The 71,647-nt window shown below is 45.8% G+C and overlaps 3 protein-coding genes and 1 non-coding gene across 11 annotated transcripts; 3 read left to right on the forward strand and 1 right to left on the reverse strand.

Annotated features, from left to right (window-relative positions):
- The first annotated feature begins 16,941 nt into the window (after nt 1-16,941).
- On the forward strand, nt 16,942-24,840 carry LOC123425944 (pre-mRNA-splicing factor ATP-dependent RNA helicase DEAH7). The gene is made up of 15 exons (XM_045109710.1): nt 16,942-17,351; nt 17,526-17,741; nt 17,904-17,974; nt 18,095-18,320; nt 18,409-18,588; nt 18,873-18,988; nt 19,095-19,192; nt 19,317-19,416; nt 19,993-20,170; nt 20,923-21,152; nt 21,231-21,410; nt 22,101-22,349; nt 22,619-22,680; nt 22,775-22,927; nt 23,015-24,840. Exons 1-15 carry the CDS (start codon nt 17,216-17,218, stop codon nt 24,609-24,611), a joined length of 3,792 nt encoding a protein of 1,263 aa, XP_044965645.1. The 5' UTR covers nt 16,942-17,215; the 3' UTR covers nt 24,612-24,840.
- A 152-nt stretch (nt 24,841-24,992) lies between these two features.
- On the reverse strand, nt 24,993-25,064 carry TRNAH-GUG. The gene has a single exon. It is a non-coding gene; the product is annotated as a tRNA-His (tRNA).
- Nucleotides 25,065-25,118: 54 nt separating this feature from the next.
- LOC123425945 (protein MAIN-LIKE 1-like) lies at nt 25,119-29,976 on the forward strand. Of its 6 annotated transcripts, none has more exons than XM_045109715.1 (7): nt 25,232-25,319; nt 26,244-26,378; nt 27,268-27,357; nt 27,436-28,089; nt 28,226-28,387; nt 28,745-29,125; nt 29,210-29,976. In XM_045109715.1, exons 3-7 carry the CDS (start codon nt 27,274-27,276, stop codon nt 29,783-29,785), a joined length of 1,857 nt encoding a protein of 618 aa, XP_044965650.1. In that variant the 5' UTR covers nt 25,232-25,319; nt 26,244-26,378; nt 27,268-27,273; the 3' UTR covers nt 29,786-29,976. The 6 variants fall into 6 exon arrangements, with proteins under 6 accessions (XP_044965646.1, XP_044965647.1, XP_044965650.1 ...); XM_045109714.1 differs by having other exon boundaries at nt 26,244-26,372; XM_045109711.1 differs by lacking the exon at nt 26,244-26,378 and having other exon boundaries at nt 25,119-25,319.
- Nucleotides 29,977-30,073: 97 nt separating this feature from the next.
- On the forward strand, nt 30,074-35,267 carry LOC123425947 (protein MAIN-LIKE 1-like). 3 transcript variants are annotated; one of them, XM_045109717.1, is made up of 7 exons: nt 30,074-30,721; nt 30,932-31,137; nt 32,099-32,149; nt 32,238-32,897; nt 33,783-33,944; nt 34,125-34,496; nt 34,573-35,267. In XM_045109717.1, the coding sequence occupies exons 3-7, from the start codon at nt 32,105-32,107 to the stop codon at nt 35,083-35,085; spliced, it is 1,752 nt and encodes a 583-aa protein (XP_044965652.1). In that variant the 5' UTR covers nt 30,074-30,721; nt 30,932-31,137; nt 32,099-32,104; the 3' UTR covers nt 35,086-35,267. The 3 variants fall into 3 exon arrangements, with proteins under 3 accessions (XP_044965652.1, XP_044965654.1, XP_044965653.1); XM_045109719.1 differs by having other exon boundaries at nt 30,932-31,113; XM_045109718.1 differs by lacking the exon at nt 30,932-31,137.
- The last annotated feature ends 36,380 nt before the right edge of the window (nt 35,268-71,647 follow it).

Raw genomic sequence — 71,647 nt, forward strand, 5'->3', positions numbered from 1 at the left:
GATTGGTAGTAGCTCGAGAGGGTAGCGCCGGCATGGGAGGGAGAGGAGGCTCGGCGGGGAGGAAGAGGAGGGTCTACGGGAAGGGAAAGGACGGTCGGTGGGGCGCAGGGAGAGGAGTCCCGGCAGGAAGGGAGAGGGACACAGGGAGAGGAGGCCCAACGTGGCGCAGGGCGTGCGGAGGGACGAGGGGCGCGGCGGTGGTGACGAGACAGAGAGGGCGGCCAACGGGGAGAAAGACGAGGGTCGGCGGGAAGGGAAAGGACGACCGGAGGGACGCGGGAAGAGGAGCCCCGACGGGGTGGAAGAGGGGCGGAGGGCCGGCGGGGTGCAGCGGTGGTGGCAGAGCAGAGAGGGCGGCTAACAGGGAGGAAGAGGAGGGCCAACAAGGATGGAAAGGACGGTCGGCGAGTCACGGGGAGGGACAGGGGAGAGGAGGACTGGCATTGCGCGGGGCGCGCAGAGGGCCGGCGGGGCGTGACGATGATGGCACGCGGAGAGGGCGCGGTGGAGAGGGTGCGATGGCGATGGTGACAGCTTCATGGGACGTCTGGTTGCGGGGGAGGAAGATTTGTATGGTTAGATGGACCAACCCTCGTAAGCTGATTTGCTCTGTTAAATATGAAAAGATTAGTGACATTTAGATTTTGTTAACGAACGCTTGAGATTGTTTGGATCTGCCTATTCGCTTTCTTTTATAGGGTAGTAGATAGAAACCTAGCACAATTTCTAATTTTGCTATGAATCGTTGTTGTTAGTCCGTTGATTGAGTTTAGATTAGCTCGGGCGGTGACACAACGGCGACCGCCTCCGGCGAATGCTTGCATGTTGCCGGGATGGATGTCCCCTCACCCCCGACTTTCCTCGCCACTTCGGCTTTTAAGCTCCGCTACTACGCTATGTGGAGGTCGCCCGCCACCGCGCTCCAGCACGAGCCCTCGACCGCCTCCTCAGCAGCACCTCCACGCCCCCACCACCATGATCGCCCCGTGCGCGTCCAACAACACCTCGCAAGGCCCGCCTACGAAACCAGTAAAAGCATATTACAACGGTGGACGAAAGCATATTAGAGCAATTATAATAGTGGGTTTATAGCCTGCTTATATGCCACTTTTTTCGAGGGTACGCCAAAGGCATACCATAGATTTATAGAAGGCCGAAGATATGTACAAGAGATTACGTCATAGCTAGATATCATAGATCGATCCTAACCCAGCCCCCACTCCACTAACTAGACTCTACTACTCAATCATACGAATCACTCCAGAAGCTCCTGCCAGAGTCCAGTTCCTAAGGTCCTCGAAAATGAGATCCACCGTACCCCTTTTGTTCAGGAAATAACTCCTACCAAAAACTCTACCATTCATCTGCTTCCATAGACTCCAGCTGACAAGCATAACTAGTGTGTCAAAGCCTTTACGGGTGCGCTTGGTGATTCGCTTTCGAGCCATCGACCACCACTCCACCAGAGTTGCATGCTGAGTTGGACACAAATGTGGCACCAAACCCATCCTGGAGAAACAAAGGAACCATACATGCCTTGCGAAGACACATTGAATAAGGATATGGTCGACTGTGTCCTCTTCTTGATTATATAAGTAGCAAGGTGAGGTATGGTCTTGTAGCCCGTGTCGTGCCCTCCTATCCGACGTCCACAACCGGTATTGCACTACCAACCACATGAATATCCGACAAGCTAGGGGAGCCCAACTCTTCGAGATGGCTGCATAAGACTGGAATCTCATTCCTCCTTCACATAACATCCTATAAGCCGAGGATGTCGTGTAGACTCCTTCCACATCCCAGGCCCAAATCGGCCTATCCTCGCTGCCCGGGTCGATCTCCACTTCGATAAGAATCTCCCATAATGAGATGAACTGAGACAATCTTTCGGTGCACATCTCTCCAACAATATCATTCGTCCAAGCATGCATGTGTAGCGCATCTCTGGCCGATCTCCTGTTGGCCACTTGGGTTCAAACTCTTGCCAACACTAAGGGTGTAATCTCCTTGATAGTTGAACCATTTATCCATCTGTCTTTCCAGAACAAAATCTTTGATCCTAATCCTAAGTTCCACTTAACCATGTTGCCGAAAGATTGGGCCACTTGCTTATCTGCAACCAGGTTAAGACCTTGCCAAGGTCTAGAGCAATCCGTACGCCGAAGCCACTCCCAATGCAATCTGAGTGCAATCCCGTGCCTGTAAAGGTCGATCTGTTGGAAATATGCCCTAGAGGCAATAATAAATTAGTTATTATTATATTTCTTAGTTCATGATAATCGTTTATTATCCATGCTATAATTGTATTGATTGGAAACACAATACTTGTGTGGATACATAGACAAAACACTGTCCCTAGTAAGCCTCTAGTTGACTAGCTCGTTGATCAAAGATGGTCAAGGTTTCCTGGCCATAGGCAAGTGTTTTCACTTGATAACGGGATCACATCATTAGGAGAATCATGTGATGGACTAGACCCAAACTAATAGACGTAGCATGTTGATCGTGTCATTTTGTTGCTACTGTTTTCTGCGTGTCAAGTATTTGTTCCTATGACCATGAGATCATATAACTCACGGACACCGGAGGAATGCTTTGTGTGTATCAAACGTCGCAACATAACTGGGTGACTATAAAGATGCTCTACAGGTATCTCCGAAGGTGTTCGTTGAGTTAGTATAGATCGAGACTGGGATTTGTCACTCCGTGTGACGGAGAGGTATCTCGGGGCCCACTCGGTAATACAACATCACACACAAGCCTTGCAAGCAATGTAACTTAATGTAAGTTGCGGGATCTTGTATTACGGAACGAGTAAAGAGACTTGCCGGTAAACGAGATTGAAATAGGTATGCGGATACTAACGATCGAATCTCGGGCAAGTAACATACCGAAGGACAAAGGGAATGACATACGGGATTATATGAATCCTTGGCACTGAGGTTCAAACAATAAGATCTCCGTAGAATATGTAGGATCCAATATGGGCATCCAGGTCCCGCTATTGGATATTGACCGAGGAGTCTCTCGGTCATGTCTACATAGTTCTCGAACCCGCAGGGTCTGCACACTTAAGGTTCGACGTTGTTTTATGCGTATTTGAGTTATATGGTTGGTTACCGAATGTTGTTCGGAGTCCCGGATGAGATCACGGACGTCACGAGGGTTTCCGGAATGGTCCGGAAACGAAGATTGATATATAGGATGACCTCATTTGGTTACCGGAAGGTTTTCCTGCATTACCGGAAAGGTTTCGGGCTCATCGGTAGTGTACCGGGAGTGCCGGGAGGGGTGCCGGGGACCATCGGGAGGGGTGTCACGCCCCAAGGGGTCTCATGGGCTATGGGAAGAGATAAACCAGCCCCTAGTGGGCTGGAATAAGTTCCCACTAAGGCCCATAAGGTTTGAGAAGGAAAAAAACACAAGGTGGAAAGAGTTTCCAAGTGGGAAGGTGGAATCCTACTCCAAGTAGGATTGGAGTAGGACTCCTCCACCTCCAATTTCGGCCAAACCTTTAGGTTTTGAGGCTGCCTCCTCCCCTCCCTCCCACCTATATATACGGAGGTTTTAGGGCTGATTTGAGACGACTTTTCCACGGCAGCCCGACCACATACCTCCACGGTTTTTTCCTCTAGATCGCGTTTCTGCGGAGCTCGGGCGGAGCCCTGCTGAGACAAGGTCATCACCAACCTCCGGAGCGCCGTCACGCTGCCGGAGAACTCTTCTACCTCTCCGTCTCTCTTGCTGGATCAAGAAGGCCGAGATCATCGTCGAGATGTACGTGTGCTGAACGCGGAGGTGCCGTCCGTTTGGTACTAGATCGTGGGACTGATCGCGGGATTGTTCGCGGGGCGGATTGAGGGACGTGAGGACGTTCCACTACATCAACCGCGTTCACTAACGCTTCTGCTGTACGATCTACAAGGGTACGTAGATCACTCATCCCCTCTCGTAGATGGACATCACCATGATAGGTCTTCGTGCGCGTAGGAATTTTTTTGTTTCCCATGCGACGTTCCCCATCAGTGGCATCATGAGCTAGGTTCATGCGTAGATGTCTTCTCGAGTAGAACACAAAAGTTTTTGTGGGCGGTGATGTGCGTTTTGCTGCCCTCCTTAGTCTTTTCTTGATTCCGCGGTATTGTTGGATTGAAGCGGCTTGGACCGACATTACTCGTACGCTTACGAGAGACTGGTTTCATCGCTACGAGTAACCCCGTTGCTCAAAGATGACTGGCAAGTGTCGGTTTCTCCAACTTTAGTTGAATCGAATTTGACCGAGGAGGTCCTTGGATGAGGTTAAATAGCAACTCATATATCTCCGTTGTGGTGTTTGCGTAAGTAAGATGCGATCCTACTAGATACCGATGGTCACCACGTAAAACATGCAACAACAAAATTAGAGGACGTCTAACTTGTTTTTGCAGGGTATGCTTGTGATGTGATATGGCCAACGATGTGATGTGATATATTGGATGTATGAGATGATCATATTTTAATAGATAATATCGACTTGCACGTCGATGGTACGGCAACCGGCAGGAGCCATAGGGTTGTCTTTATAACTAACGTTTGTGCTTGCAGATGCGTTTACTATTTTGCTAGGACGTAGCTTTAGTAGTAATAGCATGAGTAGCACGACAACCCCGATGGTGACACGTTGATGGAGATCATGATGATGGAGATCATGGTGTGACGCCGGTGACAAGAAGATCGTGCCGGTGCTTTGGTGATGGAGATCAAGAAGCACGTGATGATGGCCATATCATGTCACTTATAAATTGCATGTGATGTTAATCCTTTTATGCACCTTATTTTGCTTAGAAAGACGGTAGCATTATGAGGTGATCTCTCACTAAAATTTCAAGACGAAATTGTGTTCTCCCCGACTGTGCACCGTTGCTACAGTTCGTCGTTTCGAGACACCACGTGATGATCGGGTGTGATAGACTCAACGTTCACATACAACGGGTGCAAAACAGTTGCGCACGCGGAACACTCGGGTTAAGCTTGACGAGCCTAGCATGTGCAGACATGGCCTCGGAACACATGAGACCGAAAGGTTGAGCATGAATCGTATAGTTGATATGATTAGCATAGAGATGCTTACCACTGAAACTATTCTCGACTCACGTGATGATCGGACTTGAGATAGTGGATTTGGATCATGTACCACTCAAATGACTAGAGAGATGTACTTTTTGAGTGGGAGTTCTTAAGTAATATGATTAATCGAACTAATTGTCATGAACATAGTCTAATGGTCTTTGCGAATTACGATGTAGCTTGCGCTATAGCTCTACTGTTTTATATGTTCCTAGAGAAAATTTAGTTGAAAGTTGATAGTAGCAAACTTTGCAGACCGAGTCTGTAAAACCGAGGATTGTCCTCGTTGCTGCACAGAAGGCTTATGTCCTTAATGTACCACTCGGTGTGCTGCACCTCGAGCATCGTCTGTGGATGCTGTGAACATCCGACATACACGTTTCTGATGACTACACGATAGTTCAGTACAAAAATACTTAATGGCTTAGAAGCAAGGCGCCGAAAACGTTGTAAAACGTCACGGAACATAAGTGATGTTCTAAAGAGATGAAATTGTGATTTCATGCTTGTGCCCTTGTTAAGAGGTACGAGACCTCCGACAAGATTCTTTGTCCACAAAGCACAGGAGAAAAGGCTCAATCGTTGAGCATGTGATCAGATTGTCTGAGTACGACAATCGCTTGAATCAAGTGGGAGTTAATCTTCCAAGATGAGATAGTGATAGTTCTCCAAAGTCACTGCCACCAAGCTGTGAGAGCTTCGTGATGAACTATAACATATCAAGGATACATACAATGATCCTTGAGCGATTCACGATGTTTGACACTGCGAAAGTAGAAATCAAGAAGGAGCATCAATAGTTGATGGTTTGTAAAACCACTAAGTTTCAAGAAAGGCAAGGGCTAGAAGGGATACTTCGTGAAATGGCAAAATAGTTGCTGCACTAATGAAGAGACCCAAGATTAAACCCAAACCCGAGACTAAGTGCTTCTGTAATGAGGGGAACAATCACTGAGGCGGAGCAACTCAAGATACTTGGTAGATAAGAAGGCTGGCAAAAGTCGAAAGAAGTGTATTTGATATACATGATGTTGATGTGTACTTTACTAGTACTCCTAGTAGCACGAGGGTATTGGATACCGGTTCGGTTGCTAAGTGATTAGTGACGCGAAATGAAAGCTACGGCATAAACGAAGACTAGCTAAACGCGAGGTGACGATACGTGTTGGAAGTGTTTCCAAGATTGATATGATCAAACGTCGCACGCTCCCTCTACCATCGGGATTGGTGTTAAACCTAAATAATTGTTATTTGGTGCTTGCGTTAAGCATGAACATGATTGGACCGTGTTTATTGCAATACGATTATTCATTTAAAGAGAATAATGGTTACTCTATTTTCTTGAATAATCACCTTCAATGGTTTATTGAATCTCGATCGTAGTGTTACACGTGTTCATGATATTGGTGCCAAAAGATACGAGTTGATGATGATAGTACCACTTACTTGTGGCACTGCCGCTTGAGTCATGTTAGTATAAATTGCATGAAGAGGCTCCATGCTGATGGATCTTTGTACTCACCTGATTTCGAATCACTAGTGACATGCGAATCATACCACATGAGCAAGGCCTTGTTTTCATTGAGATGAAATAAGATAGTAACTTGTTGGAAGTGATACATTTTGATGTATGCAGTCCAATGGGTGCTGAGGCACGCAGTGGATATCATTATGTTCTTACTTCACTGACGATTTGAGTAGATACAGGAGTATTTACTTAATGAATCACAAGTCTAAAATGTTGAAAAGTTCAATTCCGTTTCAGAGTGAAGTTCGTCGTAACAAGAGGATAAACTGTCTACGATATGATCATGGAAATGAATATATGAGTTACGAGTTTTGGTACACAGTTAAGACAATGTGGAAATTGTTTCGCAGTTCATGCCACCTGGAACATCATAGTGTGATGATGTGTCTGAACGTCATAGCCACGCACTATTTGGTATGGTGCATACTATGATGTCTCTTATTGAATTACCACTATCGTTTATGGGTTATGCATTAGAGACAACCGCACTCACTTTAAATAGGGCACCGCGTATTTCCGTTGAGATGACACGGTATAGACTGAGGTTTAGAGAAATCTAAACTGTCGTTTCTTGAAAGTTTGGGGTTTCGACACTTATGTGAAAAAGTTTCAGTCTGATAAGCTCGAACCCAAAGCGGATAAATGCATCTTCATAGGATATCCAAAACAGTTGGGTACATCTCCTATCTCAGATCCGAAAGCAAAGTGTTTGTTTCTAGAAACGGATCCTTTCTCGAGGAAAGGTTTCTCTCGAAAGAATTGAGTGGGAGGGTAGTAGAACTTCATGAGGTTATTGAACCATCACTTCAACCAGTGTGTAGCAGGGCGCAGGAAGTTGTTCATGTGGCGCCTACACCAATTGAAGTGGAAGCTGATGATGATGATCATTGAGCTTCGAATCAAGTTACTACAAACCTCGTAGGTCGACAAGGTCACGTACTGCTGCAGAGTAGTACGGTAACCCTGTCTTGGAGGTCATGTTGTTGAGCAACAGTGAACCTACGAGTTATGGAGAAAGCGATGGTGGGCCCAGATTCCGACAAATGGCTGGAAGCCATGAAATCCTAGAGAGGATCCATATGTGAAAACAAAGTGTAGACTTTGGTAGAACTACTTGATGGTCATAGGACTATTGAGTAAAAATGGATCTTTAAAAGAAGACAGACGATGATGGTGATAAGTCACTATTAAGAAAAGCTCGACTTGTCGCAAAGATGTTTTCGATAAGATCAAACAGTTGACTATGATGAGACTTTCTCACTCGTAGCGATGCTAAAAGTCTGTTAGAATTATGTTAGTTGTTGATGCATTATGTATGAAATATTGCACGTAGGATGTCAAAACATTGTTTTCTCGACGGTTTCCTTGAGCAAACATTGTATGTGATACAACCAGAAGGTTTTGTCGATCCTAAAGATACTAGCAAGTATGCAAGATCCAGTGATCCTTCAATGGACTGGTGCAAGCATCTCGGAGTTGGAATATACACTTTGATGAGATGATCAAAGATTTTGGGTTTGTACAAGGTTTATGAGAAACTTGTATTTTTAAAGAAGTGAGTGGGAGCACTATAGAATTTCTGATAGGTATATGTGGTTGACATATTGTGGATCAGAAGTAATGTAGAATTTTTGTAAAGCATACAAGGTTGTTTGAAAGAAGTTTTCAAAGGAGTACCTGGATTACGCTACTTGAACGTTGAGCATCAAAGATCTATGGAGATAGATCGAAAGCGCTTAATAGAAGTTTCAACAAGATGCATGCCTTGACAAGTTTTTGAAAGAGTTCAAAATAGACCAGCAAAGAAGGAGTTCTTGGTTGCGTTGTGAGGTGTGAATTTGAGTAAGACTCAAAACCCGACCACGGCAGAATAAAGAGAATAGACGAAGGTATCTCCGAAGGTGTTCGTTGAGTTAGTATAGATCGAGACTGGGATTTGTCACTCCGTGTGACGGAGAGGTATCTCGGGGCCCACTCGGTAATACAACATCACACACAAGCCTTGCAAGCAGTGTAACTTAATGTAAGTTGCGGGATCTTGTATTACGGAACGAGTAAAGAGACTTGCCGGTAAACGAGATTGAAATAGGTATGCGGATACTAACGATCGAATCTCGGGCAAGTAACATACCGAAGGACAAAGGGAATGACATACGGGATTATATGAATCCTTGGCACTGAGGTTCAAACGATAAGATCTTCGTAGAATATGTAGGATCCAATATGGGCATCCAGGTCCCGCTATTGGATATTGACCGAGGAGTCTCTCGGGTCATGTCTACATAGTTCTCGAACCCGCAGGGTCTGCACACTTAAGGTTCGACGTTGTTTTATGCGTATTTGAGTTATATGGTTGGTTACCGAATGTTGTTCGGAGTCCCGGATGAGATCACGGACGTCACGAGGGTTTCCAGAATGGTCCGGAAACGAAGATTGATATATAGGATGACCTCATTTGGTTACCGGAAGGTTTTCCTGCATTACCAGAAAGGTTTCGGGCTCATCGGTAGTGTACCGGGAGTGGCGGGAGGGGTGCCGGGGACCATCGGGAGGGGTGTCACGCCCCAAGGGGTCTCATGGGCTATGGGAAGAGATAAACCAGCCCCTAGTGGGCTGGAATAAGTTCCCACTAAGGCTCATAAGGTTTGAGAAGGAAAAAACACAAGGTGGAAAGAGTTTCCAAGTGGGAAGGTGGAATCCTACTCCAACTAGGATTGGAGTAGGACTCCTCCACCTCCAATTTCGGCCAAACCTTTAGGTTTTAAGGCTGACTCCTCCCCTCCCTCCCACCTATATATACGGAGGTTTTAGGGCTGATTTGAGACGACTTTTCCAAGGCAGCCCGACCACATACCTCCACGGTTTTTTCCTCTAGATCGCGTTTCTGCGGAGCTCGGGCGGAGCCCTGCTGAGACAAGGTCATCACCAACCTCCGGAGCGCCATCACGCTGCCGGAGAACTCTTCTACCTCTCCGTCTCTCTTGCTGGATCAAGAAGGCCGAGATCATCGTCGAGTTGTACGTGTGCTGAACGCGGAGGTGCCGTCCGTTCGGTACTAGATCGTGGGACTGATCGCGGGATTGTTCACGGGGCGGATCGAGGGACGTGAGGACGTTCCACTACATCAACCGCGTTCACTAACGCTTCTGCTGTATGATCTACAAGGGTACGTAGATCACTCATCCCCTCTCGTAGATGGACATCACCATGATAGGTCTTCGTGCGCGTAGGAAAATTTTTGTTTCCCATGCGACGTTCCCCATCACGATCACGCCGAGTCCTCCTAGCCTCTTTGGCTGACACACGCGATCCCAGGACACAACACATTTGCCTCCATGGATGCCCTCCGTCCCGGCCCATAAGAAGGCCCGGCAGCCTTTGTCCACCTTCTCCAAGGCCCATTTGGGCGCCTTAGCGATCATCAGGTGGTGCGTAGCCCTAGCTCTCATGACCTGGTTAACTAGAACCAGGCGTCCCGACCTAGTCACCAAACCCCTGTGCCAACCCGGCATAATGTGGAGTGACGCGTCCACAATCGGCTGCCATTTCGAGCGACGTAACTGCCAAATGCTTAACTGCAGCCCTAAGTACATGCAAGGGAAATGTTCCATCTTACAAGGTAGCGCACACTTGACAAGCTCCGCATCCGAGTCCTCGGACCTAATCATAATAGCCGAGGATTTTTTGTAGTTGACCTTCAGTCCCAATGCCATGCCAAAGATGTGGAACACATCTATCACCAATTGCAGATCCGGCCGAGTAGGTTTGATGAAAAACACCACATCATCCGCATATAGGGATAGACGTTGCATCGGACTACAACCGTTCATGGCACTAATTGTTGAGTTCTCATGTGACTTAATAACGATCGCAATGAGCACATCCATCGTGAGCATGAAGAGCATGGGGGATATGGGTTCCCCTTGCTGGAGACCTTTCGCATGCATGAATTTGTTACCGACACATCCATTCACCACCACTCTCGAGCTAGCCATCGTCAGCAAGGTAGCAATGCATGAGATCCATCTCTTTGAGAAGCCCTTGCCCCTTAGCACCTCGAAGAGAAAGGGCCAGGATAGTGAATCGAAGGCTTTAGAGATGTCCAATTTGAGCAGAAGCCCTTTCGCCTTCCTCCGACGCAGGCCACACGCGAGCTGTCTAACCAGAAGGAAATTGTCGTGTAGGTTTCTTCCTTTAATGAAAGCCGACTGGTTGGCGTGCACCAGCTCCCCCATGCGAGGCCTGAGGCGCGTTTCTAGGAGCTTCGATGCTAACTTAGGTAAACTGTGAATCAAGCTGACCGGTCAGAAATCTGCCACCGAGCAAGCCTCTGGGACTTCGGAATCAGGGTGATCAATGCCTGGTATAGTCTGCCAAACCCTCGTCCATCGCCAATGAGTAGTTTTTGCAACGCGGCAATAAGATCAACTTCGATGATCTCCCAAGCCTTCTGAAAGAATAGACCAATAAATCCGTCTGGCCCGGGAGCACGATCATGAGTCAACTCCTTGATAACCTTCCAAATCTCCTCTTCGTGAAATATGCAGTCTTGATCCGAAAGGTCAGCCCGCACAACATCTAGCTCGTCTAGGTTTAAAGTGAACTCACGAGCCACATCCTTCCCTAGTGGGTCTTGATATGCCTTGTAGAAGGCATCCTCTTTCCCCCTCTGATCAGTGATGATTTGACCGTCCACGGCGATCGCTGGGATGTGGTTCTTCATCCTCCTCCTGTTAGCCACAAGATGAAATAACTTCGTGTTTGCATCCCCCTCATGCAACCAGGATATGCGTGATCTCTGCCTAGCAATAGTTCTCTCCAGGGATGCCAATCCCAACACCAGCTGCTTAAGCGTTCTCCAGAGCCATCTCTCACCCACAGTGAGCAGCCGGGTCTCCTGGGCGCAATCGATCCGAAGGATGAGTAATTTCGCGATTGCGATCTGAAGTTTGATGTTCCCGATTTACTTTTGGCCCCCAAAGGCTCCCTGTCCTTAGCGGTAATCTGGCCCGAACCTGCTACGTCCAAAACCCTGTCACCCACGTCCTTTGTAGCCCTCGTGGGCATGAGATCCAAGAGTGGTGCCCATCCATCCGAATCAGGTACCAGACATGCATCAGTCGCGTTAGTGGCCACCACTTGGCAGATAGAGGGCCCTCCCTCGGGGTCTGTTGCCAACTCCAACATCCGTTGCCGCCCAGGCTCAATCGTTGCGACCACATTGGTCCCATCAGAAGGAACAAACGGGCCATCCTCCCTGGCATCCACTTGCGGCTTGCCAGCGGTCATGGAATCCGCTGCAATAACAGGAGATGGAGGGTCAAGCATCACTTTATCCATGCCCAGACTCGGTAGGCCCCGCGAGAGCACCTTTTCAGTCGACACCGTCCGCAAGTCCAGTACCAACACATGCCCATGGTCAAAAGATGGAGACCTGGGCAGCGGGCCCGCTTGGGCCAAATGCCCCACCTCTGCAGGACCCTGACGCTCGACGCTCGGATCCTCTATGTCCCGATGAGCATTTCCCATGATCTCTGTGGCCCGTCGAAGCGCAGGCTCCGTTGGTGCAAGCCGGGTGGCGACGGTCACCGCGGCCTAGCAAGCCGGTGACGTCGTCTTCTCCCACGGGATGGCAACTGCCCTGCTGCACTCCACCTCCTCCGTGGCATTCGCCATCGGCAGGATTATCTAGTTCGAGGGGCCGATGCACCCAAGAAACGCGTGACGGTAGGAACCACCCTGAGCTCCACTCGGATGCATGCCTCCACGATGATCGCGAACCCTCTACCGGAGAACCCACCGGAGTCCTCCGGCAAACCACTCTGGCCGCTCCCATCAGAGTTAGCCGGACATAGCCATCTCTCTGGTCCCTCATGCTCCCTGATCCTACCAACATGGATCAGCGTTGTGTATTCAAGCAATTGGCGAGACGTAGGCATGCTCGCTGCAGGATCGACCTCCGCCGATTCCGGCACCTAGAGACGCTTGACCACAAGCACCTCATCTGGATCGATGCACCATGCATGAAGCTTGAATAGAGAGAGATCCTCTTGATTGGCCGTCTCCGGTGCTAAACTCTCAATGAGGCAAGAAGATCCAAGCAGCTTTGTAGCCGTCTCCCTAGTCCAGGCATGAGACGGAACTCCTTCAATCATCAGATCCACCTGTGTGCGCATCATTTTGGACACAGCTTGCGTTTGCCGCAGCCACGGCCTGACGAACAACTTGAAGTGGCCATGTTCGATCGACCCAGCTGCCAGCGCGATGTTGCGTAGATCAGCCGTAGTGAAAACCACCAGAAAGTCCTCTCAATGAAACTTGTGAACCGAGAAGCGGTGGCAAGGAATCTCAAGCACAACAGAGATCGCCTCGGCCGCCTCACGACACGACACAGCTGGTCGAGCACCTCCAACATATGCCACCACCGCCAGCCTCAGACGCTGCTCTAGGTCGTCCATCTCCGCAGATCGCCGGAGGACGCAGATGGATCCGGTGGCCGCAGTCGGTGCCTGCGCGAACCCCATAGGTGCGGTGTCAGTCAGGGTTGGCAAGGGCCTCTCCGACAGAGTAGCTTGCCTAGCCGCTGGCAACAACCTGTGCGCAAGTCCGGCAGGCATCGATGGCTGTGAAGTTCGTGCCACCTTAGCCATCGCATCATGCCTTAGTTCTTCTTCATATCTCGGACTCCGCGGGCGCTTGCACTCCGAGGATATGTGCCCCTCCATACCTCACCGGATGCACAAAGACTTGAACTTGCAGTCCTCTCTCCTGTGCCCTTCCCGGAAGCACTTGAAGCACAACCCAGAAAGGTCTGGGGGAATCTCCCTTCTCTACTGAGACGAAGAAGCCGAGCGCGGTTTCTGCTTGTCCGCCATGGCTTGTTTCCGCAGAAGCTTCCTTTTCCGCCAAGGGCCTTGCGCGAAGGCCCCGGCCTCCTCCAGGACTTCGATGCCCCCGACGCCTGGAGTGGCGCCACCTGAAAAGACCTCGATGACGCCTAGAGGGGGGTGAATAGGCTATTTAAAAACTTCTTCGGATTTGGCTTGAAACTAATGCGGAAATAAACTAAGAGGGTACTTGTCAAGCACAAATCCTAAATGCACTAGGCACTGCAACGTGTATCAACAACACGATCTACCAATATGGACACAATATAGTTACTAACAAGCACAAGTAAGTTACACAAACTTACTTGAGCTATATCACACGACAAGTAGGTGAACAACACAAGATACTAGATCACACTATATCACACGATATATCAAGGGCTGCAAGTATGAACGTGTGGATATAGAGGGTATGCTTGAATGATTAATCTTGTACAAGAAATAGACAACACAATATAATGAGCACAAACAATATGCAATATATGTATGCTCAAGTAACACAAGTAAACCACAAGTAAGGAGTTAGGGTTAAGGATAACCAAGGTCACTGAGACGAAGATGTATATCGATGTTCACTTCCTTGGAGGGAAGCTAGTCACCGTTAGAGAGGTGGATGTTACCACGAAGGCACACCAACGCCACGAAGGCTCACCCTATTCTCCCTTTGAGATAACACCACGAAGGCGTTTCTCAACCACTAGTGGTAAGCCTTTGAGGTGGCTTCCAAACCCTCACAAACTTTTCCGGGGGGTAATCACACGGATTGATTCCTCTCCGAAGAACTCCTACCGCCTAGGAGTCTCCAACCTCCAAGAGTAACAAGATCACGGGGAATGCTCAAAACTTGCTCAAATCTCAAATAGCTTGGGTTGAGAGGAGGAGAGGGAGACGATCTATCTTTTGATTGGAACAACTCTCAAAGGGGCTCACAAATGCTCTTGGGATCTAAGATTTGGTGTGAGCAAATGTGTGTGAGGTAGAAGTGTGTTCTTATGAGGATAAGGTTGTGTTGGGCTTCCCTCTCACGAAGTGGGAAGGGGGTATTTATAGTGGGGAGAGAAAAACAGCCGTTGGGGACACTTTAAGTCACACAGGGTCCGGACTTCCGACAGTTTCCGGAAGTCCGGGTGTCCGCGAGGGGTCGGACGTCCGACAGGGGTCGGTCGTCCGAGGCCTGTAGATATCACTGAAAATATTGTGAATTGAACAGCGACCGGACGTCCGGAGAAGACCGGAAATCCGAGTTTATTCGACTCAACTTCTTCTGGTGGGAGGTTCCGGATTTCCGAAAGGGGACGGACGTCCGGGCCTCGGACGTCCGGAGGGAGCCGGAAATCCGAGTTATAGAGCTTATGTTCTTCTAGTGCAGGGCTCCGGATTTCCGAAGCTGGTCGGACGTCCGGCGCTCGGATGTCCGGAGGGAGCCGAAAATCCGAGTTATAGAACTCAAGTTTCTCTGGTGCATAGTTCCGGATTTCCGAAGCTGGTCGGACGTCCGGGCCTCGGACGTCCGGAGGAGTCCGGAAGTCCGGGCCTCGGACGTCCGGAGGAGTCCGGATGTCCGGGCCTCGGACGTCCGGAGGAGTCCGGATGTCCGGGCCTCGGACGTCCGGAGGAGGCCGGATGTCCGAGGCACTGGTCCTGTTTTCTGATAATAGCAGAGCAGTGGAGATGTGGTAAGAGGAGAACAGTGGATATCAAGTTTGAGAAAGTTCATCACAAAACCTGTGATCCCCTCTTAATAGTGTGGGATCCCTAAAGACTCAAGAATTATAAAAGGGGTACCGATGATCCATACTTGAGTGTATACTTTTATTCGCTGATCATCACTCCGCACCACTAACGTCAAAGGAACTGATACCTTTGAGTTAGCCCTTTCACTTGAGCTTGATATTGTTGTTCCTTCTTGGCTCAAGTTGAAAGCAAGACATGATGAAGTCTTCAAGCAGCTCTCCCATACACAATGTGGAAAGCCTAGCTTATGTATTCATCTTCATTTGTCCACCATGTGAACATCCACAAGAATCAAGCACGTAGTGCTCAGGAATGCTTATCTTGATCTTGACCTTGTTAGCACATGAGCTTGTCCTTATCAACACATGATCATTAACAATAGTTTCAATGACAGCATGCTTGATTCTTGATCTTGTCATTGTTAGCACATGAGCTTGTCCTTATCAACACATGATCATTAACAATAGTTTCAATGATATATTCGTGCTGATCCACTTGAACTTGCACACCACAATCTTGATGACGATCACCACTTGACGTCATCCTTCATGGGTTGTGTGAGATCTTCCTTTTGACGCAAGCCCATGGAAGCACACCTAATCCTCACATAGGACTCTCACAAAGACCATGGGTTAGTACACAAACATGTAATGGACAATGCTTACCATACCATGGGATCACTTGATCCCTCTCGGTACATCTTATACGCTTTGTGTGTTGATCATCTTGATTTACTCTTTGTCTGAGATCTTGATCTACCTAGTGTCTCTATGACCATTCTTTGGATAATACCTTGAATACCATCTTGGTCATCATATAAACTCCTTAAACCCAACAGATGAACCTCAAGAAGTGCCTATGGACAAATCCTATAAATATAACTTAAGGCAACCATTAGTCCATAGGAATTGTCATCAATTACCAAAACCACATATGGAGATATATGCTCTAACACCACCTCGCCACCTCCAGCGGCCCTAGACGAGGAGCTCGCAGATCCATCAGAGCTAGAGAGGCCTAGCCCCGAGACCACCGGCTGCTGTCGTGAGGAGACCGACTTCGGGCTAGCCGAACCAGATACCATGGTAGCGACGATGAGAGCGTGGGCGCCGGGACCGAGTGGTCACATGCGCGGGAGGGGTGACCGTCGGGGCCGGAGTGGCCGCCAGCGGGGAGCGCAAAGGGAACACGAGGAAGGGAGGAAGAGGCTCTGCGGGATTGATGAAAAGAATCAGTCCATTTCACCACCATGACCATGCACTTTTGTCTATGCGAAGAAGAGAGACTAAAAAATGATAGGAGTGAGCTCTTATACAAGAGCCTAGCTATATGGTTACTTCTGGCAAATGCATTAAATATGAAGAAAGAGACAGAAAAAAATTAAAAAAATAATACTCTCATAACCAACCTTATAGCTAAGGTTATTATGTACTCCCTCTCTAAACTAATATTAGAGTATTTAGATTACTAAAGTAATATTCTAAATGCTCTTATATTAGTTTATGGAGGGAGTAAATGATTATAAATGATGACTATACATGACGTGATAATATCATACAGTACGTATTAACTATGCTCCTACGAGAGTGAAAGATTAGGTAGTAGAGATTGGAGATCCCCTTTCTCCGGAACTCGCGGTCAATATGCCACTCCGTGCCCGAGCCGAGCACGAAGTCCACCTGCTCGACCCATACCGCCTCGAGACTTGAGTGCCCCGAACCGACCCAACCCGTCCCGTACGCCTTCTTTGGCTCTTCATAACTCTGATTCCCCAAGCCGGCGCCTCCTCCTCTCTATCCCGCCGCCGCAGCTCCTCCACCGGACAGCCGCCCCCAACTCCGGCGAGCGAGACACTGCCGCCCTCCCGACGCGTCTACTGGCGCTACCTCGCTATTGAGCCAACGTGCTCAGTCCTCACCCCGGCCACCTCCCTCTCCGGCTCCAACGACGCCTCCCCACGATGAGTTCCGACGGGAGGCTTGACCTCGACGCGACCACAAGCACCCTCGGGCCGGAAGATGACACGGCGCAGGGTCTGATACTGCCCATCAAGGATAAGGTCATGTATCGGCCTCCACCGGGGAAATCTGCACTAGGTATGATATACTTGGGCCGTATATCTTCTAACCGTTAAATTCGAGTAGTAGTTTAACTCGGCGCTACTTGCGATTTGTAGACTTACTGAGCTGATCCCACTTCGTATTTAGCACTTGTAGCCATGCCAGGAGTTTAGAGATTTAAAGTGAGCTAATCACTAGTCTGTCTTGCAGGTTTGGACCTGCTCGCACACAAGAAAAGAGAAAAGGATGGTACCAATTCATTTAAGCGGCCTCCTGAGAAGGTAGTGACGGCTGCTTCTTCTATGGATGAAGATGAGAGGCCAGGATCTACAGATAATGATGCAAGCAGCCTGTCCGGTGGTGACCGTGGCAGCGTGGCTCGTCGTTATCGAGGAACCAATTCCAGTGAGAAAACATCGTCGAAAGGTGCCTCTTCTTCTCTTGATCCGTTGACCATATTTCCAGCTTTGGTGTAAAATATCTACTAAGATACTAGTATATGCTCCTACTGTGTTATATGGCTGTATGCTGACTATTCATTTTCAGTGACGTGTCTTAGTCAAACTAAAGCTTTATACTCTGTTTCAGAATCTACAGTCACTGATGAGAATGAAAGGGGTCTTACACCCAGACATCGAGATGAATCCCATCGGCAACAAGTCAGTAATAACAACATTCTCTCTTGGTTTAGGACTTACTCTGTCTAGAATTTTCATCACTTTGTATTCACCTTACTAACATAGTCAGCAATTCAACATTTATTTGCTTCTTGCTTACAGACCCACGCCTCTAGGTACGAACCCAATGATGACAGAGGATCCCGTGACAAACATGGTGAACGGGAGACATCTGCATCCATTGGTTATAGTAGCAGTGGAAAGCGAGGATACCGTGATGACAGGGAATCAAATAGTAGGCGTAATGAACGGAGCAGATCTACATCTATTGACTACACAAACAAAAGAAGTCGGGATGATTATAGCTCGAGAAGCTCAAGAACACCTGGTATTTTGTTGGTATAGTATTCTTTGCCATGTTTTGGTTCTCGACTGGCTTAACATGCAAGCTGACAGGAGTGTGGTTGCAATTACAGCAAGATCTGATTGGGACAGTGGCCGATGGGAATGGGAAGACACACCTCGCCGCGAGTACCGTGATGATCGTCCTGGCTCCCAAAGATATCATCCAACACGATCTCCTATGCTGGCTGCTGCATCTCCTGATGCACGATTGGTTTCTCCTTGGCTAGGCGGGCATACACCCCGTTACGCAGGTAAAGACAGTTCAGCTCTATCTTCTGTGATATTTAACTTTGTTTCTGTGAAAGTAAATATGTTACTCCCTCTGTTGAAAAATATAAGATGTTTTGGATATTTCAATATGGACTACATACTCACTGAAATGAGTAAACGAACACACTAAAACATGTCTATATACATTCGATTCAGAAAATAAGTTAAAACACCTTACATTTGTGAATGGAGGGAGTACTTCATATCTCGGTGACCTGACTATAACTTATACCCATATTATCTTTGTTCTTTTATAAATGTCCAGTATCCCCTTGGGATCATGTTTCTCCCTCGCCTGCTCCTGTGAGGGCTTCAGGTTCATCAAAAGGGTCTTCGTATTCAAGTTCCAGTGGAAGATCTCATCAGCTCACCTTTTCAAATGTAAGTCATGATTCTTCTCGGATCACTTTATAATTTCTTCTAAACTCTGATTTTGTTTCTTCGATCCATGGTCATTGTACCTATAACCATTACCCTCTTATTTCAGGATGCTGAAGCTGATAGAAGCCTCTCAGCTGCTGATAGGAATTATGAGATTACCGAGGAAATGATGCAAGAGATGGATTATAATGCTGACCGTGCTTGGTACTTATCCTTTTAGAAATCGGTTACATCCTAGTGTTTATAAATGAATAGCAACTCAACATTCTTATATCGCCAGAAAATCAAGTTTAGCTAGTCATTCTTCTAACCTTCACAAATTCTTCAGGTATGATTGTGAAGAACACAACACCGTGTTTGATGGTGATAATTATGCTGCAGATGATAGTTCCTACAAAAAGAAGGAAGCACAATTGCCTAAAAAATTGGTAATTTTTTTAAATGTTTAATAATCACACTTTGAAGTACTTCATTCTAACATTCACCAGCTCTATTTATAGGAGTAGGAGCAGCACATATTATTGCAACCACATAGTAGAGAACTATGTCAGTGTATATGGTAAATGACTGCATGTAGGGTCTAGTACTTTATCTTCTAGCAGGAATTTGTTCTAGTAAAGTGTCATGTATTGTGGCTTCAGTTTTCCTGTAATTAACCACCTGATATCCTCTACATGTCAAAATGCATTGTAAGAAGTCAAGTAGAGAGATATCACGTTAGATATATGCTTTTATTTGCCCTGGTCATCTGTTTGTAATATTTTCCTCTGTTAAGTTCCGGATTCTGGTGGGCTGGACATAATTAAGTTAATCTTATATTATAAGATTCATGTAACACCTTTTGTGACGGTCAAACATGTATGGATTAGTGTACATAAAAAATTAGGATGCTAATTCAGGAGTATCACATTCACATATTTCAACTACATTTCAGCGAATATGATAGTTTACATTTACTTGTCGATTTAACATTCTGTTTTTTAAACTATTTTTATTGGTTGCAGACTCGTAAAGATGGTAGTCTGATGACCCTTTCTCAGAGCAAGAAATTATCACAGATGACTGCTGATAATGCTCAGTGGGAGGACAGACAATTGTTGAGGTCTGGAGCTGTTAGAGGAACGGAGGTGCAGACAGAATTTGATGATGAGGATGAGCGTAAAGTAATACTTCTTGTTCATGGTATGTTCTTTCCCTGTCAGAAATTCTTTTTGATGATATTCTGCTTGCTGTGTTAGTTGCGTCTAAAACAAGTAGCACACCAACCTTTTGTGAAACCATCCCCCCATTTCTCATGAATTAGAGTTTCAAGGATTATTCCTTCGTGTGAAGTGATGAGAAACATCAAATATGTTTGTAATATAAACTAACCAGCACAATGCTGATAGCTATTTGTCTGCTTTCCCATCTCCATTCGTTGGTTTATGTGCTGGCTAAGGGGTCCAATCTCGATTCGCTGGTATATGTGCTGGCTAAGTACTCCCATCTCCATTTGCTGGTATATGCGCTGACTGACATGAGTGTTCAGTGTGAACCTGTGATCTTTTCTGATCATTCACTCTCAAAAGCTTCTATATGACAGCAAGCATCAAACTGCTCACATCTTTCCATCCTTTATATGTCAATTTGAAACATATATTTATGATTCTTCTATGTTTCTTTGTTTTACATAATACTCCCTCCGTCCGGATTTACTTGTCATAGGAATTGATGTATCTAGATGTATTTTAGTTCTAAATACATCCCCATTTATATCCATTTTTGTGACAAGTAATTCCAGCTGGAGGGAGTACATAGTAGCTAGGTTTGAAGTGAATAGGGCTTGGCCCTGGCAAGCCCTTGATGTTTTTTTCTTGATAACAATTTTTTCTGCTTGTTTACAGCACATCCATGTACTTGAACTTAAAACCTGTCGATGGCTTAATTTTTGGCAGATACGAAACCTCCGTTCCTGGATGGGCGAGTTGTATACACAAAGCAAGCAGAGCCTGTAATGCCACTGAAGGATCCAACATCTGACATGGCTATCATTGCACGAAAGGGTTCTGTTTTGGTTAGGGAAATTCGCGAAAAGCAGAGCCAGAACAAGTCGCGGCAACGCTTCTGGGAGCTTGCTGGATCTAATCTTGGAAATATATTGGGTGTTGAGAAAACGACTGAACAGGTAAACTGTTGCCACATTTTCTTTGCATGTCAAGTGTTGTGACTTGTCCATATGTTCTACTCACTTCCGCAAAATCAGGTCGATGCAGATACTGCTGTTGTTGGTGATCAAGGGGAGATTGATTTCAAGGAGGAAGCGAAGTTTTCGCAACACTTGAAGGAAAAAGCAGAAGCTGTCAGTGATTTTGCAAAATCTAAATCTCTTTCTCAGCAAAGACAATATCTTCCTATATATACTGTCCGAGATGACCTGCTACAGGTTTGTACGTGGTTTTGTAGACTTATTATCAGTGTTTTATTTATTTAATGATTTTGTCGTACTTTCCTCTACTACAAGACGCATCTCGAAGCTGTATGATTATTTCTATATACCGTGAATTGTGAATTACGCAACATCCAAAATGGTTTCAAATATGGTTGAGTGAAGACCATTGGATCACCCAGGAGAAGGACAGTAGGACACATATACAAATCCCTACTGCTTCATTCAGATTATTTCTATATACCGTGAATTGTGAATTACGCAACATCCAAAATGGTTTCAAATATGGTTGAGTGAAGACCATTGGATCACCCAGGAGAAGGACAGTAGGACACATATACAAATCCCTACTGCTTCATTCAGATTGGAATAGTTTGGAATCTACTCCCTCTGTTCCTAAATATATGTCTTTTTAGAGATTTCACTAGGGGACTACATACGGAGCAAAATGTGTGAATCTACACTCTAAAGTATGTCTATATACATCCGTATGTAGTCTTCTAGTGAAACCTCTAAAAAGACTTATATTTAGGAACGGAGGGAGTAGTTTCCTTTCAAAATACCTTCTATATTTAATTATTTATGCACCATTCTTTACCTGGACTTCTTTCCATATCTTCCTGTATTTAGTTTCTTACAAATGATTATTACGGTAATAATCGGTGTTATGCTGCTGCTATGGAGCAGGTTGTGCGTGAAAATCAAGTAGTTGTGGTCGTTGGTGAAACTGGTTCTGGGAAGACCACTCAACTTACTCAGTATCTGCATGAGGATGGATATACCACAACTGGCGTTGTTGGCTGTACTCAACCGAGACGTGTGGCTGCCATGAGTGTCGCCAAGCGGGTCAGTGAAGAAATGGAAACTGAACTGGGTGATAAAGTTGGATATGCTATCCGATTTGAGGATGTCACTTGTGCTAACACTATAATAAAGGTACAATTCTGCTTGTGCTTTAGTTCACATCAACATGTGTTGCGTATATTTGTAGTGTTCGAAAAACCTGATTATAGAAAGGTTTAGTCCATAGGCTGGTAACCTCGTTGTTGTGTTAGCCTTATGATTTCTGATTAGATATAATTGGCCATTCCCAGAACTCTTTAGATTAACATTCTTAAGTTCAACAATTATTTTTTACTGACTTTCAGTTGTTTAGCATGTAATTCCTAACACATATTATACTTTCCCTTCTGTTTGTTTTGCAGTATATGACAGATGGAGTGCTTCTTCGTGAAACCTTGAAAGATGCCGACCTTGATAAATATCGGTATGCTGTTAACTTGCCGTTGTTTTAGAATATTCCTGTACCTCAGTCTTAGAATATTGCTTGCTGTAGTAATGCTTTCCCCCCTTTTATGTAGTGTTATCGTCATGGATGAAGCACACGAAAGATCCCTCAATACTGATGTTTTGTTTGGCATACTGAAGAAGGTTGTTGCACGTCGGCGGGATTTTAAGCTAATTGTCACATCTGCAACCCTAAATGCAGACAAATTCTCAAAGTTCTTTGGAGGGTAAGAGAACTTGTTATATCTTTTTCTCTATTGCAAAGATTTGAATCCGCTGCCTGCAAACCCTAAAATTAATTTCTTTGTCTGCAGTGTGCCTGTATTTAACATTCCAGGCAGGACGTTTCCAGTTAATATCTTGTTTAGCAAAACACCATGTGAAGATTATGTGGAAGCGGCAGTGAAGCAGGCCATGACAATTCACATAACGAGTGGCCCTGGCGACATCCTCATCTTCATGACCGGACAGGAAGAAATTGAGGCTACTTGCTATGCTCTTGCTGAGCGCATGGAGCAGCTAATATCATCATCCACGAAGAATGTACCCCAGCTCTCCATTTTGCCGATCTACTCGCAGTTGCCTGCTGACTTGCAGGCCAAGATCTTTCAAAAGGCAGAAGAGGGCACTCGCAAATGCATTGTTGCTACCAATATTGCTGAGACGTCACTCACAGTGGATGGTATCTTCTATGTCATTGATACCGGGTATGGAAAGATGAAGGTATACAATCCACGGATGGGCATGGATGCTCTTCAGGTTTTTCCGTGTAGTCGAGCAGCTGCAGACCAGCGTGCAGGACGTGCTGGAAGAACCGGTCCTGGCACATGCTACAGGCTCTTCACAGAATCAGCTTACCAGAATGAGATGCTCCCTAACCCGGTGCCAGAGATTCAAAGGACTAACCTGGGAAACGTGGTTCTCTTGCTGAAATCTCTCAAAGTTGAAAACTTGCTTGATTTTGACTTCATGGACCCACCCCCCCAGGAGAATATCCTCAACTCCATGTACCAGCTATGGGTGTTGGGCGCCTTGAACAATGTTGGTGGACTTACAGAAATAGGTTGGAAGATGGTAGAGTTCCCACTGGACCCGACTCTAGCAAAGATGCTTCTCATGGGGGAGAAGCTAGACTGCCTTGATGAAGTATTGACCATTGTATCCATGCTCTCAGTACCCTCAGTTTTCTTCCGCCCAAAAGATCGAGCAGAGGAGAGCGATGCCGCAAGGGAAAAATTCTTTGTCCCAGAGTCTGACCACCTAACACTCCTGAATGTATACCTGCAATGGAAGTCAAATCAATATCGAGGAGACTGGTGCAATGACCATTTCCTCCATGTTAAGGGTCTCCGTAAAGCTCGGGAAGTGAGGTCTCAACTGCTAGACATACTGAAAGCCCTGAAGATCCCACTGACATCATGCCATATGGAATGGGACGTGGTGAGGAAGGCTATCTGCTCGGCATACTTCCATAACTCGGCAAGGTTGAAGGGCATAGGAGAGTATGTCAACTGCCGGAATGGGATGCCGTGCCACCTGCACCCCAGCAGTGCTCTCTATGGTCTCGGGTACACCCCTGACTATGTGGTGTACCATGAGCTTGTCCTGACAACCAAGGAGTATATGCAGTGTGTGAGCGCAGTGGATCCGCAATGGCTGGCAGAGCTGGGTCCTATGTTCTTCTCTGTGAAAGACACGGACACCTCCCTGCTGGACCACAAGAAGAGGCAGAAGGAGGAGAAGACGGCCATGGAAGAGGAGATGGAGAAGCTGAGGCAGGAACAGGCGGAGGCAGCCCTCATGGAGAAGGAGAGGGAGCGACGGAAGAGAGCCAAGCAGCAGCAGCAGATCTCTATGCCGGGTCTGAAGAAAGGCTCGACATATCTGAGGCCCAAGAAGATGGGTTTGTAGATAACAAAGCTCGAACAAGCTTTTGCAGTGTATTGTGTTTTTTGTAGGCCGAGGGAAACCTGTACAATAGCTATATGTTGGTGATCCAGTCACGCCTGAAGGAATGTAGTAGTTCAAGCCTGCACTCTGCAGCATGTACAACACACATGAATGTAACATTTACAGAACTTGAGAGACGAAACGGCACTGTCAACCACTTTGTCACGATGGCAAAGCATTCTTCTTGGTACCTGTTTGTATGTACACTTGTTAAATTTTAATTCTTGGTTCTTGACTGACTTGTAGCTCAAATTTAGATTGAGTGACATGAAGTCCACCATCTTATTAGCCGGTTCTGAAGTGAACAATTCCCTAGCAAAAAACACACGCAAAAAGAAACCGTGTGGCTGCTGGGATTCGAGCCCAGGTCTCCACGGCCACAACGTGGAATTCTCACCACTAAACTACAGCCACATTATTGTACGAAATAGCCTGAAAGCTTTTATAAATATTGATGGACCTCAGACTGGCCCCCCTCGCTCGATGAGCTTTTCTTCTGGTGGGCCCCGCCTGCTCCATTCTCCACTTTCCCGTCTCCGCCTCCGCCCAAGCCCCAGCCCCCAGGGAAAGGGAAGGGAAAGGAGGTGCCCTAACACCGTCCAACAGTCTAACAGCCTCCGGAGGCGGAGGCTAGCGGTGTGTCACCTACCGCCCCTCGCCGGCGAGCAGGTACTCTGCGATTCCTCGTCATTCTCAACATCCCTATCGGGCTGGGCTGGAGGGAGCCCTCGTTCTTAGATCCATCGATGCCACTTGCACTTCTCCGTAATCTCATTCTCGTGTGTCCGTGGTAAGACGGCTTTGTGAATCGTGACTGGAACGCTATGCAGAAAAGCAGGCAGTATAGGTTTAATGCATTGTGCAGTTGTTCCATGCATGCGTGTTCCTCGGTGGCAACTGATTGCGCCGCCTGACTCAGCATTTGCCAAATTGCGGGTTTGCCTTGTGCTTTGTTCGAATCATTCAGTGCGTGGTGCTGATAACAAGAGCACCGTCTGGGTTTGGTCGGTTCCGTTGACTTGACTGATTCTTCTTGAGTCTTCTCATGGTAGACGCATGGACTGTTCTGCATTCTGTTGGTGCATTGCACAAGACCTCATTTAGATGGTTAAGTGCTTTTCCGCATACCACTGATGGAATACTTGGATCAGGTAACAAGCGGATGCGAAAAATTTCACGCAGGATATTATGGATATTTTCACGGCACTTATTTATTGTAAGGCTTTTCTAGGAAAAAGTATACTCCCTCTGGTCATGTTTTACTTGTCACACAAATTGATAAAAATGGATGTACCTAAAACTAAAATACATCTACATACATCCATTCCTATAACAAATATTTTCGGACGGAGGAGGTATTTGACAATACAGAATCAGTCTGCTTATTGTTTGCCATGTTGTGCCCATTTGCTGGATCTGCCGTGAGAACATTTGAAAATTCATTGCTATCGCCTCATTAAAAACTGGGTCTACCTAGGGGGCGGGTGATAACGTATACACACCAGCAAAGGTTCCATTTTCCGTTTCTCCTTTAGTCCATGTGCTTAAACTTTTATATAGCTTGAAATAGATTGTAATTGGGTCACTTATCAGGTTTCATCGGGATCAAGCCCCACACCCCAAGCTACCACCCTGAAGAACAATAACCCCCTTGGAGCCTTACTTTTAGAGATGCCGTGACTCTCGTCTCACGACCCTTTTCCTTGCACTGGTCAAGCACAGGTCCTGGTAACTGTGCTTTACACAACGATTTATCATCAGAGACTATAGAGCTAACTTGCTTGGAGAAATGAAATAATATTTATGAATATTTATACTTGGTATGATTTGGGTGCCAAATCTTGTAGAACACCTGGAACATTTACTAAAAAAGGTTGAAAGTTATTTTGAGTGTCCTAAATAATTGTCCTCTTATTTTGTTTTGCTAGACAGCCAGAGCAATATTGTTAGAAGAGTCTGTTTGTGGACCTTAAAAGCTGCAACATACTGGTGGCATCCAAAGATGTGCCATGCTCATCTCCTCAGCTGATTACTGAAGGGGAAAACATTATTATTACTCAGACTGACCTCACTAATATTTCTGCCACTGTAAAAAAATTCTACACCTGTCACTGTTTAGATTTTAGAACAAATAGTGGCTACGGATGGAACTTTTGTGCATGTGTATGTGTATGTAATTCACTTTACTTTTATCCATGAATCATCCTACCAGTGGGAGTGATGGGTAGTTGGCAAATTATAGGGCAAGAAAAAAGTTCAAAACATACTTTAACTTCCCGTAGATGTTCTCAATCTGAAATTCTGAATTATTGTGTGCCTGACTATATTTATGTTGCACAAGCATCCCTTAACTGCTCAAAATATTCCATTAGAAATGGTGTATTTGAATCTATGATTGCCGGGCATCACTGTTAACAATTATAAGAAATGGTGTGTTTTCTCTTCATTATTCTGGTGCATGCACTGTAGTGTATTGATTCCATCCTTTTTAGTTGTTTTTGCACATCATTTCTGTCAGCTGGATCTGCACAAATACCAACATTCCTGTTCGGTCTACCTTTTGCTTAACAATAGTGGACGTGGACCATTTACCTTCATTTTCTTACCATGTTTCCAGGATAAGATGAACCCCACAGCTCATGATCAGACAACACAGCAACAAAAACAAAATGGCCGAAGAGCAGTTGGTAGCTCGCAGACCTGGACAGTACGCGGCTCTTTCCTCCTTCATTTCACTCGGTCATCGTGAGCAAAACTATGTACTGACAAGCTCTATTTTCTACAGCGGTATGGTGTTCTGCTACCAAGCCAGCAGACACGGAAGCTAAAAGAATGGGTTCTAACTGATGAACAACAACAAGTAGTCAATGCTAGTGGTCTTGGACATCTTGCTCTTACGACAGGATTTACCATTGACCGTTCCTTGCTTACAGCCTTCTGTGAGAGATGGAACAATGAAACAAATACTGCACATTTCATGGGATTTGAAATGGCACCGTCTCTCCGTGATGTATCATATATTCTAGGAATTCCAGTGACTGGTCATGTGGTGACGGCAGAACCCATCGGTGATGAAGCTGTGAATCGCATGTGCTTGCATTACTTAGGACAGAGCCCTGGAAGCGGAGAGCAACTATGTGGGTTGATCAGATTAACCTGGTTGTACAGGAAATTCCATCAACTGCCAGAAAACCCCACCATCAATGACATTGCATTCAGCACCCGAGCGTACCTTCTATATTTGGTTGGCTCCACCTTATTTCCCGACACAATGAGGGGATTTGTATCCCCAAGATATCTACCACTTTTGGGGGATTTCAGGAGGATACATGAGTATGCTTGGGGGGCTGCAGCCCTTGCTCATTTGTACAGAGGATTGTCTGTCGCGGTAACACCAAATGCTACTACCCAGTTTCTCGGCAGTGCAACTTTGCTCATGGTATTGTCTCTTGTGTATTTCTATTGTTATATCTCTAGCTTTGTACCATCTTGGTAACTGATTAGAGATTTGCCTTGTTATCTCTAGCTTTGTGCCATCTTGTTCACTAATTAGAGATTTCCCTTGTTTCCACAAGGCTTGGATTTATGAGTATATTCCTTTGACTCAACCCCAACAAAAGAATCAGAACACGTTGCTGCCCCGGGCATGTCGATGGAACTTTGGAGGAACAACACGTGGGCAGAGAAAGAAAGTTGTGGAATGGAGAAAGGATTTCGAGCAGCTTCAGTTGTCCGATGCAAGTGCAAATTACCTACTCCCTCCGTCACGGTTTAGAAGACACAGTTAAACTTGCGTGCGTTTTCAAAATAGACAAGGTTTAAGACGCGAAAGCAATTACTCTTATTAATTAGTACTAGTACTAGTCATGCATGCGCCCTCCCAATTTGCTGCTCACGCATTAGTACTAGTATTTTCTCAGATGATTAGGCGCATTAGCATCTACACCTGCTACATCTAACAACCAATCGATGACTACCTTGGTCCCAGAGATTTTCAGGCGTGCCTTCTAAACCGTGACGGAGGGAGTATTTTGTAAATTTATTCCTACAAATGAACCGCTGTTGAATTAATTTTATCTTAATCATTTCTTCAGGTCAACTGGAATCCTTACAAGGACATAAATCCAGCGATTGTTCCAGGATATTGCATCGCAGCAGATAACATTTGCTACTCTCGGACATGGCTAATCAGCTTTAACATAAAAGAGGTGTATGTACCTGACCGGTTCAATAGGCAGTTTGGGAGGGAGCAAGGTCGCCTCCATCAGGTGCCAATGTGGGCAAGAAGAACTTGGAGTAAGGGGAAAGATTGGAGGGTTGAGTATGCTCGTGAGATTGAGGACTTCCATCAGTTGGTTGGCTGTCGTTTTATCCCTTCTATGGAAGCTAATATAAACTCCCTCCCGAATGAGTCTGTAGCTGGACAGAGTACTGCCAGGTGCAGCCGGAATGCATCTCAAAACTTCTCTATGATGGTAAGCCCTCAATAGGAATCTATTTCTTCGCACATTTTTAGTACGAGGGTGATCCTTGATGTGATCATTGGTTGTGGGCTATAGGTTGAAGATTTAAAGAATGATCTCCCGGTAATTGATCGTTATCTGGAGGGACAGGTACTCCCCGTAGAGGTTGCAAGCTTCCTAGAGAGGGTGAGTACGATGATCAAAACTTACTCCCCATCACAGAGCAACGCAAGGAAAGATGAAGCAGCCCAGAGCAAGAATGTCAGAGCAAAGAACCCAAGAAAGAGGGCGAGAAAACCTTTGATCTCTGAAGATCCTTCAAGCCCTCAGGATTCTGGGGTGGACCGGTATGCAGGTGCGCTGGTGCCTTATCAGGCTAGCAAGTGTGACAGGGTGGTGGATGGCACCGTGCCTCTGCTAAACAGAGGGGAAGTGCTGAAGGAAAATGAGGTGATGGATCCCTGGCAAATGTCGCATTTGACAGCAGAGTCGTCTTCGTCTGGAGATTCGGGCTTTCCGGAATCAAGGAGGTGGAGGCGGAGGCGTGAGGAATCCGGAACCCCGAGGAGCAATGCGGGTGTCCGAAGGAGTGGAAGGATGTGCGGGCAGCTCAAAATGTTGAAGCACAGGGACGGGGTTGGGGCCGAGGAGACCAACGAGATCTTGCTGTGATAGGTTGCCCGTTTGGTCTTGGACATTGTTGTACAAAGAAGTGGACCTGTTGTGGCGCTGCCCGTGGTGTGAAAACCTAGCCCATTCGCGGTCTGGACAGCTCATCTGTGTGTGAGCCCAGATGGGCAAGGGTAGATGCCGCAACCTTTGTGGTGTATGCACCGGATGTGCTATATATCCTCTCCAGTTAATCTGCGTCACTTGTTTTTTTGGTGATGCTGTGCATTGTGGCCCTTTGTTTTTCTTGTGTCGTAGATATCCGGCCATGACAGAATATGCAATAATCTTCTCTGCGGTGGTAGAATGTTGCACTGGGAGTTGGGAGTAGGCCGTCGCTACTCTTGTAGTACTAGTAGTAGTAGTAGTAGTAAAATAAAATACTACAGTATCATGTGCGGTGGTCTCTCAGAACTTCATGTTGGGAACACGTCCAATCATGATTTTTTGACATGGAATGTTGCAGTCATGGTGAGAATGTATGTAGGGCGTGCCCCGGATGGATGGTTGCTTCTGGTTAGATCTACCTACTAAGCAACAAGAAACAATCTGGTGAGATGGTGTGTTGTTGATTTGCACCGTTAAGAGAAAGTGAGGCAAGGCAGCAGGGAGTAGCACCATTCAGGAATTGCCATAAAGTTGGACTGCTCTTCTATCAAAAATAAAATAAAATGGATTGCTCTACAGAAAAAGAGGGAGCAATGCATGTTGTCCTGGGTGCTACGTTTCGGCTTCACGGGCGTCCATTGGACCCGCATGTCAGTGCGAGGCTTTCCTTTCCTTTCCCAAAGGAGTCAAAGTCAGGTCTGTCAGTCATAATAATATGACCGCCAAGAGCAGAGCAGAGCAGAGAGCAGTCCGTTCGTCGCCCAAAACCCGCTGCCCTTGCCCATCCCAATTCCACTCCACACTTCCTTCGTCTTCCTGGGATTCACCCTGGTTTGCTCTCTCTCTCTCGATCTCGATTGTATGTGCGTTTCAGTTCAGTTTCTTTTTCTGTCTAGGATCATCCTTTTCTTTTGTTTGAATGTAAAAAAGAAGAAGAAAAAAGGGGGTCGTCTAGGATTGGATCATCCTCTGCTCGTGATTGACTCGACTCGACTCGACTCGACTCGACTCGACTCAACTTGTACATTTCCTAATTCGCAGATTTCTCCTTCACCAGCCTCCATTCACTGCCCCAATTTCCCTCGCGCCATTGGGGTTTTTGGGGGCTTGCGTGTTGCCATGGTGGTGTGGTTTGAAGCCAGAGAACACAATTGTCCAGCATCTTCACTTTACAAGGGGAAATGTTCTCTCCCTTGAAAAAAACCCTTCACAATGCGAAATCAGTAATGGCCAGATGCGTTTCTCTGGTATTTTGTGACCCCTGTTTCTCATCTTATTTTGCCATGGTGTACTAAATTGCTGGATTATTTTCTTCTTCTGGCGCAAGTATCAACTTAGGGCTTGCTCCTCTTCCTCCGATGTATACTCAATTTTCTATGAGTGGTGGATTTCTTATACTAGTTGCATGATAGTGCATCTTTGTGTTTACTTCAACCATCGCCTTATTTGGCTGGCTGTTTACTAATAGTATCCTCTCTTTTTCTTACCTTGGGTATCTGTCGCATGTCAACCAGTCTGATTCTTATTCTTGTGCTAATGTAGTCAAGGCATATCACTGTGAACACACCATGATGATTTTTTTTTGAACGATCAGGGTGGGGGAGGATCCCCACCTGAATATATTGCTCAAAAAGCTGCCAAAGCCAAGAGTCACCCCTTGAGCTTTGGCCGATCCAGTTTATCATGAATAATTTTTCAACACCTTCTTGTTGGTGTGTCATTTATGCTTTTATAGAATTCCGGTTTCCATGCCGTTGTCTTGTCTCACCTTCTTGTTGATTACAATCTGTATTTGCTTGCCCTTTTACCATTCAACTCCCAACAACTGGTTTTCATGATTAAATGCAATTTAAATGCCAAACCATTGAAAATCTGAAATATACATTTTTCCTAGCTTCCTGTTACCACACATCATGTATGCTCTGTTCAGACCTTCCATTAATTTCACAATGTACTTTATCCTAACAATATATCCTGTCTGTGGTTCTTATTTTGCATACACTTATTACATGACTCTTCCTGAACATTTACTGTAGTTTTTGTTGTTGTTGCTGCTTTCTCTTTTGGACTTTGCGGTCCTTTCCTGGTCTGTAAGCTTTTATCCTCTCTTAATATAAGACATGCAGCCCTCGTGCATGGTTTGAATTTTTGCTTACTGTATTTCGTTCCATTTGAAAGAACTATATCTGGCGTTCTATCTCTATGCAGAACTAAATGGAATCCTCGGAGGCGGTACCAACAGGCAAAAGTCGCAATCAGGTACTTATGTTCATAAACAAGTGACACCAAATTTGCCAGACCTTCCTTTGGTTCCTTCATGTATAACTTGTGGTGCTTAATCATGCAGGAAGCTCGTGAACTATTAGTGTGCCAGACGACGGAGGATCTCAAGACATGGAATCTGAACGAACAGCAGCAACAGTTAGTCGACGTCAGTGGGCTCGGCAATCTGAAATACATGGGTGATCTGGCCATCAACCGTACTGTGCTCAGGGTATTCTGCAAGCTTTGGAGCAAAGAAACGAACACAGCAAGGTTCCATGACTTTGAAATGGCACCATCACTCAGGGACACTGCCTACTTACTGGGTATTTCGATCTTAGGCCGTGCAGTGACCACCGGGGCTGTGCTCAACATGTCATCAGAACAGTTGTTCCTCCAATACCTGGGCCGAGTTCCTGGTAGCAAGGACTACAGGCGTAGCCATGTGAAGCTCTCTTGGTTATACTCCAAATTTAGTCAACTGTCGGAGCATCCCACTGATGAAGAAATTGCATGCAAAACAAGAGCATATCTCTTGTACTTGATTGGAGCAACTCTGTTTTCACACAAAGATAAGGGCTATGTCTCTCCAAAGTACTTACCGCTCTTGTCAGACTTTGAGAAGGTACGGGAGTATGCGTGGGGTGCTGCTGCTCTTGCTCATCTTTACAAGGCCCTCTCTACGGTAGTGTCTTCTCACTCTTCTGCCAGAATAAGACTATTTGGCAGCGCCACTCTGCTCATGGTATGTAAACACTCATTTATCAGACACAAATCTTATTTCAGTTTAGAAAAGCTCATTTTCTTCCATTTCTATTTAACTTCCCAATCCTTTTTCTTTGTTGAATAAAAATTTCGCGTTAGGTTTGTGAGAAACAGTGATAATGTTACAGTAGACTAATTTGTTGGCACTAGCACCCATGGCATTTTCATTAATAAGATGGATGCCAAGCCTCGCCAAGGGTGGGTTGCGTGTGCACCCCCTGCCTCTACAGCCAACCGAGCGATGTTCGGTTCTCTGATGTTACTGCAGACTGGAAGAACTATATACAATTGCACAATGGAATAAGAGCTGAAAAAGCAGAAGTGAGATGTTACTTCATACAACTGAAAAAAAGGAATTGGATGTTAGGAAATAATAGGATGCCTTTTCTCCTTCATAGACTCTTTGCAGATAAAGTTGTTCTGACCTTATGGGTTCTTACTCTACTATTAGATTGTGAAAAAAGATTCTAATGTATTTTTTTAGTTCTTAGCATGTGAAGAAGTATACTATAAATAGGTTTATGAGAATATCGATGATACTACATTCACAGAGAAATATGGACAGAAAAAGAAAAATGCAACCTAATCGCTTGTATTGATATACAGAACATCTATAAAGTTTTCGTCGCTGGATGTTGTCTAAGAATTTACAAAGTTGCTCATGGTTGACACTTGACACTTCTTAAAATGACAAAGAATTTCAACAGACAATTGGTAAGCAAAAAAAAAGAAAGCATTGGACGATTGGAAAGAATAAAATGTTTCCTTTTTTTCGAGTATTCTTTTTAAATTCAAGTTGTTCTAAGTTGTGACAGTGCTCCAGTATGGAAGTGTTCTAATGTATCTTTTGAGTTTTTGTGCAAAGGGGTGGATATATGAATATATTCCAGCGCTGCGCCCCGATATGGAGGATGGTCCAGCACTTGTCGTCCCACGAGTGTGTGGGTGGACCGGGCGCGTAATCTCCCAACCAGCAAAGGAAGCTTCAGATATGAAAAAAGCTTTCAGTCAGCTTCGAGTTTCAGATGTGAGTCTACCTTTTGGTTCGGTAATTCGTAGCCATACTTTAACCTTTCTTAATAGTTATGGCTACGAATGGAGTAGGACAGTTCTTATACCTTTTCCATAGTGTCAAAAAGTTCTTATATTATGGGACGGAGGGAGTACTTGCCCTTTGAATTTGACCATAAAAAGTATGTGATCTTAGGTGAACTGGGAACCTTACAAGGGCGTGGATCCTGCATCTATTCCCAACATCTGTTTGGCACCCGTCTGCTTCTCCAGAACATGGCTGATAAACTTTAACGTGAGGGAAGTATATCTCCCAGATCGGTTTGCTCGTCAGTTTGGTCAAGAACAGCATCCGCTCGGCGATGTCCGTGGGTTCCAGCGGCACCAGTGGAATGCATCAGTGGATTGGAGCCTCGAGTATGCATCAGAGATCAAACATTTTGAGCAGTTGATCAATGCTACTCGTCCTGATCGTACGACAGTTCCTGCCACTGGTAACACCACTGAAGATGTTTTTACACCAGCGAGGACGGCACGAGAACTTTCTGGTCTCAATTTGCTTACAGTGGTAAACTCTGGTCTATAAAGGTAATGCTTATGAGGCAAGTTTTGTCCAGTCTAAGTGACCTATCATATAATTGTAGGTGGAGAGCATCAAGAAGGAGCTCCCAATCATCACACGATTTCTCGAGCAACGGTCACTTCCGGTGGAGGTGGCCACGTCTATTGCTCGGATCCATGAATTGCTAAAGGATTCTCTCTTGAAGGAAGGAAATGCCGCTGTTGGTCCTCGGGGCGAGGGGACCTATGAGTTGACTGCATCACAACCATCTGCCATACCAATGTGCGAAGAAGCGATCATCGGCACACCACATGGGCCTGTGCCTGATGAAGCGGTGCAGAACGGCAGCGATCATCTTGTGCAGGAATACTGTGACAAGCCGATGGGGGAGGAGGAGGACGGCAAGGCAGGGGACGTTCCTGGCACACCGGGGGAAGAGGAGGCATCGGAAGGGAGTAAGGACAGTGAGGAGGACGGAGGCCATAAGGGGCGGAAGCGACCGCTTCGGAGGAGCAATCGAAGCTGCGTGCAGGCCAAGAGGTTCAATAACCGGGGAGGGAAAGGGTCCTTTGCCTCTGACCCCATCGTGCTGTGACTGTGACCGCCGCATCATTCATTCCGCGCCTTAGCCTTGCATCTACTCCTTCCATAAGAGCATTTAGATCAAACGCTTTTATATTAGTTGGACGCGGCTATCGAACGCAGTGGCGCCCGCGTGAATTAGTTGACGCCAGTCAACGACATGCATTTATTAATGTTTTAAAAATTTATAACTTTTGAACTGGGCGTCAGAATAACGATTTGTTTTCATGGTTGTGTGTCTTATGACGAGTTCTTCAAACCTAGATTCCATATGGATATGTTTCGGCAAACTTTTTTTAAGCAACTGTGTGTGCTAGATGAGGCAACTTTAGTGCTATAGGCAAGCAACTCCTTTCTCCCCTTAGTATGATTATTTATCAGCAAAGAATTCTTGTAAGTTGGTTACCATGACTAACAGTTGACTAGATTCACCTCTAAAAACTTTATATAATTAAACAATAATGATCAGTTGTCTACAAATACTGTAAAATTGCTCAATTTTAACGCCCAGTTGCCTACAAAATACTATAAAGTTGCTCAATTTTGATGCTTAGTTGCCTATTACTGATGGTCAATTGCCTACGGGTAATGTTTAGTTGCATGTCATTAATGCTCAGTTGCCTGCTATTTGTGAATAGTTGCCATAATTGCACTCGAGTATCACAAAATAGTAAGCAACTTTTAGTGTGTTTTTTGCGCAACTCTAGTGCATTCAACAAGCAACTCATATGTATACATACGATGCAATGCATCTAGCATCAAAGTACTTCTGCTTAGCACTAAAGTTGCCTCATCTAGCATCGAAGTTGTTTTTGAAAAAAATCTTAAAAACATATTCATATGGGATCTCGTTTTGAAGAGTTCGTCACGAGGAACCCAATGGTAAAAACATATCATAATTTCGACACAAGGGTTGATAGTTATAGCTTTTTGATTTTTTACACATGAATTAATGGACATCCAACTTATACAGAGTCGAGCATGCACATCCGACGTATAACTTAATCATTTCAGTTTGGAAATAGCTGACCACATTTGTCATGTGGTTGCTAAAGGGTGAAGTTATTTAACCTTCTAGTCATGATAGATAATTTTAAAGAAATTTTCGTTGATAGGCGATCATACTACGCATACTAATAAGAAGTTGCTTCTCTTTAGCACTAAAGTTGCCTAAATATCATCCCACAGTTGCTTAAAAAAAAGTTTGTCGAAACCTATCCATATTGAATCTAGTTTTGAAGAGCTCGTCGTAAGAAACACAACCGTGAAAACAGATCATCGTTCTGACGCTCGGTTTAAAAGTTATAGTATTTTAAAAAACGAAATAAAGTGGAATGACGTGGTGCCTCAGGGTGCGCTCGTTCCACCCAAATAGTGCAGCTGCACTTTTTAGTATTTGTGATATTAGTTTACAGAGGGAGTACCATTTTATTGCTGCACATTACTCCCTCGTTCCTAAGTACTCCCTCAGTCTCAAAATTCTTGTCTTATATTTGTCTAGATATGAATGTATCTAGTCATGTTTTAATATTTAGATACATTTATTTCTAGACAAATCTAAGACAAAAAATTTGAGTAAAAGGGAATACTTCGTATTTGTATTTCATTACAAGATACATATGAATGTATATAGACATAATTTAAAATATAGATTCTTTCATTTTACTTCGTATGTAGTTCGTAGTTACCCCCCCCCCCCCAAATGTAGTTCATAGTTAAATCTTTAAATAATAAATAGTTAAGAACCGAGGGAGTACATTGCATGTTTGCTCGGGCTTGTTCGGTTAATCCTCTTTTCAAGACAATTAGAGGGGATTGATGAGGATTGGAACATATTTTGACTTACATACAAGGGTTTTAAATCTCCCTCAAACCCCTTCAATCCTCTTGAATCCACAAGCAACCAAACACGACCCTAGTTAATTTTCTATGATTGGTTACTCTGATGTAATTTTCTATGATTTGTTACGCTTAGATTTATGCGGGGACGTGACACATGTGGCAAGCAATTCAGATTATTCAAAAGGATTTATGCTAGGACGTGGACGGCTAGATGCCCATACGGGAAATTTTCCCTCTTGGTTACTTGCAAGAACTAGTGAGATTTGCTTTGGCACTGCTGTTTGTTACTTGGTTTACTAGAAGATAAGAGCAGAGCAACGAGCTTGCTCATTCATCGTAGATGAATAACGGAGCCAGCTATTAGTCCATTAACTTAGAGCACGTACAATAATAGGCTATAAGCCAGGTTACACGATAATTTTGCTTATGTAGAAGAGAGAGACATAAAAAAGTAAGGAAAGTGGTGTTGGAAATATGCCCTAGAGGCAATAATAAATTAGTTATTATTATATTTCTTTGTTCATGATAATCGTTTATTATCCATGCTATAATTGTATTGATTGGAAACACAATGCATGTGTGAATACATAGACAAAACACTATCCCTAGTAAGCCTCTAGTTGACTAGCTCGTTGATCAAAGATGGTCAAGGTTTCCTGACCATAGGCAAGTGTTGTCACTTGATAACGGGATCACATCATTAGGAGAATCATGTGATGGACTAGACCCAAACTAATAGACATAGCATGTTGATCGTGTCATTTTGTTGCTACTGTTTTCTGCGTGTCAAGTATTTGTTCCTATAACCATAAGATCATATAACTCACTCACACCAGAGGAATGCTTTGTGTGTATCAAACGTCGCAACGTAACTGGGTGACCATAAAGATGCTCTACAGGTATCTCCGAAGGTGTTCGTTGGGTTAGTATGGATCGAGACTGGGATTTGTCACTCCGTGTGACGAAGAGGTATCTCGGGGCCCACTCGGTAATACAACATCACACACAAGCCTTGCAAGCAATGTGACTTAGTGTAAGTTGCGGGATCTTGTATTACGAAACGAGTAAAGAGACTTGCCAGTAAACGAGATTGAAATAGGTATGCGGATACTAACGATCGAATCTCGGGCAAGTAACATACCGAAGGACAAAGGGAATGACATACGGGATTATATGAATCCTTGGCACTGAGGTTCAAACGATAAGATCTTCGTAGAATATGTAGGATCCAATATGGGCATCCAGGTCCCGCTATTGGATATTGACCGAGGAGTCACTCGGGTCATGTCTACATAGTTCTCGAACCCGCAGGGTCTGCACACTTAAGGTTCGACGTTGTTTTATGCGTATTTGAGTTATATGGTTGGTTACCGAATGTTGTTCGGAGTCCCGGATGAGATCACATACGTCACGAGGGTTTCCGGAATGGTACGGAAACGAAGATTGATATATAGGATGACCTCATTTGATTACCGGAAGGTTTTCGGAGTTACCGGGAATGTACCGGGAATGACGAATGGGTTCCGGATGTTCACCGGGGGGGGGGGGGTCATCCCACCCCGGGGAAGCCCATAGGCCTTGGGGGTGGCGCACCAGCCCTTGGTGGGCTGGTGGGACAGCCCAAGAAGGCCCTATGCGCCATAGATAGAAAATCAAAGAGAAAAGGAAAAAAAAGGAGGTGGGAAGGAAGAGAAGGACTCCACCTTCCAATCCTAGTTGGACTAGGATTGGAGGAGGACTCCTCTCCCCCTTGGTGGCGCAGCCCTTGGGGCTCCTTGAGCCTCAAGGAAAGCCTCCCCTCCCCTCCTCCTATATATATGGAGCTATTAGGGCTGATTTGAGACAACTTTTGCCACGGCAGCCCGACCACATACGTCCACGGTTTTTCCTCTAGATTGCGTTTCTGCGGAGCTCGGGCGGAGCCATGCTGAGATTAGATCACCACCAACCTCCGGAGCGCCGTTACGCTGCCGGAGAACTCATCTACCTCTCCGTCTCTCTTGCTGGATCAAGAAGGCCGAGATCATCGTCGAGCTGTACGTGTGCTGAACGCGGAGGTGCCGTCTGTTCGGCACTTGATCGTGGGACGGATCGCGGGACGGTTCGTGGGACGGTTCGCGGGGCTGATCGAGGGACGTGAGGACGTTCCACTACATCAACCGCGTTCACTAACACTTCTGCTCTGCGATCTACAAGGGTACGTAGATCGGAAATCCCCTCTCGTAGATGGACATCACCATGATAGGTCTTCGTGCGCGTAGGAAATTTTTTGTTTCCCACACGACGTTCCCCAACAGTGGCATCATGAGCTAGGTTCATGCGTAGATGTCTTCTCGAGTAGAACACGAAAGTTTTTGTGGGCGGTGATGTGCGTTTTGCTGCCCACCTTAGTCTTTTCTTGATTCCGCGATATTGTTGGATCGAAGCGGCTCAGACCGACATTACTCGTACGCTTACGAGAGACTGGTTTCATCGCTACGAGTAACTCCGTTGCTCAAAGATGACCGGCGAGTGTCGGTTTATCCAACTTTAGTTGAATCGGATTTGACCGAGGAGGTCCTTCGATGAGGTTAAATAGCAATTCATATATCTCCGTTGTGGTGTTTGCGTAAGTAAGATGCGATCCTACTAGATACCCATGGTCACCACGTAAAACACGCAACAACAATTAGAGGACGTCTAACTTGTTTTTGCAGGGTATGCTTGTGATGTGATATGGCCAACGATGTGATGTGATATATTGGATGTATGAGATGATCATGTTGTAATAGTTAATATTGACTTGCACGTCGATGGTACGGCAACCGACAGGAGCCATAGGGTTGTCTTTAAACTAACATTTGTGCTTGCAGATGCGTTTACTATATTGCTAGGACATAGCTTTAGTAGTAATAGCATAAGTAGCACGACAACCCCGATGGCGACACGTTGATGGAGATCATGGTGTGACGCCGGTGACAAGAAGATCGTGCCGGTGCTTTGGTGATGGAGATCAAGAAGCACATGTTGATGGCCATATCATGTCACTTATGAATTGCATGTGATGTTAATGCTTTATGCACCTTATCTTGCTTAGAACACGGTAGCATTAGGAGGTGATCTCTCACTAAAATTTCAAGACGAAATTGTGTTCTCCCCGACTGTGCACCGTTGCGACAGTTTTTCGTTTCGAGACACCACGTGATGATCGGGTGTGATAGACTCAACGTTCACATACAACGGGTGCAAAACAGTTGCACACGCGGAACACTCGGGTTAAGCTTGACGAGCCTAGCATGTGCAGACATGGCCTCGGAACACATGAGACCGAAAGGTCGAGCATGAATCATATAGTTGATATGATTAGCATAGAGATGCTTACCACTGAAACTATTCTCGACTCACGTGATGATCGGACTTGAGATAGTGGATTTGGATCATGTACCACTCAAATGACTAGAGAGATGTACTTTTTGAGTGGGAGTTCTTAAGTAATATGATTAATTGAACTAATTTTCATGAATATAGTCTAATGGTCTTTGCGAATTACGATGTAGCTTGCGCTATAGCTCTACTGTTTTTATATGTTCCTAGAGAAAATTTAGTTGAAAGTTGATAGTAGCAAACTTTGCAGACTGAGTCTGTAAAACCGAGGATTGTCCTCGTTGCTGCGCAGAAGGCTTATGTACTTAATGCACCACTAGGTGTGCTGCACCTCGAGCATCGTCTGTAGATGTTGTGAACATCCGACATACACGTTTCTGATGACTACACGATAGTTCAGTACAAAATACTTAATGGCTTAGAAGCAAGGCGCCGAAGACGTTTTGAAACGTCACGGAACATAAGAGATGTAATAAAGAGATGAAATTGTGATTTCATGCTTGTGCCCTTGTTAAGAGGTATGATACCTCCACCAAGATTCTTTGTCCACGAAGTAGAGGAGAAAAGCTCAATCATTGAGCGTGTGCTCAGATTATCTGAGTACGACAATCGCTTGAATCAAGTGGGAGTTGATCTTCCAGATAAGATAGTGATGGTTCTCCAAAGTCACTGCCACCAAGCTGTGAGAGCTTCGTGATGAACTATAACATATCAAGGATAGATACAATGATCCTTGAGCGATTCACGATGTTTGACACTGCGAAAGTAGAAATCAAGAAGGAGCATCAATAGTTGATGGTTAGTAAAACCACTAAGTTTCGAGAAAGGCAAGGGCTAGAAGGGATACTTCGTGAAACGGCAAAGCAGTTGCTGCACTAATGAAGAGACCCCAGATTAAACCCAAGCCCGGGACTAAGTGCTTCTGTTATGAGGGGAACGGTCACTGAGGCGGAGCAACTCTAGATACTTGGTAGATAAGAAGGCTGGCAAAAGTCGAAAGAAGTATATTTGATATACATGATGTTGATGTGTACTTTACTGGTACTCCTAGTAGCACGAGGGTATTGGATACCGGTTCGGTTGCTAAGTGATTAGTAACACGAAATGAAAGCTACAACATAAACGGAGACTAGCTAAAGGCGAGGTGACGATACGTGTTGGAAGTGTTTCCAAGGTTGATATGATCAAACGTCGCACGCTCCCTCTACCATCGGGATTGGTGTTAAACCTAAATAATTGTTATTTGGTGCTTGCGTTAAGCATGAACATGATTGGATCATGTTTATTGCAATACGATTATTCATTTAAAGAGAATAATGGTTACTCTATTTTCTTGAATAATCACCTTCAATGGTTTATCGAATCTCGATCGTAGTGTTACACATGTTCATGATATTGGTGCCAAAAGATACGAGGTAATGATGATAGTACCACTTACTTGTGGCACTGCCGCTTGAGTCATGTTGGTATAAATTGCATGAAGAGGCTCCATGCTGATGGATCTTTATACTCACTTGATTTTGAATCACTAGTGACATGCAAATCATACCACATGAAGCAAGGCCTTGTTTTCATTGGGATGAAACGAGATAGTAACTTGTTGGAAGTGATACATTTTGATGTATGCAGTCCAATGGGTGCTGAGACACGCACTGGATATCATTATGTTCTTACTTCAATGACGATTTGAGTAGATACAAGAGTATTTACTTAATGAATCACAAGTCTGAAATATTGAAAATTTCAATTCTGTTTCGGAGTGAAGTTCGTCGTAACAAGAGGATAAACTGTCTACAATATGATCATAGAAATGAATATGTGAGTTACGAGTTTTGGTACGCAGTTAAGACAATGTGGAAATTGTTTCGCAGTTCATGCCACCTGGAACATCATAGTGTGATGATGTGTCTGAACGTCATAGCCACACACTATTTGGTATGGTGCATGCTATGATGTCTCTTATCGAATTACCACTATCGTTTATGGGTTATGCATTAGAGACATCCGCATTCACTTTAAATAGGGCACCGCATATTTCCGTTGAAATGACACAGTATAGACTGAGGTTTAGAGAAATCTAAACTGTCGTTTCTTGAAAGTTTGGGACTTCGAGCAATGTGACACAGTATCTCGGGGACCACTCGGTAATACAACATCACACACAAGTCTTGCAAGCAATGTGACTTAGTGTAAGTTGCGGGATCTGGTATTACAGAACGAGTAAAGAGACTTGCCAGTAAACGAGATTGAAATAGGTATGCGGATACTGACGATCGAATCTCGGGCAAGTAACATACCGAAGGACAAAGGGAATGACATACGAGATTATATGAATCCTTGGCACTGAGGTTCAAACGATAAGATCTTCATAGAATATGTAGGATCCAATATGGGCATCCAGGTCCCGCTATTGGATATTGACCGAGGAGTCACTCGGGTCATGTCTACATAGTTCTCGAACCCGCAGGGTCTGCACACTTAAGGTTCCACGTTGTTTTATGCGTATTTGAGTTATATGGTTGGTTACCGAATGTTGTCCGAAGTCCCGGATGAGATCACAGACGTCACGAGGGTTTCTGGAATGGTCCGAAAACGAAGATTGATATATAGGATGACCTCATTTGATTACCGGAAGGTTTTCGGAGTTACCGGGAATGTACCGGGAATGACGAATGGGTTCCGGATGTTCACCGGGGGGGGGGGGGGCAGCCCACCCCGGGGAAGACCATAGGCCTTGGGGTGGCGCACCAGCCCTTGGTGGGCTGGTGGGACAGCCCAAGAAGGCCCTATGCGCCATAGATAGAAAATCAAGGAGAAAAAAAGGAGGTGGTAAGGAAGAGAAGGACTCCACCTTCCAATCCTAGTTGGACTAGGATTGGAGGAGGACTCCTCTCCCCCTTGGTGGCGCAGCCCTTGGGGCTCCTTGAGCCTCAAGGCAAGCCTCCCCTCACCTCCTCCTATATATATGGAGCTATTTGGGCTGATTTGAGACAACTTTTGCCACGGCAGCCCGACCACATACGTCCACGGTTTTTCCTCTAGATCGCGTTTCTGCGGAGCTCGGGCGGAGCCCTGCTAAGATTAGATCACCACCAACCTCCGGAGCGCTGTTACGCTGCCGGAGAACTCATCTACCTCTCCGTCTCTCTTGCTGGATCAAGAAGGCCGAGATCATCGTCGAGTTGTACGTGTGCTGAACGCGGAGGTGCCGTCCGTTCGGCACTTGATCGTGGGACGGATCGCGGGACGGTTCGTGGGACGGTTCGCGGGGCGGATCGAGGGACGTGAGGACGTTCCACTGCATCAACCGCGTTCACTAACGCTTCTGCTGTGCAATCTACAAGGGTACATAGATCGGAAATCCCCTCTCGTAGATGGACATCACCATGATAGGTCTTCGTGCGCGTAGGAATTTTTTTGTTTCCCACGCGACGTTCCCCAACAAGTGGACTCTTATGCAAGAGTCTTGCTATATGTAGATTTCTAGATAGATACAATAAATATGAAGAAATAGATAGTGAGAACATGAAACAAATACTAATCTTATAGTCAACTTTATAGCCAACCTTATTGTAGAGTGAATGTATGTGTTGGCTATAAATGACATGTCAACATCTTATAGTCATCAGTTGGCTATATTATTAACCATGCTCTAAAAGTGGTTTCATAGTTCAGGTCAAGAACTCGGAAACTAATCAAATATAGGTCATGTAGCCATGTAGGTCTCGAACGCAACATCCTAAGTCTCGGGAACAACACCTGCTAAGGCCAACTTTAGTCAATCCCGTATCCGACTGTAAGTGTGGATAATTTTGATTTTACTCCTTTATGGCGCACCTGACCGAGGTCACAAAACCTACAAAGGAGAATAACTTTTACTCGCCCACCGAAGATCCCCTTCAAATCATCTAAATATACTCGACGCTTTCAAAAAGAGCCTTGGCTAAGTGGTTGGACATTGAGTTGTGCAGCCTAACGATTCAAATTCAATTCTTAAAATTGACAGGTGATGCATAGATGTTTTCATCCATTTATTGATAATCAAGTTTGGCGTGTGGTGAAACCCTAGTTTAAAAAACCGAACCCGACCGACAGTCGGACCGGAAAAACCGGAACTGGTAGCTTCATCGGGGTTTTAAGCTAATAAGACCGTTCTGCAATCGGACCGGAGAAAACCGGTCAAACCGTCCAGTTTTCTGGAAAACTAATGAAAATCCGGGCCATTAAACTGGGAAAACCAAGAAAATATTTTAATATAAATTGGGAGAACTGGGATTCGATCCCAGGTTGTGTGAGCAATACGCGAGGCCTCCCCACGACCCTATAACCAACTCGGCTATGCTACTTTGTTGTCCACTACATGAAAATAATTTTATTTGACCATTGTTTCACATTATATTAGCACATATATTACTCAACATTTAGTATTTTTTTTCCTAAAAAACCAACAATCGAACCGATGAACCGGCGGTCCGACCGGTGACCGGTAAAAACCTGAACCGATAACCTTTCGATTCGATTTCCGCTTCGGTTTTTTAATCTATGGGTGAAACCACTCATCAAGAAATATCCTGATACTCATTTAAAAAATAATGAAGGATCATGTGTATCTTGGTACTCATACTAAAATGTTGAATGCATTTCTTGTTAGTGCAGAGGTCGGGAACTGAAAAACTCTCCCATTTTTAGAGATCATATCTAATCCCCCGCGTTGTCGCCCTACGGGCGACTCACACGGCGACGCGCGCTTCTTCCCCTCCTTCCCACCCTTCCAGACCCTGCAGCTGGCCAAAGCCCCCGGGAAAACCCCCTCGCTATTGCCGGTGGCGGGGGCCCTTTTCTCCGCTTCTCGGGGAAGGTCGATGCGGGGCGGCCTATCCAGACAAGGGCGTCGAGTGGGCGCATGGTTTAGCGGCACAACGGCGGCGACCTGTGCGGCGGGCGAGCGACGATGTGGTGGCCATGGGATTGATGGTGGTGGCCATCTCCTCCGTCGAAGGTGGTCGGCCTAAGGCTGGGTGGTCTGATCTCGAGATCCGTCATCTAGTCACGATTGTGAGTTGGGGAGAAATAGCTGTCGATGAAAACCGAGCCAACGACAGACGATGACGGTGTTCTACATCGTTGCCTTGATGAAGGCATCATCGTGTAACTACCCCGACCCACTCATGCTGCTCCGAGGAAAACCCTAGGATCTGGTCTTCCATGTGGGACGATCGCAACACTACGGTCTCGTTTCTCTCTTGGGAGCATCCTTTATGGAGAAGCGTTGGAAGACAAAGGCACGAGGTGGAGCAGCTTTGGCTTGCACACAGCTTCGATGAAGATGTTAAGCCATGTCTGGCCGACACGTGATACGCCATGTCATGCCTGCCCAGCAAGTGCTACACACGACAGATCTTTTAGAGTCTTCGTGTCGATATGGACGAGCGTAGGACGGTGGTGCCATTGGGGTGTCGTGGTGGCGTCGATGGACTTCCAGACTGGCAAGGATGATGCAAATCTCTCTCGTGAAGACGGGTCAACAATTCGATGATGATGGAAACTTCTAAAACATGTGCATGTGGTGTGCGGTTTAGCTCCGCTGCATGGGCTATTGGTTTCGATACGTTATGTGGATGGATCGGTGACGACACCGGTTTTAGATATGGGGAGTGAGAGCACTCCATATTATCGAGTTTGTAGGTGTGAGTGGTGGCTTTGGGTGACTTGAGGTATGTTCTTGTCAGACATTTGTTGAATAGTTAATAAAGATGGTTGTATGCATCCATTGATGTAGAGGCAGGAGCATTTAACCTCCTTTTCCAAAAAATACTCGGTGCTTGCGCCTCGAGTAAAAGTTGCACACCTTTTTCTCCTGCCCTCGCGTCTCCGCCATTCCCGCCGCCGCCACCGCCACGTGCCGCTACCACCCCCATGCTGCCATCACCACTGATGATAGGCCCTCCCACCGGAATGGATATCCAAGATGCTTCCTCCACCCCACCGTCCACCGTCTCCGGATGCCACCCCTGCGCCAAAAAAGGTTGAGGATGAAAAAATTCACTAGACTCAAGCACTGGCTCAAACCGCGGAAAAGGTCATTGGGGTGGCGACTACCTCTCCAGCGATGGTCGGCCGCCCTCCCGCCGCTCCCGATGGCTCCAAGAGAGCTAGAAAATCAATGGCTGCGATGTCGTCCCTCGTCGAGGAGGCCATGAAGAATAAGAAAGCCACTTAGGCGCCCCATCCACGTCCCACACCTCGTGTAGCGTCTCCGGGAACCCTTACGACCACTGCTTCGGTTCGTCTGGCCGCTGTAACTTGTAAGAAGGGTCATGACTACCAAGGGCTCGAGGAAATGCCAACAAGATATAAAACCATCTTGTAGACCGAAAGGATCGGTCTGGGGGGGGGGGCGAATAGACACTAACAAGGCAAAAGGTGCAATTTTTTTATTCTTGAAGTTTAGGCAGATTTCAGCACAAACTAGGTGACGCGCAATACAATCTACACATGCACATCTAAGGTATGGGCAGCGAATAATAGGCAACATGCAAGTGCAAGAAAGTAAAGGGGTATAATTTGGCGATGATCAAACATAATGAAGACACAATGATTTATGGTGTGGTTTCGTTAGGTGGTGCTATGTACGTCCACATTAATGGAGATTTCAACCCACTGATAACCCACAAGTATAGGGGACCGCAAGAGTCTCTAGAAGTAGTATTACACCCTAACTTATTGATTCGACATAAGGGGAGCCAAATAATATTTATTGGTCTTTGTAGTTGAGTTGTCAATTCAATCACACTTGGAATTTCTTTCTACAACAAAGTTTTAGTAGAAAAGTAACAAGAGCAATAGGAACAGTAATAGTAGCGATTGTGATGGTTGTAACAACAACAGTAGCAATAGTAACTTAGCGAAGATCAATATGGTAAAAGTGTAGGCATTGGATCGGTGATGGATAATTGTGTTGGATGACATTCATAGTTTAATAGTTACATACTAGAGCGACACAAAATTAGCTCCAATTCATCAATGTAATGTAGGGATGTATTTCGTATATAGTCATACGTGCTTATAGTAAGAACTTGCATGCTGTCGGGACCCCGATCCTAAGTCATAAGAACCCAGCCTGTAACACATCACATCACCTTGCGGCCTCAGGCATGGTAAACTCCACAGCTGCCACCTTACCTTGGCCGGGACCGTTTGCGTCTTTTGGCTCACGTATGTGAATGTGTCGCTAGCATTCGAATGACAAAGAACCCGGGTCGACATGACTAGTTATAAACCCAAGTGGCACATCCGTACAGGGACATGCATACTTAACCCAGCAAAAGAGGTGTCGGTCATCAGCGGTTGTAGACGACTCATAGCAAGCTACATGGACTCCATTACACCGCGTGACATTTCCCCGAGGGGACAGACACAACATCAAAGAAGGATACATGTCGGTCAATCAATGTGTCCGGAGCAGTAGCAGGCTACCAAGGCTCGACGGAGGCACAAAGAGGCATTTCCCTGTAAAGAGTACTACTAAGGGCACATAACTAGGTGTCGAATCCCACACATATAATGCATTTCATAACATACACACAATATGCACGATATGTGTAGATACAACATGGCATCACAACATAACTCTATGACTCAAGGTTTTATTAAAAGACTCATAAGAGTCAACATAGTATGATATTACAAACAGGGGTCACAAGACCCAACACTCAAGTCATACAAACAACAAGCGGAAGCAACATGTCTGGGTACAAACATCTAGAAAGTAAAAGGCTGAGATAGCCTGTCTATCTACAAGACCCTCCATAGGAACCAGACCTCAGTCTGGGATTGCCAAGCTACTCAGTCAACATTGATCTTATCGTTGAGACCACTAGCGAGACTGGAGTCTCTTCTGCAAAAACATAAATTAAGCAACAGTGAGTATAGAGGTACTAAGCAAGACTTACATCAGAACTAACTACAAATGCATCTGTGTCAAAAGGGGATGGTGGGGTTCAATGCAGCAAGCCAGCTTTAACTCTGTGGCTATCATGTACTATGACTACGAGTAGTTTAATAATGTGAGAAAGCGCACACGAGTCCACTAACTAATCTCCACAACAATACACCACCATGGTTCCACTCCCGTCTCCCTACGAGAGAGCCATCCATATCACTCACACTTGTCTTGAATATTTTATAGTATCCGTTCAAGTTGTCTATGACCATATAAATTTCCAACTAGTCCATATCCGCGGACACGACTATTCGAATAGATTTGATTACCCTGCAGGGGTGTACTTCTTCACACACGCTCCCACCACTTATCACCATATGCACGTCATGCATCTCGGCAACCTTCAAACGGAAGCACTGGCGTGGGTGTCGGCCACGACCTAACCAACCACACGAGACTCTAGTCCAGGTTTATCGCCTATTTGAGACTGAACCCGCAAGGAAGTCCGGCCGAGGTTTCCTCTACGTCCCCAAACGATGTGTACAGGGTTCCCAAGCCCACCTTGACGGATGGTACTGCGCTTGGTACACCGGGCCACGATGCCTAGTCTGTCCCAAGCCCACCTGTACGGGGTGACACTCGGTAGACTACTAGCATGTCCTACAAACACCAGAAACTAGTTGCAATTCCTGGACAGAGATCTAGGTGATTAAAAAGCCGAGAGAGTCAATTAAGGATCCCAATGTGCGGTAGTAGCTAGTCTTGGATAACATACATGGGACTCAGTTCGTAAGGATGATCCCAATGAGACAATCCGCCATGTACTCCTACATAGCCTCTCATCGGTACCTTTACCAAATCAAATTCAACACTTATTCCATTGTCACTAGAACACATTCATTCACCTCAGTTCATCACCCAGATGAAACAAGCCCGACACAACTCTAAGCATAGCAAGCATAGCAGGGTAAAACACATCACGATACAAGCTACTACCAGGTATGCTAGGTTGCAAGGTTTAGCTATTTACTGTGACAAGATCAGGCCATGCAAAGGAATGGGTTTAACTACCGAAGCAAAAGCATTTGAAACGATGTGTCCTAATGCAATAATTGAGAGTAGAGGTGAGAACATGGGATTTTATCAGGATGTTCAAGGGGTTCTGCTTGCCTGTTGATCAGAAGAACTCAGCTATTCTTTGATGACGGTGATAACTACATCTCGCAAGGTCTATCAATAGCGACAAAAGAGAACAATTAAGCACAACAAATGCTTTACAATGATGCATGAGCATGGCAATATGATGTGGTTTGGCCTAATGAACCTAGCAACATATTTAAATGAAGTAGGTTTGAAATCTAGGTTCAATTCAACTCCACATGTGATGTTACATAATGTAAGTTGAACAAAATGTCCAAAAACTCCTATTTAGGTTGCTCTATCATGCATGAAATTAGTACCAATGGGTTCTTTGGATTTTTCTGATACTTTTTCATATATAAATTATTTTCATCCGAGTTATATTTTAATTTGTATGATTTTTACAAGTTTTAGCAATTTTATGGAATATATTAAAATAGAAAAGGAGTTATTGCGTCAGTGTGATGTCATAGTGACATCAGCAGGTCAAACGCCAACCCATGTCAAGCCTGGTGGCTGGGACCCACATGTCAGTCACTCTGGTCTTAAGAGATTTGATTTTATTTTAAAACTCACTAATTAAGCGCGTGGGGCCCCATGTGAGTGGCCCTGGGGCTAATTAGACAGGGGGGGGTGTTAGCGCTAATCATCAGGCCACGTCGTCTCGCCTAGTGCTGCCGGCGTCGACCACGTCCGACGACAGTTGGTTGCCGGAAAAACGTCTCGAGCCACCATTTGGGGCGCGGAGCAGCGCAAAGGGAGGAGGGAGGGGAGCCGCACCTGTTCCTTCACGCGGAACGATGCGGGGCGGCCCGTAGCGTCGCCGACGACGACGACTACGACGGCCGAGGCTCGGCCAAGAGGGGCTCGTCACCAGAGAGAGCGTGAGGAGGAGCCGGGGGCCGGGGCGACACCTACGGACCCCGACAAGCACGATGCAATGCCGAGCCGGCCGAGGGAGAAGCCCTGGCCGCGACGGCCATTGCCGGCGGCAGGAGCTTCGGGCTCCGCGGCGGGAGGCGGCTAGAGGAGGGGGAGCTCGAGGGGAAGAGGGGGAATGGGATGAGGGGCTCACGGCAAAGCTCGTGGCGCCGGTGGCGAGGTCGGGGGAGCGCCGGAGGCGGTGAATCAACGGCGGCCACGGTCCTTGGGAGTGAGAGATCCAGGAGAGGGGGAGAAGAACGAGAGGGAGAGAGGAGGAAAGAGACGAGGCAGAGGGGGATCGAGGGCGGCTCAGCGCGAGGAGATAAGCGAGAGGAGGGCAACGAGGCAGGCAGGCAGCTGCCGGCGTGGCGCGCCCGCGGCCTTCCGTGACCACCTTCTCCTGTGCCTACTAGCACAAGAAGAAGAAGATAGGGATGGCTCAGTGGTGGGCTGGGCCGGCCAGTGGCGCCAGGTAACTCTCCTTCTTCTTTTTTTCTTTTTCTGATTTTCTATTATTTGTTTGCAATGTTTTTGAATTTGGTTTAACAACCAAAACATTTATAAAAATCATTGGACTTTTCTCTGTGGCACTAGAATAATTATTCCAAAATCCCTCACCAAGTTTCATATTTATTGCAGTTATAAACATGTTTTTATTATTTTAAAATTTCAAAACAAAAGGATATTGATTTGATCAATGAACAAAGTGTCATGGAAAAAATATGGATCATCTCTCGTTTATGTTTCCACATTTACCCAAAAATGATGAACATTTTAGGAGACCACTTTGGTTCATTGAAAATGTTTTTGGTTGAACCTATTTGAATTTAAATGTGCTAGGACTTTTGATCATCCCCAATTCATATTTAAATAAAAATTAAATATGATGTAATCACAACCATGAACCCTAGTGCAAGTTAAAAAATAGGGATGTGACACATGACATCTTTTGTCCTACCCTCCCGTGGCAGTGGTGCCCATAAGGAAATCTAAGGGATATTAAGGCCTCCTTTTAATAGAGAATTGTAACAAAGCATTAACACATGGTGTATACATGAACTCCTCATACTACGGTCATCATTGCAGATGATCCCAACTATTGTCACTTTGGGTCTACAGATCATAACACATAATAGGTGCATACAACTTGCAATATAGGATCCAAAACACTCTCGTATTCGTGAAAAAATAATAGGTTTAGATCAAAATCATGGAACCGGGTCTCTAATGACAAGAACTAATCATAGCAAAGTCATAGCAACATCAATCTCAGAACATAGTGGATACTAGGGATCAAGCCCTATTAAAACAACTTGATTACATGACAAATATCATCCAATCCCATCACCGTCCAGCAAGCCTACGAAGGAATTACTCACTCCTGGTGGTGAGCATCATCGAATTGTTGATGGAGAAGAGTTGCTGATGAAGACAACAACAAATTCCCATCCCCGAAGTTCGAAACAAACTCTAGATCAGCCCCCCGAGGAAGAACAAGAGGTGGCGGCGGCTCCGTCTCATAAAATGCGATGAGTCTTCTCTATTATTTTTTCTCAGGGAAAATGAATTTATTGGCTTGAAATTAGGGCCAACAGAGCCATGTGGGCCCACAAGGCAATTGGTGTTGGAAATATGCCCTAGAGGCAATTATAAATAGTTATTATTATATTTCCTGTTTAACGATAATCATTTATTACCCATGCTATAATTGTATTGAATGAAAACATAGATACATGTGTGGATACATAGACAAAACAATGTCCCTAGCAAGCCTCTAGTTGGCTAGCTAGTTGATCAATGATAGTCAAGGTTTTCTGACTATATGCAAGTGTTGTCACTTGATAACTGGATCACATCATTAGAAGAATCATGTGATAGACTAGACCCAAACTATGAACGTAGCATATTGATCGTGTCGTTTTATTGCTATTGTTTTCTGCATGTCAAGTATTTGTTCCTATGACCATGAGATCATATAACTCAATAGCACCGGAGGAATACCTTGTGTGCATCAAACGTCGCACCATAACTGGGTGACTATAAAGGTGCTCTACAAGTATCTCCGAAGGTGTCCGTTGAGTTAGTATGGATCAAGACCGGGATTTGTCACTCCGTGTGACGGAGAGGTATCTCGGGGCCCACTCGGTAATACAACATCACACACAAGCCTTGCAAGCAATGTGACTAAGTGTAAGCCACGGGATCTTGTATTACATAACTATTAAATAGACTTGCCGGTAACAAGATTGAAATAGGTATGCGGATACCGACGATCGAATCTCGGGAAAGTAACATACTGAAGGACAAAGGGAATGACATACGGGATTATATGAATCCTTGACACTGGGGTTCAACCGATAAGATCTTCGGAGAATATGTAGGATCAAATATGGGCATCCAGGTCCCGCTATTGGATATTGACCGAGGAGTGCCTCGGGGCATGTCTACATAGTTCTCGAACCCGCAAGGTCTGCACACTTAAGGTTCGATGATGTTTTAGTATAGTTGAGTTATATGTGTGGTTACCGAATGTTTTTATAAGTCCCGGATGAGATCATGGATGTCACTAGGGTTTCTTGAATGGTCCGGAAACGAAGATTGATATATAGGATGGTTTCATTTGGTTATCGGAAAGTTTCGGGCAATTCCGGCAGTGTACCGGGAGTGACGAATGGGTTCCGGGAGTTCAACGGGAGGGGCCCACCCACCCGGGAGTGAGCCCAAGGCCCTAGGGCGGCGCCACAAGTCCTTAGTGGGCTGGTGGAGTCAGCCCAAGGAGTCCATGGTGCCACATAAGAAATACCAAAAAGAAAAGAAAAAGAAAAAGGGAAGAGGGAGGTGGGAAGGAAGAGGAGGACTCCTCCTTCCCAAACCGAATTGGAGGAGGAGTCCTCCTTCTCCATGGTGGCCGGCGCACCCTTGAGGCTTGTGCCTCAAGGCTAGCCCCTCCCCCTCCCTCCTATTAATAGTGGTGGTTTAGGGCTTTTTGAGACACAACTATGCCACGTGCAACTCTAGCCTAAACCACACAGTTTCACCTCTAGATCGGATTTCTGCGGAGATCGGGCGGAGCCCTGCAGGAGTAGATTATCACCACCACCAGAACACCGTCACGCTGCTGGAGTACTCATCTACTTCTCCGTCTTGCTTGCTGGATCAAGAAGGCCGAGATTATCGTCGAGCTGTACGTGTGCTGAACACGGAGGTGCCGTCCGTTCGGCGCTAGATCGGAACGGATCGTGGGACGGATCACAGGACGATTCGAGGGATGTGAAGACGTTCCACTACATCAACCGCGTTTCTTAACGCTTCCTGCTGTGCGATCTACAAGGGTACACAGATCTAAATCTCCACTCGTAGATGGACATCACCATGATAGGTCTTCGTGTGCGTAGGAATTTGTTTGTTTCCCATGCGATGTTCCCCAACAATTGGGCGCACCGGGGGGGGGGGGGTGGCCACGCCGTGTTGCCTTGTGGGCAACTGGTGGCCCTCTCCGGTGGATCTTCACGCCACTATGTTTTAGGATTTTCTATTTTTGTGCCCTTCCTTCTTTAGTTGTGCGCAGTTTTGCCCCACCCAACACATTGTGCTCACTTTCCCCCTCCTCCACTTGGCCGCAACTCACAAGAGGACAATCGCCGCATTGCCGTCGGGTCAAAGCCTTTGACCATCACTATGCCGGTGGTGACAGATGGGACCAACTTGTAAGGATGTATGCATTTGCATCACTCATGCTGACACATGGGACCAATTTGTAAGGCCGCATGCGTTTGCATCACTGGTACTAATGCGTGGGACCAACATGTAAGGCCGCATGCGTTCACATCGCCGGTGGTGACGCAGGGGACCAACTTGTAAGGCCGCATGCATTCGTATCGTCGGTGCTGACGCATGGGACCAACGTGTAAGGACGCATGCATTCATATCGCCGGTGCATACAATTGCGTGGGTCCAACATTCGGCCACATGCATTACCGATTGGCTTACTGATTTCGCGTGGCCGGTTGATCCTACAGTCTGTGGTTGACGTGTGGGACCCACAAGCATGCAAAGCTAAATTAGCGTCCCCTGATGTTTCAACATAGACACTACTTGAATTTTCCAATAATCCTACATCTACATGAAGATTTACTTTATCTTACATAAATATACAAGGAGAGTTGCGCAGCTGCGACATGAATATAAATTCAAGTTCGATTAATATATACCCTTGATATATAGGGAACATGAACATTACATACATAGATAGTTCCCTAGATATTAATAAGGCTTATAGTAGCGCCCTTACAAATAACATAGCCCATCATATTAATTGGACAACACCGAACACCACCTGGGACTCTAGGCACTCATTCACTCCTCGTCCTCAGTGTTGTATGGGATAGTGTGCATGACTTCGTGGTCGAGGAAGATGTTGTCGAAGTTAGTGAAGATGTTGTGGGTGGTGAAGACGGTGAAATCGCACCCACACCAGAAGGCTTTGCCAAGGAGTAAGTAAGCATCGAGGCAGTTGGCGAAGCGAGTGGTGATGCCAATAACAAGGCCGTTGGCTCAAACCTCCCCACGCGGAACATCAACAGAGAGCCGGGTGGGAAGTGGCGGTAGCCGCGAGCGAGGAATAAATTCACCAGTTCCGTCGAGCCCTTCCACCTTGAGATGTCCCACACGCAAAGGGTGTACTCCATGACGAACCCGACGGGGTACCACATCTCTGGCACAATGGCCGGCAGTCGGTAGGTTGGGCTATATAAATGCATCTTGTCTTGGGTGGGATCTGACTCTGCTTTGGATTTTGACGAGGAAGAAGATGTATGTAAGTTTAGATAAAGATGTAAACGGGAGGAGTTTAAATAGCCCGAGGCGACGCACCCATTTGAATGTGTTCATTAGAGCACCTGCTAATAATGGTACTAGTTGCCCACCGGAGCCCTATGCGTGTGAATGTTTGGTGTTTCAATGCGTTTTTTCACACTCAATTGAGGCGTGTCGATCGGTAAAGTTGCATCCCGAGGGTGCACTAACTTCCTTGGTGCGACATATCTGCGTCCCGAGAGTGCACTAATTTCCTTGATGTGACGTAGCTGTGTCGGGCTGTTGCGTGCATGCATGCGAGGTTGACTCGTTTGTCTTTGTATGACGGCCCATTGGTACGATACGCATCCCGTCCCGATTGAATGCATGAAGCACGCGACCCACGACTGCTGTCACATTATTAGATCGTAAAGAGACGTCTAGAGGAAGGAGGGGGATAGACTACTTGAAAAAATAAAAACCTAACCTCTTCCCAATTTTAATGGTTGGAAAGTTTTAGCATTTCTATCAAGTCTAGCACACCCTACACATGCAAGTCTACGAGTATGGCAACGGAAAGTAAATGTATGCAAGTGTAAGTGAGGAGTAGATATAGGAAGATCAAACGTAATGAAGACACAGAAATTTGGCGTGGTTCTGATAGGTGGTCCTATCATACGTCGACGGTGATGAGAATTCAACTCACAGAGGGTAAGAGTTGAACGAGCCCACGAAGGGCTCCACACACAAGGGGTCCATGAAGAATCAACCTTGTCTATTCCACCATGGCTTATGTCCACGAAGGACTAGCATCACTCGGGGTAGATCTTCATGAAGTAGGAGATCTCCTTGCCCTTACAAACGTCTTGGTTCAACTCCGCATGATTTGGAGGCTCCCAAGCAACACCTAACCAATCTAGGAGACACCACTCTCCAAAAGGTAATAGATGTGGTATGGATGATGAACTCGTTTCTCTAGTGCTTCAAAAGATAGTCTCCTTGACACTTAATCACTCTCTCATAGAATTTGGCTTGGTAGAAGAGATTGATTGGGTGGAAAGCAACTTGGGGAGGCTAGAAATCAAGATTCGTATGGCTGGAGTGGAAAATCCTGATCTCAAGACATGTGTAGGTGGTTCTCTCTTAGAAAATGAATGGTGGAAGTGTTTGCTTGTTCTTAGTGCTCTCTATATGAATGACACGGATACGGAGGGGTATATATAGCCATCTCCAAAAATCCAACTATTACAACCTTTTTCCCAACTCGGTGGAACCGAAGTAAAAACTCGGTAGCACCAACTAGTGCAAAATGCTCTAACTTTTGATTTCTCGATGAGACCGATAGGAAGCATCTCGATGAGATCGATTCGGTTGACCTAGACAGTTCGAGTGACTTGGTGACACCGATAGGCAAAACTTGGAAATTCCGATTTTGCAAATGGGCAACAACAAGTTGGTCACTGCTTTTTGGCTGTACCAAAGCGAATCTCGGTTGTACCGAATTGCTAGGGTTTGTCTTGGGTTCTATATAAGGAAACCTTGATGTGGCCGATATGGGAAATGTTGGTGGCACAAAATTTGATCTTTAGGGTTTTGGATAGAATATTTTGTGGGAGAAATCTTGAGGTTTTTGGTGGCTAATCTCTAAGCACTTTGAGCAACCAGATCATCATAGATACCTCATCCCCTTTTAATAGTATTGACTTTCTTGTGGACTCAAATGTGATTTCTCACATAAAGCAAAAATGTAGAGTCTTGAATCTTTTGATAATTGATGTTCCTTTGCTTCTTGGGGATCCTCCTCACATGTGCCAATCTCTACAGTCTTTGGACCCAAATTGAAACAAACTAGGTAGAACTGTTAGTCCAAGAGATAATGTATGTTGTCATGAATTATCAAAACCTCCAAGGGAGCATATGTGCTTTCAATTTCCCCTTTTTTGTAATTCATGACAATATGCATTCAAAGCTTCAATTTAAATTATGTAGTGATATACGATATCTTTGTGAAACATAATACTAAGTTAGGCTCCCCATAAATGTGTGCAATACCTTAGGGAATGGTCGCTTTTGGAATGCATAAGCACACAAAGGAGATAATACATGACAAGTCATATGTACCTTGGCTATACGCATCAACTATGAGAGAATGGATTGTCTCCATGTTCAAGATTTAATCTTGCAAACAATATGTTCAAGAAGCAAGAGATCATCCTGAGCATGGGTATGATGCATATATTTACCTAGAGCTTCTGGAGCACTTTAACTAGAAAAACATACTTGAGAAAAAAGGTTAGATAACACAAGTATATTTATTTCATACAAATGCAAGGAATTTCAATTTACCAAGATTTGTATGACATGTAGGAACTAGTATATTTTAAGATAGACATGTCTCCAAGAATATTTGTAGAACTCTCTCGTGTGAATATGATTTTTCAAATTGTCCTCTCCCCCTGAATCTTTTAGAATGTAGATACTGGGAGTAGATAGGGTGAGACAAGTCCAAGATACTTGGTCTCTCTCTCTATCTCTCTCCTTTTGACGATATTGATATGAATTGATCTCCCCCTTAATTATTAGCTTTGAGCTTTGACGATTCTCTCCCTGAAGCTTTGAATTTAAGCTTTGATCTTTTCTCCCCATTTGGCATCAATTTCCAAGAAGGGTCAGAGGGTAAGGGATCCTAGAGAGTGAGGGTCACAAAGTGTTTTCGTCTGAAAACTCAGGATATGGCAAATAACACAGGTAGGAGCAAGTATCGAAGACTTCGAGGTGAATACAAATGGTGAAACCGAGAAGAGTATTAGGGCTCTGGGTAATGTCGGTGATGTCGAATAATTTTGTGTCGGTTGCACCGAAGTGACTCTGAGCAGTTTGTCTGCTACATTGGTGATGTCGATTCCCATAAGTTGGAGTGTCTGAGTTGCAAGCATAAACTTGGATTTTTTTTTATTCTAGGCCAATTTGTGAAATATTTTTTTTAGAAAAACTTGACCGTTTTGCAAGGATTTGCAATAGGATTTCCAAGGAATTTTCAAAATATTTGCAAGGAATGTTTGAACGCTTTGCAAGGAATTTTCAACTAGATGAGAATTTAATGGAGGCAAAAACATGCAATAAAAGATCATCCATTTGTTTTTCTTCATCTAGATGTTGGTAGGAGACTAGGTCACCTATATTAGAGTATATTGACTTAAGGATCCAAGCATGAATGCTTGATCATAGGTGATACTGATCGTTAAGCTCAAAACAGGGTTACCATTTTTTCCGTTTAAGCATTTTAATGTTCTCATATCACTTAGAATTGTTTTATCTCATGTCTTGGAGTAAAGTTCCTTCAAGGATATGATTGCATACCTTTGCATGATGTAGCATGTAAGTGGACTTTTTGGGGATGCTCAAGAGTTGGAGTTTAGAGGATTCCTTCTTTGTTTCGAAGTATGTCCTCCTACAGGGGTTAGTCATGCAAGGAAGAACATCAATATATCTGAATGACAAGAGTGGAGTTTTGCATCAATTTTTTTTGAGGATATAGTTTGATTTGTCTTGTTCCTTCATCTCAAAGTGGTCTTGTTGATACTTGGAAATGACAAGATTGCTCAAGATTTGAGTTGATAGAAATCCTGTGGAGTGTAGTTCATCCAAGTACCTACAAAACATTAGAGCAAATCAAGGGAGCATAGTTTTCCAAGATATGAAATTTTATCATGTCAATAATATCAAGGAATAGTCATGTAAGCTCATTACCTTTGCATGCATCCGAGTGGGTCTCTAGAACAAGTTTGAAGTATCTATGGTTTTCAACTCACTCCTCAAATGGAAAAACACTTTCTCATCAGGTGTCTTAGTCAAGATATGTGTCAATTGCTTGTCGGCACGAACATGCTTGAGTTTAATATCTCCTTTGGCAACATGACCACAAATGAAATTATGACGAACTTGAATATGCTTAGTTCAAGAATGTTGCACGATATTATGAGCAATAATAATAGCACTCCCATTTTCACAAAACTATGGAACATGTTTCACATGTATTCCGTAGTATCTAAGAGTTTGAGTCCTCCATAGCAGTTGCGCACAACATGATCCGATGGCAATGTATTACGCTTAGGTGGTAGACAGAGAAACCGAGTTTTGTTTCTTGGATGACCAAGATACAAGAGGTCTCCCAAGAAATTGACATGTAGCCGAGGTGGATTTTCTATCAATCTTATCTCCTACATAGTCCAAGTCGGAATAGCCCATAAGGTTAAAAGAAGACCCATTGGGATACCAAATGCCAAAGTTTTGTGTATGTATCAAGTATATCACAATTCTTTTCATGACCTTAAGATGACACTCTTTGGGTGCTGCTTGATATAGGGCACACATGCACACACTTAGCATGATATCGGTATGGGAGGCACAAACATATAACAATGAACCAATTGTCAATCGATAAACCTTTTGATCAACCGGGGTTTCCTCCTTGGTGAGGTCAACATGTCCACTTGTAGGCATGGGAGTTTTCATACCTTTGCAGTCTTTCATGTTGAACTTCTTGAATAAGTCCTTGGTGTACTTTCTTTGAGATACATATTTACCATCTTTAGTTTGCTTGATTTGCAAATGAAGGAAAAATTTCAGCTCACACATCATAGGCATCTCATATTTCTCGGACATCAACCTTTCAAATTTCTCACTAAAATGTGGGTTAGTATATCCAAAGATAATATCATCCACATAAATTTGGCACACAAATAATTCACCATTTACCATTTTTGTGAACAAGGTTGCATCAATTTTACCAATTTAGAAACCCTTTTCCAAGAGAAACTTCGTCAAGCACTTGTACCAAGCTCGAGGGGCTTGTTTAAGACCATAGGGAGCTTTACAAAGTTTATAGACATGGTTAGGTTTCTTAGGGTTCACAAATCTAGGAGGTTGTTTAAATTGGACTCCCTCCTTAACTTCACTATTTATAAAATAACTTTTGATGTCCATTTGGTAAAATGTGATATGATGGTGATTGGCATAAGCAAGAAGTATGTGACTGGACTCAAGTCTAGGAACATGGGCGTAACTCTCACCATAGTCCATACCTTCGACTTGAGTGTAGCCTTGAGCTACAAGCTGACCCTTGTTGCATACTAATTTTCCATCTTCATCTTGCTTCTTGCTAAACAGACGTTTTGTTCCAATGATGTTGTTCTCATACTTGGGTTTCTCCACTAGTGTCCACACTTCATTCCTTTCGAAGTTATGAAGCTCTTCGTGCATGGCATTTACCCAATCTGGCTCATCAAGTGCTTATTCGACATTCATATGCTCAATACTAGAGATAAATGAGCACTGCTCACAAAAGTTAGTTAAACGAGTTTTAGAGCGAGTGATTCTCCCGTTTCTTATGTTACCAAGAATTTTCTCTACGTGATGATTCTTGTCCACTCTTGCTTGAACTCGAGGTATCTTTTGCTTGTTGGAAGGAGGAGCTTCCTCACCATCATCATCTTCTTCGTTGTTGTTGAAGGTGTCATTTCCTTGAGGTGGTGGTGAAGGAGGTTGAGGTGGATCATTTTGATGTACTTCTTCTTCCTCTTCATCTTGGCGTGTACCGCTTCTGGATGCCTCCACATCATTTTGTGTTTCTCCTTGACGTGAAGTGGGGGATTCCACTTGGGTTGATGAAGTACTTTCCTTCACCTCCGTGGGACAAATCTTGTCAATGGACAAATCTTGGACGGCTTCCATAGTTTCCTTGTCTCCTACATCATTTGGAAATTGTTCGACTTCTCATGAAACTTCACGTCTACCGTCTCTTCAACTTTTAAAGTGAAGCTTTTATAGACAGGGTAAGTGTGAGAGTTTGATGCATAACAAAGTAGGAAGCCGTTATGAGATTTAGGAGAAAATTTAGAATGATGATGCTTATCAAGAATGTAGCACTTTGAGCCAAATATCTGAAAGTATGCAACTTGGTTTTTTTAAGGGTGAGTAGCTCTTATGCCGTTTTACCAAGAAGCTTGTGTAGGTAGAGTTGGTTTATTACATGACAAGCTATTTCCATGACTTCTGCCCAAAAGTGTCTTGGAGTTTTGTACTTGTTGAGCATCGTTCTAGCCATCTCTATGAGAGTCCAGTTCTTCCTCTCAATAACTCCATTTTGTTGAGGCGTGCACGTAGCCGAGAACTCATGTGAGATTCCTTCTTCGTCAAGAAAGGTATCCACATTAGTGTTCTTGAACTCCGATCCGTTTTGCTCTGAACTTTCTTGATCTTCACTTCAAATTGATTTTGGGCCTTCCGAGCAAAGTTCTTGAAGATCTTTTGTACCCACGACTTGTCATCAAGCAATAATACCCACGTAAATATGAAAAAATCATCAACTATAACTAGACCAAAATAATTTCCACCAAGGCTATTGTAAGCATTGGGACCAAAGAGATCCATATGAAGCAACTCGAGTGGTATTCTAGTAGTCATGATGTTCTTTAGAGCATGACTTCCCCCAACTTGTTTTCCTGCTTGGCAAGCACTATGAAGTCTATCTTTTTCAAAGTTAACATCTTTAACACCAAGTATATGATCACCTTTAATTAGCTTGTCTATATTTCGCATACCAACATGTCCTAGTCTTCTATGACATAGCAACTTTTAGAAGATTTTGCAATGAGACATGTGTGAGGTTGAGCTTTCTTAGTGAAACAAAAAAATATATAGACCACCTCTATGGAAACCGGTAAAGTCCATGTTATGATTATCTTGATGAAACACTTGGCAATCTACTTTTGTAAATAGGACATTGAAACCAAAATCGTCAAGTCTAGATACGGAAAGAAGATTGTAACCAAGAGATTCAACGAGCATGGCATTTTGAATAGAACTACCATGAGATATAACCACCTTACCAAGACCAAGTAGCTTACCTTTGGAGTTGTCCTCGAAGGTAACATACCTGCTTGGTCCATTATTTGGTGTGATCTCATGGAACATGTCTCTATCTCCGGTCATACGATCGGTGCATCCACTATCGAGAATCCATTCTTGTCCTTCGAACATGTAATCCTTGAAGTTTGCCACGAGACTTAGCTTCTTCATAGTAGTCTCATATTCAATGCCGAACTCTTCATCTTCATCATAGTAGACATGTTTCACATTGTCATCATCGAATGGGATGTCCTCATCACAAAGATCAAGATTGTCATTAGAATTGTGATTATGACAATGTTCAAGATTATGAATGTGAATGTCTTCTGTAATGATATTATTGATTGTAGTGACATCTCCTTTAGAACACACGAGGTCACAAAACTTAAATTGATAATTATCAAAGTTAGGATTACCAGGCTTGATTTTGTGAAAGGCAATAGTTTTATGGAGAATGACGTCAATATTTTCAAAGAGTAGTTTTGATATGTTTCCTCAAAATCTTTCCACACAGTGCAGGCACACTCAATGTTTTTCATATGACCAAATGATACTAGGTAACCCTCTAACAACAAGATTGACGGTTCTAAGATTACGAAGCATGTCAATTTCTTCCTCTTGAGAAGGATGTAAGGGATCAATGGGAGGCACATAGGGACTATAAAGATACTTGCTCACGTTTCCATTGACTACAGTACTCCCCTTTGAGAATATGCACTCTACACCCGAGACTCCCCAAACTAGGCACATCCATCTTCCTCCAATGGTGATAAAACCAAAGAAATGGAGAACAAAGTTCTGATACCAATTGTTGGACCATGGAGAGGCGTCTAGAATGGGGGGGGGGTGGTGAATAGACTACTTGACGAAAATAAAAAACTAACCTTTTCCCAATTTTAGTGGTTGGCAAGTTTTAGCAATTGTATCAAGTCTAACACACCCTACACATGCAAGTCTACGAGTTTGGCTGCGGAAAGGAAAGGCATGCAAGTGTAAGTAAGGATCAGAGATATGAAGATCAAACACAATGAAGATATAAAGATTTTGGCATGGTTACGATAGGTGGTGCTTGTCGGCCCCGTGGGACCGGGGGTACCCAGGCCCGTCTTCCTATGGCTCAAAACGTGACGCATTCCATGGGTCTGGCATGACCAGCCATTGGGCTTCGCAAGCAGGACCTCGCGAGGACCCCCACCTCATGAGGGACATGCCAGCGAGCATCCAGAGGAGCCATGCAAAGCCCTCCTCACGAGGTCCCCTCTCGAGGCTGACCTCGAGGCCGTCGCAGCGTGGGCTAGTCAAGGGTGCCCGGTGGTGTTGCATGATCCTGCATCTCCATGTGGGTGACGCCCACCGTGCCGAGTGGCGTCAGGAGCCCCGCCAGCAGGTACATGTGAGATTGCTTTCCTCTTTTGTGCTAGGGGAGCGGGGCCATCTCACCGGTTCCGAAAGAAATCTCCAAAGGTTTCCCCTTTGGTGCAAGAAGAACAAGACTAGAGGCTTGTTAGGACGGAGGTCATCCCTGAGCCCACCAACGCATCACAGCAGGAAGTTTTTGTAGGCGAAGACCACCTTTGTTAGGATAAGTTGCAACCCTATCGCCCTTCAAACTGGTTGTTGTGGCAACCCTTCGCGCCTTGTTTTTGGGGAAGAGGATTGTAGTCAGTATAAAAGAGGGCAGACCACCACCGTAGAGGGGGATCGACCCTAGGGCAGGAAAGAACACACCTTTGTACGCTCTCTCTCTTACCTTGAAGCAATCGAGACAAGCAGGAGTAGGGTTTTACACCACAAGGTGGCCCAAACCTGGGTAAACTACCGTGTTCATTGTTCTATTCCCTTAGCTCGAGCACGCCGGAGGGTCACCGTGAGGTCATGCGGTAGAGTTTGGCAGGAGAACCTGTGCACTCCAGAGTTTGAACCTCTTAGGGTCCCCGAAGCCCTGATTCCGACATTTGGTGCGCCAGGTAGGGGTGCACCATTGCTCTTCATCTCCGTTACGGCTCGAGCTCTGTCAAACCCATGGATGACGCTCGTCGTGTGATTGCCGAGCACCGGGTGGCCCGCGTCACTCAGGCCACGCCCGCCGGCTGCAACGCCTGCCACCACTACACCGATGCTGGGGCTGCTGCCGTGAGTGGCCCTGCTGTCCGCGGGCAGCACGACTCCTTCTTGCCCCTTTCCATGCAGCGAGACGACCGTACCGCCCCGGTGTCCTCCTCCCATGCCCGCCTTGGGCGCGTAGACATGTAGGCCGCACTGCTCATAGCGCGCGATCTGCTTCGCTACCGCCCAATGAACACTGGCTATGACGCCTAGATGGCTCGCATCATCGAGCTCATCACTGCCATCGGGACTCATGAGGAGCCCGCATGCCGTGGCATGCATCCTCGATGGGGCCCAGGCCCCCGCCAATGGCCGTCACTTCAAGCCATCCATTCGCAAGATGAATGCTGCCCACAGGGAGTGCGGGCCCATGCTGCCGCCTGGCTGGGCACAACGCGACATCACCTTCGATGCCAAGGACCATCCCAGGTCAACAGCTGCCGCAGGCGCACTCCCCATGCTACGCATCACCACCATCAGCAACGTCTCGGTCACCAAGACACTCATCGGCGGGGGCGCCAAACTCAGCGTCATCTTTGTTGCAACCTTTGAGGCGCTCCAAGTGCCTTATGACTAGCTGAAGTCCACCAAGCTCTTCTCCGGGGTGACCGACGGGGTCACTGCCCCCTCGGGCAGATACGCCTCCCGGCACCTTGGGTACCCACTGCAGTTACCGCACTGAGCTCATCGACTTCAACATGGCGCACATTCGCTTCCCGTAAAACACCATCTTGGGTTACCTGGCGCTTGCCAAGTTCATGGTGGCAACCCACCCGGGCTACAATGTCGTCAAGATGCCTGGTTGCGACAACATCATTACTGTCAAATGTGACGAAAGGGACGCATTCATCTCCCTCAAGCATGCATACAAAGCTACCGCGGCTGCACACGTGGCTGCCGGAGATGGGGCGACACTCCGTGAGGTAGCACCAGCGAGGAAAAATAGTTGTTCTCTCAGGACCGAGCTGAAACAAAGAAGGTGTTGTTCGACGATAGCGACTCGGGCCTGACCTTCACCATCGGTGCCGACCTCCCCCACTTGCAAGAGGGCGCGCTCGTTGCTTTCCTTCAGGGAAACGCGAATGTGTTCACGTGGAAGGCGACTGCCTTGTCAGGAGTCCCGAGGGAAGTGATCAAACATCACCTGGTGGTGTGCCTTGGCGCGCCCCATGTCAAGAAGAAAGCGCGGCGCTAGGCGCCGGAGAAGCAAGAGTTCAACATTGAGGAGGTGCGTAAGCTGTAAGAGGCTGGAGTCATTCGCTAGGTGCGACACCCAGAGTGGCTTGCCAACCCCGTCATCATTCCTAAGAAGGGCGGCAAGGAGGGAATGTGTGTCGACTTCACCGGTCTGAACAAGGCCTGCCCCGAGGACCCGTTCCTGCTGCCGCGCATCCACCAGATCATGGACTCCACCACCGGCTGTGACCTACCGTGCTTCTTGGAAGCCTTCTGAGGCTACCACGAGATCAAAATTGCGGTGAAGGACGTGGAGAAGACAACGTTCATCTCTCCCTGCAAGGTGTTGTTCTATGTGTGCATGCCCTTCAGCCTGAAGAGCGCGGGTGTCACACCCAAGATGCGACCCTATCCTCAATTTGGCACGAGGGCCTCGTCAGGGATAGAACCACATCTCGTCGTGTCGCAAGAATGGATATCGTTACAAGTACATGTACTGAAAAGAAGAGATATATATAGAGTTGGCTTACACTCGCCACAAGCTACATCAGAGTCACATCAGTACATTACATATTCATCAAGAGTAAGAGCAGGGTCCGACTACGGACGAAAACAAACGAGAAAATGAAACGACGTCCATCCTTGCTATCCTAGGCTGCCGGCCTGGAACCCATCCTAGATCGATGATGAAGAAGAAGAAGAATCAACTCCAAATGTACAGTCAACGCGCTCGTGTCAAGTAACCTTTACCTGTACCTGCAACTGGTGTTGTAGTAATCTGTGAGCCACGGGGACTCAGCAATCTCATTTCCAAAGGTATCAAGACTAGCGAAGCTTAATGGGTGAGGCATGGTTAAGTGGTGAGGTTGCAGCAGCAACTTAGCATATATTTGGTGGCTAACTTATGAGTACCAGGAGTAAGAGGGGGAAGATCTATGCATAGCGGACGTGAACTACAGATGATCAAATGAATGATCCTGAACACCTACCTACGTCAGACATAACCCCACCGTGTCCTCGATCGGAGAAGGAACTCACGAAAGAGAAAATCACGGTTACGCACACAGTTGGCATATTTTAATTAAGTAAACTTCAAGTTATCTAGAACCAGTGTTAAACAAAGCTTCCACGTTGCCACATAACCGCGGGCACGGCTTCCGAAAAGATTTAACCCTGCAGGGGTGCTCCAACTAGTCCATCACAAATTACCACAAGCCGCATAGAAATCCTCAATCACGAAGCTCGCGATCTAGTCGGATTCCCTAGTGGAAAACCTCAACTCTGAGATTACCCAAAGCATCACCGGAATCCCGATGCACAAGATATCTCGTCAAAGGTAAAACTAATCCAGCAAGGCCGCCCGACGTGTCGACGATCCCGATAGGAGTCGCGTACCTCGTTCTCAGGACACGGCGGATAAGCGAAGCGTACGAGTGCCAAACCTCGAGTTTCCTCGCGGTGGCCCCGCACGGTGCTCTGTTTTGGACCAACACTCATGAGGAGCACTGGCCCGGGGGTTGATTAAATTACCCTCGGGGTCCGGAAAGTCCCTACGCAATTTCATTAGGTGTTTAGGCAAATGTAGTACCAAAGTTGGGCCTTGCCAGACCAGATTTAATCTAAGACGAATTATCAAGGGGGTCCCCATAACAACCCCGATCGTGTTAGGAGCGCTCAATTATGGAACATAACACCGGTAGTCGAAAACTAAGGGGGCTAAGGTGGAACAAAACACCATGCTAGAAAAGGGCCGAGCCTTCCACCTTTTACCAAGTATATAGGTGCATTAAATTAAATATCAATTAATATGGTGATATAACAAGGAACCCATGCTTTCACATGGAAGCAATGCACCTGCAACTAGCAACGCTAACACAGGGTTAAGCAAGCAGTAACATAGCCAATCAGTGGTTTGCTAGGTTGAACAGGTTGAAGGTTAACATGGCATTGTTGAGAGGCTGGCATTTAACAGGTGGTAGGCAACGAGACATAATCGATATAAGCGATAAAACTAGCATGGCAATGATAGTAATGGTATCTGGGGAAATGATCATCTTGCCCGAGATCCCGCTTGGAAGAAGAATGCCTCCGTGAAGCAGACGAACCGACGTAGTCGAACGGGTCCTCACAATCCGGCACGCTGCGGAACTCTATCGAGACGAAGCAAACCGGAAACGCAAATCAACACACGGAATTCACCACACGATGCACAACACAAATGATGCATGAGAAGCTGAAAACATGCAAGTCACGGCATGACAAATCACACAATCAAACACTACACATTAAGTGAAGTTCAATACGCAACGAGTTGCATATTGACGAAACTCCACGTTAATTATTTAGTTCTATCCCGAGTTGATACACGGCAATATTAAATGTGATTAAACATGGCAAGAGTTGAAGCGCAATTAAACTACCTATCTAGGCATTTTAAATGAGGTCGGAAATGACATTTAGCATCTCCGAGACGACCTCACATGTTAATTTACAATTCTGTCCAGATCTGAACTAATACATTTAATTGGTTGTTAAACAGCAAAACAATTAGATTCACGTGATTCTACGCGTCATGGCAAGCAATCTACACATAAAGAACATCTCCAACGGAGCTACGGATCAAAAGTTACAAGCACCGCAAGATATGATAGCATGAATGCAATATGTGTGCAACGACGGCTACGAGCACTTCAAAACACACAAAAAGCAAGAGAAGATGAAACTACACGAGATTCTAAGCAAGTTTCATGTAGGACACGATCAAAACGGAGCTACGGTTCAAAAATTACGAGCAAAACAAGATCTGACTACAATCTGCCAAAATCAGCCACATAGCATTTTCTACGCCCCACAACTACGGGCAACCCAACTCCGATAAACTCAAGCAAGGCATGGCACGAAAGAGGGCAAGAAGCACTACTACAAACAACTAACAACAAGTAGCATGGCATCATGGATCACTAGGGAAGGAAGACACAAAATGGCATCCCACACACTATTTCAGACTTGGTGAAAATTACACCTCATGAGAGTGCAGTTTTCAATCTAAAGCAATCTTGACAGCAGCAAAATCATAAGCTACAAGACTCCAAATGGCATGAAACTTTACAGGATGATAGATAAACACAAGGGCTACAACTAACTCCATTGGACCAACCTCAAAAGAGCTACAGATCACAAGATGCAAGCAAGACAAGACAGCAACAAAATATAACAGATTCCAGACTTAGAAATATTTCAGCTCCTCTAAAACAGCACTATTTCTAGCAACTTGAGAGCAAGCAAACCACACCTAAACATGCATTTCTATTGCAACCAAAAATACCGGGGGCTAGACAAAACATCAAAGATCAACTCTCTAGTTGACAACTCCGACAAACGAAGCACGGAATAAATCCTATGAATTGAACAAAAGGGCATCACGGCAAAAATATCGCGCGAACTAACTTCCTCAAAAGTTAAAACTAATTGCACAGAAAAATCCATGGGATTTTTCTACCCCGGGAACATATAAAATATGTGGGGTTTGCACCACAAAATAAAGCCACACTAAAATGCGAGAAATAATCTTAGACATGGAAAATAATCTAGCGGCAAATCCCTACACGCAAAAATATCAATGACCGCTCTAAAATACGTGGAATAATGGTCCCTAAGACATGGGCATTTATCTAAGGCATTCGAGCAACCCGATCTTGCATGAATACGGGTCGAAACCTATTAGGACAACACGCTCATCTAGGCAAACAACATGCTAAACGACGTCAAACAAGTGTGCAAGTTATAAAATAGGATTCTACGCGAAAAGTTACACGAAATACATATGCTACTCGTCGCAATCCGACTTACAGATTAAATTCTACGGTGTTTTAAATATCTAGCATTTTTCTGAAAATACTAATTCACAGAAAAAACCTGAAATACTACGGGCCGAAATGCAAACAGGCCTAAATAGCTCATGGGCGCGGGACATATATCTAAAAGGCGCATGGGTGCAAAATAGACGGCTCGGGGCCTAGAGCTCACCTTGGGCCGAGGGCGGCCTGGAGAGGAATCGGAGCGGTGGGCCGAGGGGGCGCTGGGGGATGGAGCTGCTCTCCTGTTGGGCCGAGGGCGAGGGAGCCAGCTGCTGGGACGAGGGAGGGAGCCGGCCCAGGGCAGGGAAGTTGGTGCGGCCCAGGCCAGTGCCAACCGCTGGCGACGAACGTCACCGCGTCGTTCTCCTCGATCCAGAGGAGACGGCGGCGCTGGAGCTGTTGCGGCGGTCGGCGACAGGGCTTCCGGCGAGGGGGGAAGCCGCCACGGGAGCGCAGCGAGGCAGGGCTGGCCGGAGGGGACCGGATCCGGGGGTTGTCGGCCCGGATCTGGCGACAGGAGGCAGCGACAGTGAGATCTGGCGCGGACGGGGTCGGCCGACGTTCGGGCGCGGCGGCTTGACGACGGTGCTCCGGCGAGCAGGCGAGCAGGCGGGGAATGGTGCTAGCCGGGCCTGCTGGCGGTGCGGCACTTCGGCGGCCGGCCGGACGGCGCTTGGAGCTCGCTCGGGAGGAGCTGCGGGAGGAGGCGCTCGGGAGGAGAGGAGGGAGGCTCGGCCTCGAGGCGGCGGCATGGATCCGGGCCCGGTGCGGGCTTGCTACGGGCCTCGCGGGCCGGCGGTGGCTGAGCATGAGGAGAGAGGAGAGACAGGGCGGCTGGGGGTAGGTGGCGCGGATTTCGAGGCAGTGGCTAGGGTTTCAGTTAGGGGTAGGTTAGGGGTGCTTAAATAGGCATAGGGGGGCTAGGTTTAGCAGTTTTTTTGCCCCGGTTTCAACCGCGCGGTCGGATTCGGCTAATTCCGAACACGGGAACGGTTACGAGACAGTGTAGAGGGGATATCCGGGGACGAGAGGGAGAACGGGCGATGCGGCAACGAATTTTAAAACACCGACACACGTCCGACGGTAGACCGAATACGGTGCCGCTACGGTCGACCGTTCGGGTACCAGACGGGCTCCGATTGCGACGAAACTTGACAGGCGGCCTAGCTATACCTAATTACGACCGCATGCCAAGTTTCACCTCGATCAGAGAAAGTTTTACGCACACTTTTGTAAACAAAACTTGATGATGCCGCGGGCGCGTGCGAGTGCGGTCAGACTCGGAACGAACAACGACGAGAACCGGCAACTAACAACGAATGCAACTTTTTGAAAACTAGCGGCAACGGGATGCCGATGCAATGCTGATGATGCGCATGATGCGATGATGATGCGACAAAAGAAAATTAGACACACAACGAAAACGGAATAAAGGGGGAATCTTCTGGAACGTCGGTCTCGGGCTGTCACAGCGAGGGCCACCTTCTAGAGGTTGATGTGCATCGCACTGGGCCCCAGCTGGGAAGGAATGCGGAGGCTTACATCGATGACATCATGGTCAAGATGCGTGGGGCTAGGACGCTCATCCAAGATCTAAAGGAGACGTTCGCCAAGCCATGCAAGGTCAACTTGAAGCTCAACCCTGACAAGTATGTTTTTGGAGTCACCTAGGGCAAGCTCCTTGGTTTCCTTGTATGTCATCGTCGAATCAAAGCCAACCCAAAGAAGGTTAGGTCCATCGAGGGAATGCACCCCCTGGACCCTCAAGGAGATGCAGAAGTTGGTGGAATGCATGGCCTCCATGGGGCGCTTCATCTCCAAGTTCCGCGAGCAGGCATTGCCGTTTTTAAAGCTTATGAAATGGTCCGACCCGTTCGAATGGACCCCTCAGGAATATGCAACCTTCGAAGATCTCAAGAGGTACCTCACGAGCACCCCCATCATGGTTGCGTCGCGGCCCCTTGAGCGCTTACTTCTGTACCTCGCGGCCACCCCCAGACGGCCAGCGTGACCCTCGTGGTGGAGTTGGAAGAGAAAGTATGTGCCAAGAGAAATCCCGCGGGACTCCGGAAGGCATCGTCCGAGGTCGCTCGAGCCGTATCGGCGCCAGCTGAGGGCACGCTTGAAGGGGATCCCGCCCCCTCAAAAGGCCCCTGACCCCATGCTTCTGGAGCCCCCCATGGCCCTTGACGCCATGCTTCTGGAGGTCCCCGTGGCCCCTGACACCATGCCTCCGGGAACCCCTGCTGCCCCGCCTCTCGAGCCTACCGACAAGGATGACTTGGACACCATAGTCATGCACCACGTCAAGAATTATGTGTACTTTGTTGGCGCGATGCTGAGGGACGCATGCGAGCACTACCCCGTGCAACAGAAACTCCACCTCGCAATCCTTGTCGCCTGTAGGAAACTGCACCACTACTTCGAGGGTCATCCTATTAATGTTATTTATGCCTATACCTTGGAGCAAACCTTGCGTAGTCCCAATGCCACAGGCAGAGTTGCCAAGTGGAACATCGAGT

Source organism: Hordeum vulgare, chromosome 2H (assembly GCF_904849725.1).
Source record: "Hordeum vulgare subsp. vulgare chromosome 2H, MorexV3_pseudomolecules_assembly, whole genome shotgun sequence".
NCBI lineage: Eukaryota > Viridiplantae > Streptophyta > Magnoliopsida > Poales > Poaceae > Hordeum > Hordeum vulgare.

Coding starts and splice junctions, on each gene's coding strand:
- LOC123425944 (XM_045109710.1), top strand. CDS start 17,216: ATGAGTTCCGACGGGAGGCTTGACCTCGACGCGACCACAAGCACCCTC. Junction 18,589..18,872: donor GCATACACCCCGTTACGCAG/GTAAAGACAGTT, acceptor ATAAATGTCCAG/TATCCCCTTGGGATCATGTT. Junction 20,171..20,922: donor AGTAATACTTCTTGTTCATG/GTATGTTCTTTC, acceptor AATTTTTGGCAG/ATACGAAACCTCCGTTCCTG.
- LOC123425945 (XM_045109711.1), top strand. CDS start 25,134: ATGAGCTTTTCTTCTGGTGGGCCCCGCCTGCTCCATTCTCCACTTTCC. Junction 27,358..27,435: donor GTAGCTCGCAGACCTGGACA/GTACGCGGCTCT, acceptor TATTTTCTACAG/CGGTATGGTGTTCTGCTACC. Junction 28,090..28,225: donor GCAGTGCAACTTTGCTCATG/GTATTGTCTCTT, acceptor TGTTTCCACAAG/GCTTGGATTTATGAGTATAT.
- LOC123425947 (XM_045109717.1), top strand. CDS start 32,105: ATGGAATCCTCGGAGGCGGTACCAACAGGCAAAAGTCGCAATCAG. Junction 32,898..33,782: donor GCAGCGCCACTCTGCTCATG/GTATGTAAACAC, acceptor TTTTGTGCAAAG/GGGTGGATATATGAATATAT. Junction 33,945..34,124: donor GTCAGCTTCGAGTTTCAGAT/GTGAGTCTACCT, acceptor ATGTGATCTTAG/GTGAACTGGGAACCTTACAA.